Consider the following 72089-nt stretch of genomic DNA (forward strand, 5'->3'; position numbering starts at 1 on the left):
ATAATAATAGCAAAAAATATATAAATGCTAATGAATAGAATTATATTGCATATCATTATTGCAAGAGAAGATTCAACAAAAAATATAGATCTACTCATCAATATTTGTATCCTCCTCGATTTGTAGGTCCTCCTTCAAATCATAATAATCGACTAATATATTATCTTCTATCTCATCATCATTTATGAACCGATCGTCGTCCTTTGAATCATCAAAATTAAGTACAAAATCAGCTTCAACTTCAGAGGGTGGTAGATCAGTCCTATTCAAAAGAGTTGTCATAAGTTCTTCGTCAACAAGGAGCTCGATCAATATTTGTTCTTTCTCTTGAAAAGCTTTCTCTTTTTATAGATCTGAATTTCATCTATCTCTAGTTAGGTTGATATCTCATATACGCTTCTAGATATTATTTTTTGTATGACATACCAATCACTTCGATACTTCAGATCCTTCAAATATATTACTTGTTTTGCTTGAGTTGCTAATATATACGGCTTATTCTGGTACCATGTTTGTGCAAAATTTACACTGATAAAATATGGATCAATATGAATATCGATCTTCTTATTACTAATATCCCATCATTCACACTAAAATAAGAATATCGAATTATTAGACCCATACTTCAGTTCTATGATATTTATCAATACACCAAAATATTCAATCTCCTCTTCTCCTTCATATCCTATCATAGCAATCCCACTATTTTGGGTCAGTCTTTGCATCTCAAGCTCTCTTATATGAAATCCCATTCCTCCAGTGATATAAGATGCATAGTGATTAATCTTTCGATCAGACCATATGCTAAATCATACAACTCATCGATTACACTCTCTTCTTTATTGAAATACTTAGATTTCATCTACAACAGAACATAAAAAATTATATTGATTCAAATAATTAATTTTATAATTATTAAAATATAATATAATACTAGTGGAACTTATATAGTCTCTAAATTATTTTATAATTTTTTTTCTATATCGATCATCAATATCTGTATTATTCTCCTTGGATAGTATTCTCTTGTGCTCATTGCAATAAGTCATGATTTTTAATTTTACATCGATATGAAAAAATTAGTTAGAATACTAAAACGTATGCTAATATGGTACTTACTTAATAAAATCTTGAATTTCTTCATAATTATTTAGAACATAGAAGCATGCCTTAGATAGATCATTCACGTCCATAAACTCATATCTCCTTCCATCCATGGGTCGAATCATTTGTTTGAATATAGACAGTGTCGGTTCATCATCACCCCATTCACGGTCTGTATTACGATCTGCACGATTGAATCTTATTTCAATATCATCAAGATACATCAAGCAGAATATGATATACTCCATAGCTATGTATGCTTTTGCTATAGACCCTTCAGGCCGTGTCTTATTGCGCACATACCTTTTTAGGGTATATAAGAATCTACAAATAAAAATAAATTTATATTTAACTAATATATTTATATCTTATAACTAATATGACAAAGAGATTAGGATTTCTTTATCTTTTAATAGGACACATCCATCGATAATGTACCGATCCGACCAAAAAAACTTTTTTTGAGAGATGAATAGCCAGATGCACCATAATATCAAAAAATGATGGTGAAAATATTTTTTCTAACTTATAAAGAATGAGCACAATATCTTTATCAAACTTCTCAAGTAAGTTAATCTTTAATTTTTGACAATACAGTTTGTGAAAGAATATTTTCAACTCAATCAATGCAGCTAGAACATCACCACTCAGATAGCTAGTATGACCATAGAAAGCAAGCATCATCACATGGGAGTCATGACTTTTCATGCTAGAGATATTACCGTCATTGTTGCCAACACATTGTGATACATTTGAAATATAAGTATTAGAAAACTTTATGATTTTGAACCATCCACAAAAATTCTTCTTCTCCTCGTCAAATAGCGAATAATATGCAGGTGGCAACAAAAATTTATTACCTCGGTGAACTAAATACAACTCTAGTCGGATTTTCGTTTCTTGTAAATCAAGGCGAGCTTTTGAATTATCTTTTATTTTTTTTAGGTGTTCACACTGTACTGATGATATTATCACAAATATTTTTCTCAAAGTGTATTACATCCAGGTTATGATAAAGTAGTAGCTACTTTCAATATGGTAGTTCGAAAAATATGCTTCGCTTCGTTCAATTCAGCTCAACTTTAGTATGCTTCTGAGTACCCGATGGTTTTTCAAATTTCATATTTCCAATGACTTCAAGTTATTCTAAAACTTCTGCTCCACTTAATTCCTTAGGTGGCAGACGTCGGTCAGACTTACCATCAAAATATTGGCTATAACAGATCCTCCAAGAATAATTGTAGGTAGAAACCGTCGATGACCCATGAAGCAGATTTTTCTTTCATGCTTTAAATGTAAAGAGAATGTATCCTTGTTGTATATTGGATATGCCAGATATCCTTTGGTACTCCATCCAAATAAGTTTCTGTTGGTGCAAAAATCTGCCTGTGTCGGAGAAGCTGGAGTCGAGGGAGTCACGGTCGTCACCGGGACCTGCAAAAGAAGTTTCAATCGGAGGTGGGGTTGCTCTAGCAAGACCTTCCGATGCTCAAGTCAGTTCTCTGTCTCAACAAGAATGGAGTGCTCGAACGAAAATTTTAGTAGAGTTTCTAGGTAAAGATGAGAGCTTAGCTTAACGTATCTGGGGTCCCCCTTTTTATAGGCGGAGGGTGCAACGGACTGATAGTGACGTTCGTAACCGTCTGGTAGTAGGCCGTGCGGGGCCAGGAGAAATTAATTATGGAGAGTAGTGGAGTGGAATCGTGGCCGTCAGCGGGACATGCCACATAGAGTTTGTTGCGGGAAGTGGAGCGGCGCCCGCTGTCGCTACTTGCCAGAGGGTGGAGGACCTGCGCCGTATCCGTCGCAGGTAGTGGAGCAGGATCGTGGCCGTAACTGTGGCCTGTCAGGGAGTGATGGAGCCGCGTGGGAGCCATCGCGGGAAGTGGAGCAGAGTCATGGCCGTTACTGCGGCCTGCCAGGGGGTCCAGGACTGTCGGCCGAAGCTCGGTTGAGGCGCCCGACGGAGAGAAGTGGCTATCCATTTGAAAGGAGCTCGGATGTTGCTGGTGGGCTGCGATCGGAGTTGAGGGCGGAGTCCGGCTCCCGTAGGAGTCCGGACGAAGCCTGCCTGTAGCTGGGGTCGGAGACGAGATCTGGCTCCCGTAGGAGTCCGGTCGAAGTCTACCTACAATCGAAGTTGGGGTCGAGGTCCGGCTCCCGTAGGAGTCCGGACAGAGTCCACCTGTAGTCGAGGTCAAGGATGAGGTCCGGCTCCCGTAGGAGTCCGGACAGAGTCTATCTGTAGTCGAGGTCAAGGATGAGGTCCAACTCTCGCAGGAATCCGGACAGAGTCTACCTGTAGTCGAGGTCGAGGATGAGGTCCGGCTCCCGTAGGAGTCCGGACGAAGTTCGCCTGCGGTTGGAGCTGATGACGAGGTTTGGCTCCCATAGGAATCCGGATGAAGTCCGCCTGCAGTCAAGGTTGAGGTCGAGGTCTGGCTCCCGTAGGAGTCCAGACAGAGTCTACCTGTAGTCGAGGTCGAGGATGAAGCTCGGCTCCCGTAGGAGTCCGGGTGGAGTCTATCTTGCAGTTGAAGCTGGCGACGGAGCCCGGCTCCCGTAGGAGTCCGGGCGAAGTCCTCCTTGCAGTTGAAGCTGGCGACGGAGCCCGGCTCCCGTAGGAGTTCGGGCGGAGTCTTTCTTTGCGGTTGAAGTTGTGGACGGAGCCCGGCTCCCATAGGAGTCCGGGCGGAGTCTTCCTTGCGGTTGAAGTTGTGTACGGAGCTCGACTCCCGTAGGAGTTCGGGCGGAGTCTATCTTGCAGTTGAAGCTGGCGACGGAGCCCGGCTCCCGTAGGAGTCCGGGCGGAGTCTATCTTGTAGTTGAAGCTGGCGACGGAGCCCGACTCCCGTAGGAGTCTGGGCGGAGTCTTCCTTGCGGTTGAAGTTGTGGATGGAGCCCAGCTCCCGTAGGAGTCCGGGCGGAGTCTTCCTTGCAGTTGAAGCTGGCGACGGAGCCCGGCTCCCATAGGAGTCCGGGCGGAGTCTTCCTTGCGGTTGAAGTTGTGGACGGAGCCTGGCTCCTGTAGGAGTCCGGGCGGAGTCTTCCTTGCGGTTGAAGTTGTGGACGGAGCCCGGCTCCCATAGGAGTCCGGGCGGAGTCTATCTTGCAGTTGAAGCTGGCGATGGAGCCCGACTCCCGCAGGAGTCCGGGCGGAGTCTTCCTTGCGGTTGAAGTTGTGGACGGAGCCCGGCTCCCGTAGGAGTCCGGGCGGAGTCTTCCTTGCGGTTGAAGTTGTGGACGGAGCCCGGCTCCCATAGGAGTCCGAGCGGAGTCTATCTTGCAGTTGAAGCTGACGACGGAGCCCGGCTCCCGTAGGAGTCCGGGCGGAGTCTTCCTTGCAGTTGAAGTTGTGGACGGAGCCCGGCTCCCGTAGGAGTCCGGGCGGAGTCTATCTTGCAGTTGAAGCTGGCGACGGAGCCCGACTCCCGTAGGAGTCCGGGCGGAGTCTTCCTTGCGGTTGAAGTTGTGGACGGAGCCCGGCTCCCGTAGGAGTCCGGGTGGAGTCTTCCTTACGGTTGAAGTTGTGGACGGAGCCCGACTCCCGTAGGAGTCCGGGCGGAGTCTTCCTTGCAGTTGAAGTTATGGACGGAGCCCGGCTCCCGTAGGAGTCCGGGCGGAGTCTTCCTTGCGGTTGATGTTGTGGATGGAGCCCGACTCCCGTAGGAGTCCGGGCGGAGTCTTCCTTGCGATTGAAGTTGTGGACGGAGTCCGGCTCCCGTAGGAGTCCGGGCGGAGTCTTCCTTGCGGTTGAAGTTGTGGACAGAGCCCGGCTCCCGTAGGAGTCCGACCGGAGTCTATCTTGCAGTTGAAGCTGGCGATGGAGCCCGGCTCCCGTAGGAGTCCGGGCGGAGTCTTCCTTACGGTTGAAGTTATGGACGGAGCCCGGCTCCCATAGGAGTCCGGGCGGAGTCTTCCTTGCGGTTGAAGTTGTGGACGGAGCCCGGCTCCCGTAGGAGTCCGGGAGGAGTCTATCTTGCAGTTGAAGCTAGCGACGGAGCCCGGCTCCCATAGGAGTCCGGGCGGAGTCTTCCTTGCTGTTGAAGTTTTGGATGGAGCCCGGCTCCCGTAGGAGTCCGGGCGGAGTCTTCCTTGCGGTTGAAGTTGTGGACGGAGCCCAGCTCCCGTAGGAGTCCGGGTGGAGTCTTCCTTGCGGTTGAAGTTGTGGATGGAGTCCGGCTCCCGTAGGAGTCCGGGCGGAGTCTATCTTGCAGTTGAAGCTGGCGACGGAGTCCGACTCCCGTAGGAGTCCGGGCGGAGTCTTCCTTGCGGTTGAAGTTGTGGACGGAGCCCGGCTCCCGTAGGAGTCCGGGCGCAGTCTATCTTGCAGTTGAAGCTGGCGATGGAGCCCGGCTCCCGTAGGAGTCCGGGCGGAGTCTTCCTTGCAGTTGAAGTTGTGGACGGAGCCCGGCTCCCGTAGGAGTCCGGGCGGAGTCTTCCTTGCGGTTGAAGTTGTGGACGGTGCTCGGCTCCCGTAGGAGTCCGGACGGAGTCTATCTTGCAGCTGAAGCTGGCGACGGAGCCCGACTCCCGTAGGACTCCGGGCGGAGTCTTCCTTGCAGTTGAAGTTGTGGACGGAGCCCGGCTCCCTTAGGAGTCCGGGCAGAGTCTATCTTGCAGTTGAAGCTGGCGACGGAGTCCGGCTCCCGTAGGAGTCCGGGTGGAGTCTTCCTTGCGGTTGAAGTTGTGAACGGAGCCCGGCTCCCGTAGGAGTCCGGGCGGAGTCTTCCTTGTGGTTGAAGTTGTGGACGGAGCCCGGCTCCCGTAGGAGTCCGGGCGGAGTCTTCCTTGTGGTTGAAGTTGTGGACGGAGCCCGGCTCCCGTAGGAGTCCGGGCGGAGTCTATCTTGCAGTTGAAGCTGGCGACGGAGCCCGGCTCCCGTAGGAGTCCGGGCGGAGTCTATCTTGCAGTTGAAGCTGGCGACGGAGCCCGGCTCCCGTAGGAGTCCGGGTGGAGTCTTCCTTGCGGTTGAAGTTGTGGACGGAGCCCGACTCCCGTAGGAGTCCGGGCGGAGTCTTCCTTACAGTTGAAGCTGGCGATGGAGCCCGGCTCCCGTAGGAGTCCGGGCGGAGTCTTCCTTGCAGTTGAAGTTGTGGACGGAGCCCGGCTCCCGTAGGAGTCCAGACGGAGTCTTCCGTGCGGTTGAAGTTGTGGACGGAGCCCGGCTCCCGTAGGTATCCGGGCGGAGTCTTCCTTGTGGTTGAAGTTGTGGACGGAGCCCGGCTCCCGTATGAGTCCGGGTGGAGTCTTCCTTGCGGTTGAAGTTGTGGACGGAGCCCGGCTCCCGTAGGAGTCCGGGCGGAGTCTTCCTTGCGGCGGGAGTTGTAGGAGACTCGTGAGGGTTAATCCCGTCGGAAACTTCGACTGAGGGTATTTTATACCTAACACCAGTCCCCCTACTTCCAAGTTCGAATTTCGAACGAAGGAAGTACAGAAAGATTTGCACAGCCGAAGTTGACCCCTTGAATCTTGTGCGCGGCCATCCTCAGATATTTTGGTATTAAATGTGCGCATGCTGGAGCCTTTTTCCGGTTTGGGTGACCCGAGGAGCCTTTTCGGAACTCCCACCAGGATGTGATCCCAAGCGTCGTGCCATGAAAGTTTGTGAACAGTCAACTCCTGATCGCGGTGAGTGAGACACGTGGTGGGCATTGGTTGGCCTAGGGGCACCTGCCATCATAATTGCGTCAGGCTCCGTTGCCTATTTAAACCCCCCACCCTTCCTCCGGGGGCTTTACTTCGCCTAAAGGACAACACCTTTCTTTCACCTGAGAGCTTAGCCACTTAGCCACTCCATCGGTGCCCCTGCCGACTCCGATCGTCCTCCACGCTGGTCTTTGCCGTCTCTCTACCGTCTCCAGCCCCCCGATTCCTCTCTAAAGGGTTCCCCCGCAAGGGCCTCCGCCCCGGAGGCCAACTTCAAGAGGATGCCACGGACTTGGAAGAGCGCGAGGAGGAGAACAGCAGTCTGCGAGTTCTCCGATCGTCGAGCAGCCGCTGAAGGTTCCTATCGCTTCAAAGGGGGCTCGAGGGAGGATTCCTTCAACAACAGGGGTTTAATAATGGGGATAACCGATGAAGGCATTCTGCCTGAGAATTTTGGAGTAGCAAGATGGGGTGCCACCGGTCAAGAGGGCAGAGCTATCGTCACAAGCTGTGGCGGAATCCTTGATGTCATCGGGGCCGAGGGACCAGAAGCGATCGGCGCCGACGGTGGAGCAGTAAAACTTGTTGCGGGGACGATGGAAGTAGCGCATGCCGACCTTGCCGGAACACTTTGGACGGTGGTGGTCGTGGAGCATTTGGTGATGGTGCATATCTCCGGCGCCATTGCTGCTTCCCGGGTAACTCTGATTCTTCTTGAAACAGATCTTCGTCACCGCTGCCGTTGCCCTTACTGCCCCCTGGAATCTATCCCATCCTTTTTCCCCTAGGGTTGGGATTTCGGAGGTGGATCGGAACAAGGCGGGGGCGAGAGCCGATAGGCTTGTCATACGCACTGGAAAATGCGGCTGGGAAGGACAGAAACGGGAAGAGAAGTTTGCAGCTTGAAGTGGCCTCCGGTGTATCCCTTCCAAGCCGTGTTCTCGAGCCTTGTAATAATGTATTCTTTTTTGGCCCTCCGGATCTTGTAACGTACATCTTGTTAGTCGAAAAATGAGAAGGTGATTTTGTTATCTCATCCGTACTTTACGTCGAATCATTGTCTGCCGAACTTTTTCTTTTGCCGTTGTTATAGTTGCATTCCCTTCTCCTCTTCTCTCTTTTCTTCTTTTTTTTTTTTTTTGGCTGTGGGGGTTCAGCTCCCGCGGGTGGAGTCGGGGCGAGGTCTGGCTTCCGTGGGAGTCCGAATGAGGTCTACCCGTAATTGAAGTCAGGCAAAATTTGGCTTCCGTGGAAGTCCGGCTGGAGCTTAATTGATGTCGGAGTGGGGTTCTTTCCCTACTTCTGTCGTAACAAGGTTCAGCTCTGGTTAGGACGAGGTTCGCCTCTTGTCTCTAACACGGCTGTAGGGGCACGCTGGGGCATCGTTGGGCCCCTCCCCCCATCCGGTCTAAAGGAAAACGGGCCTTCGACTTCGCTCAAGTTAGGGCGAGGCTCTCCTCCTGTCCCTAACAGGGCTGTGGGGGCGCGTATGGGCATTGCAGGACCTCTCCCCCCATCCGGTCTAAAGAAAACCGGGCCTTCGACTTTGCTCAAGTTAGGGCGAGATTCTTCTCCTGTCCCTAACAGGGCTGTGGGGGCGCATATGGGCGTTGTAGGGTCTCTCCCTCCATCTGGTCTAAAGGGAACCGGGCCTTCGACTTTGCTCAAGTTAGGGCGAGGTTCTCCTCTTGTCCCTAACAGGGCTATGGGGGCGCATATGGGCGTTGTAGGGCCTCTCCCTCCATCCGGTCTAAAGAGAACCGGGCCTTCGACTTTGCTCAAGTTAGGGCGAGGTTCTCCTCCTGTCCTTAACAGGGCTGTGGGGGCGCATATGGGCGTTGCAGGACCTCTCCCCCCATCCGGTCTAAAGAGAACCGGGCCTTCAATTTTGTCGAGACGAGGTTTCCCTTTTGCTTCTGATACAATTTGTTTGGATTGTCCTGTGGATGTAGGATAGTGCCAAAGACATGTAGATATACAACTTTTAGTTAAAATGAAGTTATTGGTAGTACATTCGTAAGTTCTCCGAGCTCCATGGTCATGAAAGGTCTGCTCCTCCTTGAGGCCCTTCGGCGATGGAGTCGATGGTCCCGATTGGAGGTCGATCTCCGGGCTGCTCCTCCCTCCTTAGCGGTTCAGGTTGCGGCAGGGCCTTTGGCCGATCTTCTCTACCCTCAGGCTGGCGTCGGATGAATCTATCGAGTCGACCTCGCCGGATGAGCTCCTCGATCTCGTCTCGAAGCTGGATGCATTCCTCCATGTCGTGGCCGTGGTCGCGGTGGTAGAGACATAACTTATTCGGGTTGCGCTTCCCGGGGTGTGTGCGCATCCTCTCTGGCCTAGGGAGCTGCTCTCTGACCTCCATCAGTACCTGGGTCTTCGAGGCATTGAGGGGGGCGTAGTTGTGGAACCTTCTCGGGGGAGAACCCCGTCGAACCCCGTGATTCGGACTTCTCTTCCTGCGTACCCGGGGTGGAGTATGGGCACGTTTGTGCCCAGGAGGGGATCGAGAATGCGGCCGAGCTTCTCTCGACCTTTTTTCGATTGCGGGCTTACTCAAGTCTCCTGCCTGCCGCTCTCTCGCGGTCTCTTCATCCTTCATTTTGAAGGCTTCTTCCACTCGGGCGTACCCTTCAACCCGAGCTAATAAATCAGCAAAATTCTTGGGGTACTTTTTCTCCAGGAAAAACAAAAGGTCATTCTTCTGAAGGCCGCCCTTCAGAGCGGCCATTGCGACTGATTGGTCCAAATTTCGGACCTCCAGTGCTGCGACGTTGAAGCGGTTGATGTAGGCCCGAATGGACTCCCCTTCCCTCTGCTTGATATTGATGAGGGACTTCGAACCCTTCCGGGGGTGCCGGCTGCTGACAAAATGGGCCACGAATTGGTGGCTCATCTGATCGAAGAAAAAAATGGTACCCGGCTTCAGCGCCGAGTACCAATTTCTCGCCACTCCCTTCAAGGTGGATCGGAAGGCTCGGCATAGAATGGCGTCGGGAGCACCATTAAGCAGCATCATCATCCGTAAGGCTTCCAGATGATCAACCGGGTCCGAAGTCCCGTCGTAGCTTTCGAACTGGGGGAGCTTGAAGTTTGGCGGGATCGGTTCCTGCATGATCATTTGAGAAAATAGAGGGTCAGTGCAAATATCCTCACCATAAGCGGGGGGAGCGTGGCGGAGTTCTTCGATCCGTCGGTTTATCTCTTGGAGTCTCCGGTCTAGAAAATCCTCTCGACTTCGGGTCTCGAGGGTCCTCTGGCAGAATGGGGGCAGGGATCTTCCAGGGGTGGAGTCGTGATCCGATTGAGGGCTCTCCACCCTCGGGTTCATCTTTCCAGGAAAGACGGGACGGCTGGTCCAAGTGGCCCGCCCCACCATCGGATTCTGGTGTTCCGGTGACACCCTTTCCAGGCGCACTGATGCCTGTGGCTGCTGCTGCTGCTGCATGGCCTGCACAGCTTCAGTGAGGTCTCTGACCTGCCGCGCTAGCAGGTCAAACTACTCCGCGCCGACCGCCATCGCTGGAGGAGGAGGAAGAGGTTGGGAAACAGGAGGTGAGGCCGGAGCCTAAGATCTGATCGCGGAGGCCGTGGATCGTCGCATGGACGCCTTGCGGGGAGGCATCAAGGAAAGACCAAGTGGAGGAAAGAGAAGAGGATGCTGGAAAAGATGCCCGGGGGCGGTCCTGTTCAGCGCTCCTTTAAGAACAAGGGTACTGCGAAGACACAGCAGCCCTTCCTCTAGCGCCAATCCTGTTGGTGCAAAAATCCGTCTGCGTCGGAGAAGCTGGAGTCGAGGGAGTCACGGTCGCCGCCGGGACCTGCAAAAGAAGTCTCAACCGGAGGTGGGGTTGCTCCGGCAAGACCCTCCGACGCTCAAGTCAGTTCTCTGCCTCAACAAGAATGGAGTGCTCGAACAAAAATTTTAGCAGAGTTTCTAGGTAAAGATGAGAGCTTAGCTTAACGTATATGGGGTCTCCCTTTTTATAGACGGAGGGTGCAACGGACTGATAGTGACGTTCGTAACCGTCTAGTAGTGGGCCGCGCGGGGTCAGGAGGAATTAATTATGGAGAGTAGTGGAGTGGAATCGTGGCCGTCAGCGGGACATGCCACGTGGAGTTTGTTGCGGGAAGTGGAGCGGCGCCCGCTGTCGCTACTTGCCAGAGGGTGGAGGACCTGCGTCGTATCCGTCACAAGTAGTGGAGCAGGATCGTGGCCGTTACTGTGGCCTGCCAGGGAGTGATGGAGCCGCGTGGGAGCCATCGCGGGAAGTGGAGCAGAGTCGTGGCCGTTACTGCGGCCTGCGAGGGGGTCCAGGCCTGTCGGCCGAAGCTCGGTTGAGGCACCCAGTGGAGAGAAGTGGCTATCCATTTGAAAGGAGCTCGGATGTTGCTGGCGGGCTACGATCAGAGTCGAGGGTGGAGTCCGGCTCCCATAGGAGTCCGGACGAAGCCTGCCTGTAGCTGGGGTCGGAGATGAGATCTGGCTCCCATAGGAGTCCGATCGAAGTCTACCTGCAATCGAAGTTGGGGTCGAGGTCCGGCTCCCGTAGGAGTCCGGACAGAGTCTACCTGTAGTCGAGGTCAAGGATGAGGTCCGGCTCCCGTAGGAGTTCGGACAGAGTCTACCTGTAGTCGAGGTCAAGGACGAGGTCCGGCTCTCGTAGGAATCCGGACAGAGTCTACCTGTAGTCGAGGTCGAGGACGAGGTCCGACTCCCGTAGGAGTCCGGATGAAGTCCGCCTGCGGTTGGAGCTGATGACGACGTTTGGCTCCCGTAGGAATCCGGATGAAGTCCGCCTGCAGTCAAGGTTGAGGTCGAGGTCTGGCTCCCGTAGGAGTCCGGACAGAGTCTACCTGTAGTCGAGGTCGAGGACGAAGTCCGGCTCCCGTAGGAGTCCGGGCGGAGTCTATCTTGCAGTTGAAGCTGGCGACGGAGCCCGGCTCCCGTAGGAGTACGGGCGGAGTCTTCCTTGCAGTTGAAGCTGGCGATGGAGCCCGGCTCCCGTAGGAGTCCGGGCAGAGTCTTCCTTGCGGTTGAAGTTGTGGACGGAGCCCGGCTCCCGTAGGAGTCCGGGCAGAGTCTTCCTTGCGGTTGAAGTTGTGGACGGAGCCCGGCTCCCGTAGGAGTCCGAGCGGAGTCTTCCTTGCGGTTGAAGTTGTGGATGGAGTCCGGCTCCCGTAGGAGTCCGGGCAGAGTCTATCTTGCAGTTGAAGCTGGCGACGGAGCCCAGCTCCCGTAGGAGTCCGAGCGGAGTCTATCTTGCAGTTGAAGCTGGCGACGGAGCCTGACTCCCGTAGGAGTCCGGGCGGAGTCTTCCTTGCGGTTGAAGTTGTGGACGGAGCCCGGCTCCCATAGGAGTCCGGGCGGAGTCTTCCTTGCAGTTGAAGCTGGCGACGGAGCCCGGCTCCCGTAGGAGTCCGAGCGGAGTCTTCCTTGCGGTTGAAGTTATGGACAGAGCCTGGCTCCTGTAGGAGTCCGGGCGGACTCTTCCTTGCAGTTGAAGTTATGGATGGAGCCCGGCTCCCATAGGAGTCCGGGCGGAGTCTATCTTACAGTTGAAGCTGGCGACAGAGCCCAGCTCCCGTAGGAGTCCGGGCGGAGTCTTCCTTGCGGTTGAAGTTGTGGACGGAGCCCGGCTCCCGTAGGAGTCCGGGCGGAGTCTTCCTTGCGGTTGAAGTTGTGGACGGAGCCCGACTCCCGTAGGAGTCCGGGCGGAGTCTTCCTTGCAGTTGAAGCTGGCGACGGAGCCCGGCTCCCATAGGAGTCCGAGCAGAGTCTTCCTTGCGATTGAAGTTGTGGACGGAGCCCGGCTCCCGTAGGAGTCCGGGCGGAGTCTTCCTTGCGGTTGAAGTTGTGGATGGAGCTCGGCTACCGTAGGAGTCCGGGCGGAGTCTTCCTTGTGGTTGAAGTTGTGGATGGAGTCCGGCTCCCGTAGGAGTCCGGACGGAGTCTATCTTGCAGTTGAAGCTAGCGACGGAGCCCGACTCCCGTAGGAGTCCGGGCGGAGTCTTCCTTGCGGTTGAAGTTGTGGACGGAGCCCAGCTCCCGTAGGAGTCCGGGCGGAGTCTTCCTTGCGGTTGAACTTGTGGATGGAGCCCGGCTCCCGTAGGAGTCTAGACGGAGTCTTCCTTGCGGTTGAAGTTATGGACGGAGCCTGGCTCCCGTAGGAGTCCGGGCGGAGTCTATCTTGCAGTTGAATCTGGTGACGGAGCCCGGCTCCCATAGGAGTCCGAGCGGAGTCTTCCTTGCGGTTGAAGTTATGGACGGAGCCCGACTCCCGTAGGAGTCCGGACGGAGTCTTCCTTGCGGTTGAAGTTGTGGACGGAGCCCAGCTCCCGTAGGAGTCCGAGCGGAGTCTTCCTTGCGGTTGAAGTTATCGACGGAGCCTGGCTCCCGTAGGAGTCCGGGCGGAGTCTTCCTTGCGGTTGAAGTCGTGGATGGAGCCCAGCTCCCGTAGGAGTCCGGGTGGAGTCTTCCTTGCGGTTGAAGTTGTAGACGGAGCCCGGCTCCCGTAGAAGTCCGGGCGGAGTCTTCCTTGTGGTTGAAGTTATGGACGGAGCCCGGCTCCCGTAGGAGTCCGGGCGGAGTCTATCTTGCAGTTGAAGCTGGCGACGGAGCCCGATTCCCGTAGGAGTCCGGGCGGAGTCTTCCTTGCGGTTGAAGTTGTGGATGGAGCCCGGCTCCCGTAGGAGTCTGGGCGAAGTCTATCTTGTAGTTCAAGCTGGCGACGGAGCCCGGCTCCCGTAGGAGTCTGGGCGGAGTCTTCCTTACGGTTGAAGTTGTGGACGAAGTCCGGCTCCCGTAGGAGTCCGGGCGGAGTCTTCCTTGCGGTTGAAGTTGTGGACGGAGCCTGACTCCCGTAGGAGTCCGGGCGGAGTCTATCTTGCAGCTGAAGCTGGCGACGGAGCTCGGCTCCCGTAGGAGTCCGGGCGGAGTCTTCCTTGCAGTTGAAGTTGTGGACGGAGCCCGGCTCCCTTAGGAGTCCGGGCGGAGTCTATCTTGCAGTTGAAGCTGGCGACGGAGCCCAGCTCCCGTGGGAGTCCGGGCGGAGTCTTCCTTGCGGTTGAAGTTGTGGACGGAGCCCAGCTCCCGTAGGAGTCCGGGCGGAGTCTTCCTTGCGGTTGAAGTTGTGGACGGAGCCCGACTCCCGTAGGAGTCCAGGCGGAGTCTATCTTGTAGTTGAAGCTGGCGACGGAGCCCGGCTCCCGTAGGAGTCCGGGCGGAGTCTATCTTGCAGTTGAAGCTGGCGTCGGAGCCCGGCTCCCGTAGGAGTCCGGGCGGAGTCTTCCTTGCGGTTGAAGTTGTAGACGGAGCCCGACTCCCGTAGGAGTCCGGGCGGAGTCTTCCTTGCAGTTGAAGCTGGCGACGGAGCCCGACTCCCGTAGGAGTCCGGGCGGAGTCTTCCTTGCGGTTGAAGTTATGGACGGAGCCCGGCTCCCGTAGGAGTCCGGGCGGAGTCTTCCTTGCGGTTGAAGTTGTGGACGGTGCCCGGCTCCCGTAGGAGTCCGGACGGAGTCTATCTTGCAGTTGAAGCTGGCGACGGAGCCCGGCTCCCGTAGGAGTCCGGGCGGAGTCTTCCTTGCGGTTGAAGTTGTTGACGGAGCCCGGCTCCCGTAGGAGTCCGGGTGGAGTCTTCCTTGCGGCGGGAGTTGTAGGAGACTCGCGAGGGTTAATCCCGTCGGAAACTTCGGCTGATGGTATTTTATACCCAACAGTTTCCATACACAAAAAAATCATTTATGGTCCATAAAATTGAAGCATGCAACTTAAAAATTTTTTGACTGATAGAATCATATGTCTGCACTCTATTTTTCGATATATCCTTCAAATCATCAATTAAAGGTAATAGATATAGATCAATTTCATTATCTGATGCTTTTAGACCTGGAATCAATAGTGACATAAAAATAAATAGTTCTTTCATGCACTTCTAAGGTGACACATTATATAATATTAGTATTATAGGCCACATGCAAATTGTCAAAAAAATTAAATCCATCTATCACTAGATCAAATCAAATATTATGTGGGTCACTCGCAAAATAAGGATGATTTGCATCGAAGTCTTTTCACACTACAGAGTCGGCTGGGTGGTTAAGTATGTTTTCCTTTGGAACCAGCTGCTTATGATGCCATCTCATATCTTCAGCTATCTTTGTGGACATATATAACTTTGGATGTCTTGAAATCAATAAAAAATACCTCAAAATCTTATGAGATATCTTCTTTCTTTTTTTATTATCAGTTTTGTACCTAGGCTTACCATATTTCGGACATTCACTTGCTTGTTCATTCTCCTTATAAAATAATATACAGTCATTTTTGCAGGTATGTATAGGAATATAGTCAAGTCTCAATTTCTATATATATGTTTTTGCTTCAGAATATGATTTCAAAAGTCTCTCTCCATCAGGAAGAGCAACTTTAATCAATGCCAAATTTTAGTCAAATGACTTCTGACTCCATCGGTTCATGATTTTAATATGAAGCAACTTGATTAAAAACTCTAACTTGAAAAACTTTACATAATTTGAGTAAAGTGGCTCTCGTGCATTCCTTACAAGCTTTGCAAACTGTTAAAAAGTCCTTTCTACCTCATTAATATTGTGTTTATGATCAAAACTATCTTCAGATGTACTAGTACTCATAGGTACATTTGAGCGAACACCTTGATGTTAATCATTCAATAGTGAACCTATACCACCATGTTCGACAGATTCAGTAGCATCACTATCATCTTCAATATCGTCATCATCGTGCATAACTTCATTCGGATCATCCTCCTCATGTCATATCCAATGAATATACTTTTTGTCTATACTATAACGTAGCAGATACTCCTCAACAAGTGATACGTGAAGATATACCATGTTGACATATCTCTTGTATGGACACTTTATCCTACTAGCATTGTCGGCTTTACGTCGTGCAAACTCAATAAAATTTCAAACACTGTTTCAATATTTAGATAGAAAAATACCTCTATCATTCATTCAACTTTTATCGATATTCATCTAACAATAAAAAAAATTATTAACAACAAAGAAAATACCCCTGACATTCATCTGAACCAGATCACGGTCCAGATCTCGAACCAGATCCTGGATCGAATCTCGATCCAGATCCCAAATCGGATCTAGACCCAGATTCACTATCTATAGATTATGTATATACAAATATGAGGCAATTACTACGTAATTATTTTATCATTTAAAATGACTTATATAATAAATGCATCAGAGCACCAACTAATAGGTAAAGATAGGTCCTATCCCTTTCAAAAATGCATCATTTTTATTGTTGCCACAGTTTTATTTTTTATTCCATATCTGAAAAAAATCTGACAGTATCTCCTTACAGTTCTCCAAATACACGATATAGATGGATCATATTTTAACCATATCTAATATGTATCCAGAGAACAAATGAGATAACTGCGATGAAAATTTTTACGATAGAAAAAAAGAACACTATGACAACAATAAAAAAAATTGATGCATTTCTAAACTGTCCAAATGGGGCATCGAACGACCGTTCATAAAGTCCATTTTAGAGACTCTAGGAGCGACTCTTGAATGGGAGTCTAAAGTTACATCAATGCATACATTAAATCACTACCATGCATCTCTCTATGAAAATAGAGAGATGTACCCAACTTCAAATTGGATCTTGACCCAGATCCGAACCAAATCCTGATCCGAATCCCGATCGGATCTGATCCTAATTCCAACCTCGATCTGATTTGGATCATGACCTGGATCTGGATCAGATCCCAATCGAGATCCCGAATCGGATCCTGACCCAGATCCGACCCAGATCCTAGATCAGATCTGAGTCGATCCGGATCAGATCCCGACTTGAATCTCGGATCGGATTCTAACTCGAATCCTGGATTGGATCCTGACTGGATCCAAGTCAATCTGAACCAGATCCAATTTGATTTGGATCGAATCCCGACCCAGATCCCGATCCGGATCTCGGACCAGATCCCAACTCGGATCCGATTCAGACTGGATCCAAGTCGATCCGAACCAGATCCTGAATCGAATTTCAGATCGAATAGTTCATATGCATTTATTAATTTTTAAAAAATTAATTTTTTATTTTATTAATAAATTACTAATAAATCATTCCCCCCACCCACCTAGGGCCCCGATGGCCGTCCATGGGAACACCACCCCCCTCCACATCCTCCGTCCTTCGACCACCATAGGCCATCTGTAGGAACAAGCCCCCCAACCCCCTTGCGTCCTCTGCCCCCCAGCCACCATAGGCCATCTGCGGGAACAAACCCCCCTGCATCCTCCACCCCCCGGCCACCGCAGGCCGTTCGTGGGAACAAACCCCCCCTCCCCACTCCGTCCTCCACCCTCCCCCAACCCTTACAAAACCCCCCTCCTTCGGCCCCGGCATGACCCACCCCCCCGCCCCTCCATTCTCCGCAAAGCCAAAAAAAATTATTTACCTTAAAAGTCAGTGGTGATAGTGGTGGTGGCAGCATTAGCGACAGCGGGGGGGCGCTCGCCGGCGAGGAAGCCCGAGAGGGTTTCGATGAGTGAGACAGAGGGAGAGAAGGAGAGAGCTAGGAGGGTTTTGTGGGAACCAAAGAAGTGACCTGAAATTTTTATAGAATTTTTAGCGACGTAATTATTAGCGACGAAAAATTAACATCGCTAAAAATTATTATTAGCGACACAAATAGAATCTCTGTTGCTAATAATTCCTATCAATTTTTTTTTCATAAAAAATTTTTCCCTCTAAAAAAATTTAATCAAAAAGAATTTCCAAAAAAAATAATTTACAATGAAAATTAAATATACATCGCTAATAAGTTTTATTACTGACGAAAATAAAATTTTTGTTGTTAATAATTTCTGTCAAAAAAAATTTTTTCTCTCTAAAAATTTTTCACTCTAAAAAAATTTAACAAAAATATTTCAAAAAAAAATTTACGATGATAATTCCAATTATTTGTGACTCTTATTTTTTGATGTAAATAATTTGCTATTTATTTTTTTAAAAAAATTTAAATTTTTGTAGATTACTTATGACTGAAATTTTTTATCGTAAATGATAAATATTTATGATATAAATTTTTTTTATGACATAAATATTAAATTATTTATGACATAAATGTTCCATTGTAAATTATTTATTTTTTTAAAAATTTTTGATTTTTTATCAGTTAGTTGTGATGAAAAATTTTTATCATAAATAATTTAATATTTTTGATGTAACTAAAATTTTCATCATAAATAATAAATTATTTACATTGAAAAAATATTTTACGTCATAAAAATTCTATATTCTTGTAGTATAATTTTTTCTATTTTTTTGAATATGATATAATTTTAAAATTTAAAATTTATCTTCATTATTCATTATCTAAATAATTATCATTAGAGTATTATCACAAAAGATCGTCTCAATTCGATAGCCCTAGCTATGTCGATCAATAAAATTTAATTTTGACGGTCATGAATAATCACATAATGATCTGATAGATAGAGATCACCGATGGGTTCAAAAATTTACAACGATGATCTTAATGATATTTTTAGCATACTGTCAAAATTTTACTTTAATCAGACATCATTATCATAGTCAATTTAATATGGTATGATTTTAACTGTTAAATAAAAAATAAGTGATCAAAAGGCCAAACGATATCTGATTATAAGGTGATTTTTTTAGATAAATAATCTTTACTACTATTTTGATGATTTATTTGGTGGTGATCGTAAAATTCAAACCACACATATATGAACCATCCAAAACTCTATATCTATTGATATTCATTCTTAAAGTCTTTAAGTAATTATACTTGTACTTTTATAAAATTTACTTAATGTGAATAGTTCATATATGCATGATTTGTATTTTACGATTGCTATTGTACAGATGATTAAAGTAGTAGCAAAGATCATTTATCTAAAAAATTACTTTATAATCAGATGCCGTTCGGCCTTTTCATCACTCATTTTTTATTTAACGGTCCAAATCATCCCATACTAAATTAACCATGATAATGATGTTCGATTGAGATAAAATTTTGATAGTATACTACAAATATCATCAAAATCATCATTTCAAGTTTTTAGATCCATCGGTGGTCTCTATCTATCAAATCATTATGTGGTTGTTCGTGATCATCGAAATCGAATTTTATTGATCGGCATAGCTAGGACTATTGGATCAAGGCTGTCTTTTGTGATGATACTCTAACGATAATTATTTAGATAATAAATAATGAAGATAAGTTTTAAATTCTAAATTTATACCATATTCAAATAAAAATAGAAAAAAATATATTTGGTTGTAAAATATATTTTCGATCGATTTTTTGGTTGTAAAATATTAAAAAAATTCGTGATTGAAAAATTGATCATAAAATACATGAATTGTTTTTTAATTTATAAAATATTTACATCATAAATAATCTGATATTTATTTTTCTTAAATTTTTTTGATTTTTATTGATTATTTGCGATGGAATTTTGTGTCACAAATAATTCAATATTTGTGATGCAAAATCCATTTTGTGTTGCAAGTATGAATTATTTGCGATGTAAATCTTTTACATCATAAATAATCTAATATTTATTTTTTAAAATTTTTAATTTTCATCGATTATGTGTGATAAAAAATTTACATCGCAAATAATTAAATATTTATAACATAATTCATTTCTACATCGTAAATACTAATTATTTACGATGAATAAGTTTACGTCGTAAATAATCTGCTATTTATTTTTTTAAAAATTTTTAATTTTCATCAATTATTTTTGATGTAAATTTTGCATCATAAATAATTCAATATTTGTAATGGAAAATCCATTTTACGTCGTAAATATAGCTTATTTGCAATGTAAAAATTTATGTCGTAAATAATCTGATATTTTTTTTAAAATTATTGATTTTCTACTATTGTTTTCAATGAAAATTTTTGCATTGTAAATAACCAAACATTTGTGATGAAAAGTTGATTTTTCATCACAAATAACTTGTATTTGCGAGTAAAAGCTTTACGTTGCAAATAATCGACAATTTTTTTTTTTATATTTGTGATTTTCATCAATTATTTGCGACGCACATTTGCATCATAAATAATTAAATATTTATGATGTAAACTAGATTTTGCATCGTAAATAAATATTATTTATGATAAAAGTATTTTTTATCATAAATAATTTATTATTTATGATGAAACTATTTTTGTGTCGTAAAAAGCTTTATTTACGATGAAAATATTTATGTCATAAATAATTCCATCGTAAAAATTTTATTTTCTTATAGTGCTATGATACGAAAGTATACATTAATAAACTATACATAATCAAAAAATAATTAGTTAGGATCAAAAAAATACAAGAGCAAGGGAAATAGATGAGCATCATTTTCATACATCACTCTATAAAGACCCATTATGAAGGAGCTAATCCAATGAATGATAGGTGCAAGAAGATTTAGATGTATCTTGGTCCTTCTATATAATAATACTGCATAAAATATGCAGGTATTAAACAAAGAACTCACAATAAATAATGAGATATAGAAATTCTACTGACTTACTCAAATTGATCTCCGTCAATATAGAAATCAATTGATGCTTCAAGATATGATGAGAGTATACATTCCCCTTCTCATGATAGGTGCATCTCCGTGCCAATCATATTGGCCTATTTGGCTACACCAATATTTCAACATCTATATATAATTATACTAGAATATCGATTGTGCTAAAAGAGATGAAGTAGAAAAAAATATTTTTAAGTGAATTGAATGTTTGATATATGTCATGCAAGCACATGATATGATGATACAAAAAATCATTAGTGACTTAATAATTAATACAAGAAAAATTTCTAAACCTCACTTGGGGAGGTGAATTTGCTTGGTTCTTAACTATCATAGCTCCATCAATGCAGTAGTTATAGGCTATAAAAATAAAAACAAGTAAGCATTTAGATCACTCTCACTTGTGTGTAAGGTCATACTTCTTTCATCCATGTTCCTCTCCTATTGTTTGTTCCTTGCATGTTTATAGATTTTAAGAAGGTATGACATGGCCTTTTTCTTCTTAGTAAGCTTTCTCTCATGAGTTCCTATTTTCACTTATTTGTATAATGAGGATATATATTTTATGACGGCACATTCCTTCTTGCACTCAATTTCAACCATAAAATTAGCTTGATAAGAACAAATATATTGGTACACAATAAGCATTCATATTACAATATGCACTACAAGAAAAAAGAGATTTAGCAGTATTTTTTTATTAGTGGATATGAAAAATTATTGATAAAATAGATTTTAGGTAGTATTTTTTCAAATCCGTTTGATAAAATTTTAATTTCCGACGGTCAAATTAATCACTAGAAATAATCTTATTTTTTCCGATGATACTATGAAATAGTTGAAAAAATATTATTTTTATCAGGGACCGTATCATTCCGCCACAAAAATGTTATTTTTACCGACCGTCAAAATTAAACCGCTGGGAAGGACCCTATTTTATCCGGCAATCTTTCTTAAACCGCTGGGATGGGAAAGATATGTATCGCAACAAAACCCAAAATATCCGCGCGCACGTCCCTCAGCTTCCTCTTTTGCGCGCCGGTTTTTTTTTTTCAGACCCTTCCTCTTCCGGCCGCGCGGGATTTTCTTCACACCCTTTGTCCTCCGTCTTGCCTCCCCAAATGCCGATAAGCATCACCGACATGCCGTCTCTGCGATCCATCTGACGGCCAGGAAGCCTCCGTCGTCTTCCCCCTAGGGCAGTGGGTGCCCAAGATTGCCGTGGACGCATACGTCGCTCCCAACGTCGTCCTCGCCGGCCAGATCACCGTCTACAACGGCGCCTCCGTCTGGAACGAATCCGTCCTCCGCGGCGACTTCAAGAAGATCACCGTCGGGTTCTGCTCCAACATCCAGGAGCGCTGCGTCCTCCACGCTGCCTGGTTCTCCCCCACAGGTCCCCCCATCCCCCAATCGATCCCTTTTTCGTTTGTTGTTTGAATTGACAAGCTTAGATCGGATCTTTTCTATTTCTCTTGACTTGATCTCAAATTTAAATGGAAATGGTAAAGCTTATGATGCTTAATTAGGTTGGAGATAGGGTTAGGGATGGGAATTTCAAGAATCCAAGGCCTTTCTAATGGTGCTGGGTGCCATGTTTTCTTTGCCAACAAATTAATCCTCTTCTCCTTTCAATCACTTCTAATTGCTCTTTGCTGCCGTAGTCAATGTGATAGACAACTGGTTCCTAGAAGCAGATAGGCTGGCTGGACCCCTCTGACATGCACTAGAAGGCCTACTCTGATATGCTGCACCCCTCAAAATCCAGCAAGCAGGAAGGTAGCAATTGGAAATAGATGCTGCCAAATCAGTAGTTGTCAAACATAGAGGGTGGCTCATTCAAAGAGAGATTTGGTTTAAAGGCTGGATGTATGGACTTTTAACAATGCTGCTAGCTATGCATCTTGATCTTTTAATCAGTCTTTAACTATAAAGACAGAACATTAAATGATCAGTGGGTTAATGATCAGTACCTTTTTAATTAAGATGCAAAATTTACATGACGACTCTGATTATCATACTCAACAAATATGTAACAAAATGATAAAATACAAATGTTTTTAAAATACAAATGTTTTGTTTAGTTACAATGTTTACAATAATTTCTGGATGTGCTTTTAAAATTAATACCCACACACACACGATAAATTTGTACTAGAAATAACTTACAATTTTTTTCCAAGAATTCTGTGCTTAGTTTAGGTAAATTTGACCAGTACAACCGAGTCTTATTTATGCGATCAGTCACCAAATGCTTTTTTGCTAAAAACTAAAAACTGTTTAATAAGAATGAGATGCAGGTCTTTTGCCTGCTAAATTCCCCAACCAAATAGAGCGTCCGAGCGTGTCATTGCACTGCCCAATCTTGCATTCATCGAGCACTGGGTCAAGAGCCTAAGACATCCTGCTCCGCATCCTGAATTCTGAAAGATTCCACATTTTGACACCGCATTGCAGGTTACATAAAAAAAAAAAGAGCATATTAATTAATCCAAAATCTGTTAGAAAACTGGATAAGCAGCATGTGTATATTTCAAAAATTTTGAAAACCGCAGTGGAAAACAAACGGGTCAAACTCTTTAACCCCCATGTGTAATAGATCAAATCTAATCTTACCCAAATTTAGGAGAAAATACATATACATAATTTGGAATTTAGAAATAAATATGAGATCAGTCTCATTATCTTGACATGGATAGATATTCATCACTTCTGATGATTACGGATTCGTAGATGCTCGAGTCGCACACGTATCCGCCCTCTACGGATTTTCATCGGGATCAATCTCGAACTGATTTCTCCTCGTAGAAGACTCTTCTTCTCAAGAAGAATCTTAGCCTTGAGCATTTTGATCAATATTTTGATCTGGATTGCAGAATCAACTCCTTGATTAACAGTTTTCTTCTTTTTCTCCTCGATTTTCGATCTCTAAGTCATCAAGCACTACCTCTTGGCATGTGGAAGAGAGGACACCTGACTCTTGGGCATAGAAAGGAAGAGAGGGAGGAGAGGAGGCGTGGAAAAGGGAGAGAGAAATTTTGTTGGCCAAAAATTCTATTCACTAGAAATCCTAGAGATATCCCTTTATATAGATACTATCTTGACACATACAAGGAACCCAATTATCTTAAAAAGGTAGATCTTTATTTAATAAGAATTTTCTATCTTTTTAATCTGATTTATACCAATTAAAATAAGATATAAATGGTATATAATCAGTCCCTTTAAGCATGTACAAGAGGCGTCATAGGAATACATGTCAGGTAGTTTGGCACCCCACAAAAGGATTTCTAGCCAAATAAGAGGAGGGCGTGGCCCCACTCTCCCTCCTCACTCTCCCTCCTCCACGCCATGTCACATAAGAGGGGGCGGGCCCCTCAGCCATATCCTGGGATTTGGCGCCCATTTCATGCCAAAAACAAAAGTAGGCGCCACCCTTTCTTTCATTTATTCCACATGCATATTTAGAGATAATTAGGAGATAAAGAAGAGATAATATTAAGATAATTATGCCAACTAATTGACTTAATCAAATCTTCTTCGGCTCACAATTAAGAGTCCAATTAAACTCAAATGGATTTAGGTTAGGTTCAAGGATATGGACTTGATCAAATCAAAGTTTCAAGAAGAATTAGGTTTAACCATGTGCTAGCATGGTTCTTATAAACCTAATAGGATTTCAATAAACCCTAACTCAATTAGAACTTCATAAGCTCAATTGGTAAATTCGAAATTAAATCTCTTAATGTGTGACCTCATAGGTTCCATTCTATCTGGTAGTGAGATATATTATGATCTCCATCACAATATTATCGAAACTCTTTTCGATGGCTTGAAATATTTTTAATTCTATCCTTCGAGGGCCATCGATCATCAAGATGATACCCAATGAGTCTCACAATCCACCAGTGATATCTAGTAGTATGTAGTGGTAATCCAATAGAATGAAAGTACGAATTCTTAGGTGTAATTATCGTATGATTTAGTCCTTTTATCGTGAATCCCGACTTGATGGAGGTCATGGAGAACTTATCAGATCTCATTGTCAGTCATATGCAAGATGGCTCGACTCGAGTTCATTTGTAAATCTTGTGAAAACTCTTTTCTAGTATTCACATTTGCTTTAGTCAAAGATTTTCTGAATTCAGTCTCGCAAATCGCATAGGACTTCACATTTTCTATCAAGGTCGATAGATTTCATTTAGATGAATCCTACTTTAAACAGCGAATCTGAACCTACTGAAGCCAACATACACAGCAAGGACCCATATGGCTAGAGACCAAGAGAACGTATAGTCAAACCCAATAGCCTCGTTGCGAATAGCCAATGACACCGCAGGTCAAAAGACCACTCACACCACTGTAGCATCAAGAAGACTATTGACGAGTGAGTAGACATTTATATGGTTCTCATGTTGGTCACACTCAGTGTCAATTGTTCTTTAACAACCACCTGCACTTTCATCCCAATGTCTCTACACCGTAGATCCGAGACTCATCTATCCACAAGGGAGGTAAACTGTATACCGATCTCAAATGAATTGATCACTATCCTCCGTGACGATCTTTTGATTGACAGCATTTAAAAATTAACCACTAATTAATGTATATCTCAAATTTTTGACTCTCTAAGAATATATAAAAATAATATTTATTAATTTCTAGGATAAATCATGGATCCATAAATATGATTGGAATGAAAAAATCTTTTATTGATAATAAAAAAGATTACAAGTACAAGTTCAGGCTTTGAAATTATATAATGTGTCAGCCAACAATTGACTTTTAGGACACAAATCTAACAAACTCTCACTTGACCTAAAGCCAATTGGCCATATACCTAAGATCCATCTTCTCAAGGTGAGCTTCAATCTTCTGTTAGCTGAGAGGCTTGGTCAGCAGGTCTGCCATATTCAGCGCGGAGTCGACTCTTTGCACCTCGACGAACTTCTTCACGAGATATTTGTGTATGATGTGAAACTGTCACTCACCTCGATGAACTTTATGGCGCCATTATTGTTGCAGTGCAATGCAATGACATCAGATGGCATCACACCCAGCTATGTAACAAACTTCTTGAACCAAAAAGCTTCTTTAGCAGCTTCAGAGGCAGTGATGTACTCGACTTTTATGGTCAAATCTGCAATGATCGACTGCTTGAAACTCTTCAAGCTAACCACACCATGATTACACAAGAAGATACACCCCGATGTAGACTTTTTATCATCGACATCAGCCATAAAGTTTGAATCGGTGTATCTCTCAACTTTTAGCCCTGATCCTCCACCAAAGACCAACATCAAATGCTTAGTCCTTCTCAAGTACTTAAGGATATTTTTAACAGCAATTCAGTGTTCTTCACTTGGATTCGCCTGATATCTACTTGTGACACTCACGGCAAGTGCTATATCAGGACATATACATAATATGGCATACATGAGGCTCCCTATTGCTGAAGCATGGATCTCCTCAGGTGTGTCAGGGCACATCTTCTTGGAGAGATGAATGTCATGTCTAAGGGGTAAAAGATCTCTCTTGGAGTTTTTCATGCTGAACCTCTTCAGCACCTCCTTTATGTACATGTGCTATGAGAGTCCTATCATTCTCTTAGATCTATCCCTATAGACTTTTATACCAAGAATGTAGGAAGCTTTTTCTAGATCTTTTATGGCGAACTCTTTTGACAACTATACTTTGACTGACGTCAGCATAGGAATATCATTCCCAATCAGGAGGATGCCATCTACGTACAATACGAGGAATGTGACAGCGCTCCCACTGATCTTTTTGTACACACACGGCTCCTCATTTTTGATGAAATCAAACATTTTGATCACATAATTGAAGCGAGTGTTCCAACTCCGAGATGCTTGCTTGAGTCTATAAATGGATCTTTGCAGCTTGCAGATCTTGTGATCACTATCACTGGACGTGAAACCCAAAAGTTGCTCCATATAGATATTTTCCTCAAAATATCCATTTAGGAAGACAGTTTTTACATTCATCTATCAAATTTTATAATCATGAAATGCTGCTATGACAAGCAGAGTACGGATGAATTTCAGCATGGCTATGGGCAAAAAGGTTTCATGATAGTCGATGCCTTCGCGTTGACTATAATCTTTCATGACTAACTTTGTCTTATAGGTCTCTACTTAATCATCCAACCCAATCTTTCTTTTGTAAATCTATTTAAACTCAATAGGTACAATACCTTCAGATGGATCTACTAAGGACCAAACCTGGTTGGAATGTATGGAGTCAATTTTTGACTTCATCGCTTCCATTCATTTCTCAAAGTCTATATCTAACATTGCCTCATCGTAGATTTTGGGATCATTCCTAATGTCTCTATCTCCCACAAAGAATGCTTCTTCTAAATCCTCTATAAGAATACCTAAGTATCTTTCCGGAGGACGGAAGATACTACTTGATCTACGAGGTGGAGGAATCACATCTACTGACTCATTCTTGGGTTCAGGTTCTTGGATTCGATACTCTTCAAAGACTTTCTCTTCGAGCTCAATCTTCCTCCCACTACCTCCATCTTGGATAAACTCTTTCTCTAAGAATACGGTATGATGGCTTACAATCACATTGTGATCTTCAGAAAGATAGTAGTAGTATCTCATGATTTTCTTAGGATATCTTATAAAATGAGCCCTAAAAAATCTAGCCTCTAACTTGTCCGCCTGCCGTTGCTTGACATGGGCCGGACATCCCCAAATCTTGAGATACTCAAGAGTTGGCTTTTTACCATGCCATAATTCATATGGTGTGGTAGGAACAGATTTAGAGGGAACTCGATTTAAAAGATGAATCGCAGTAAGCAAAGCATATCCCCAGAGAAAGTCAGAAAGATCTGTGAATCTCATCATGGACTGGATCATATCTAATAGGGTCCGATTCTTCCTTTCGGATACTCCGTTGAGCTGAGGTATCCCTAGAGGTGTCCATTATAAGACTATGCCATTATCTTTAAGATAGGTCCAAAATTTCTCACTAAGGTATTCGCCTCCTCGATCTGATCGAAGAATCTTTGTGAATTTTTTGATCTGTTTTTTTACTTCATATCTGAAATTTATGAACTTTTTAAAAGTTTCAGACTTTCAATGCATCAAATACATGAACCCATACCGTGAGTAATCATCGATAAAAGTTATGAAATAGATATCGCCACTCCTAGTTTGTACATCAAATGGACCACACACATTAGTGTGTACCAGGGCTAATATCTCAGTGGCCCCTTCCTCTTGTCCCACAAAGGGCAGTTTGGTCATTTTTTCTTGAAGGCACGATTTACAGACTGGATAAGATTCAAAAGTCAATGGTCCAAGAAGACCATCTTTCTCCAGTTTGTTGAGTCTGTCTTCTCCAATATGGCCTAGCCTAAGGTGTCACAGATATTTTTGACTGATCCTATCTCTAGGTCTCTTAGACCTTATGGCATTCACTATTTGCTCGTTAATATTTATACTTGCATCAGTATGCAAATGATAAAGACCGTCAATCAAGAAAGCACGTGCTACAAGTTTGTTTTCAAAATAAATAGAACACATGTCTTTATTGAAATGAAAATTGTAATTATCCTGTGCCAGTATAGAGATAGAAATTAAATTTTTACTGACTACAAGTACATAGTAACAGTCTTTCAAAAGTAAATTAAATCATAACGATAGTTGTAAAGAGTAGGTTCCGACGGTCACAGCAGTAACCCTTGCTCCATTGCCAACTCGAAGAGTGATCTCACCTTTCCTCAGCCCCCTAACTTCTTCAAAATCCTACATTGAAGTGCACAAATGAGCACTTGAAGCAGAATCAAGAATCCAACTAGAAGAACAGGAAACTATTAGATTAGTTTCAATAACGAGTATTTCAGAAGTACCTTCAGAAGGCCCATCTTTCTTCTTGCTCTTGACAGTTGTCAGGTAGGCTGGAGAGTTTCTCCTCCAGTAGCCTTCAATATTGCAATGGAAATATTTTTCTTTGTCGTCGGCCTTTTTAAGAATTTATTTTTTGGGCTTGGCCTCATTCTTTTGCTTCTTCGCGGACTTTTTCTTTTTAAAAGAAGACTTCCTTTTGGAGGAAGATCGTTTCACAGCTAGAACTGTGCCCCCTGAACCCTTCAAGGTGCCTTCTGCAGTTACCAGTATATTCAATAACTCCGGCAAAGTAGCATTGATCTTATTCATATGGTAGTCCATAATGAACTGCCCATATGAATCAAGAAGAGATTGGAGGATCAGATTCACTTGCAGTTCCTTGTCCATGTTCATTTCGAGCTTCTGAAGCTCTTCTATGTCCTTGATTATTATCAAACAATAATCATTGACAGACTGCCCATCATGCATCTTCGCTCTAAAAAGTCTTTGGGAGACCTCAAAGCGAGCTGTGCGATTCTGTTCACTATACAACTCTTGCAAGTGACCAACATCTCCCTGACAGTCCTCATATCTTCATGTTGTTGCTGAAGATCATTAGATATGGGCGTAAGATGTAGCACTTTGCCTTGTTATCTTCGTCCATCAATTTCTCAAGTGTAGTTCGTTGATTAGTGGATGGATGAGCAGGTAACGCAGGCACTTCCTGGTCTAGAACATGGGTAAGCTTTTCAGAATTGAGAATAATTCTCAGATTTCGGAGTCAGTCTTTGTAATTTGTGTCGATCAACCTATTTGTATCGAAGATTCGGACTAAGGGGTTTGAACTCGATATGGTTATTTCCAGAGAGAACAGTTTCTAGTTGATTTTATATTTATAAAATTGTTTGTTTTAAGGACTTTAAAAACAAACAAAGGCTTCCACTATTTTCTTGAATCTCCTATACTCTTCGGGTGGAGAAACGAAAATCTATATATGATCGATTTTAAGTGGATACTGCAGTCCCATTAATCTATACACACCTCACCTAACAATTATTGATGAGTACAGACCAATGAGTGGACAACATTTTGTCCATTGCTTCACTAAGCAAGATGCAGTGAGCTTGGTCTCTAAGTCCTGTGGTCTCACCTAACAATTATTGACACATTTCTTAGTTAAGTCAGACATATCGTTCACCAGCAGGCGCAAAGCCGTCATTTGGATCCTCACCTAATAGTTATTGGGTCCAACCCCATCTCTATCCTGAGACATCAAATGTCAATAGAGTGGTTGTACCTTTCCGATGCAATCGAACTACTATAATCAGTCGAGAACGATCAATGCCAGGAAGGCATCCGCATCTCTACAACGATGGAAGACCTCTATACTTAATATTTAATAAAGATATTTGGATTTAGATCTCTTCTAAATCAGCAGATCTGACGTCCGACTAATTAAATTAGGTTAGCACATCAATATATCTATCCATCCTAGTCGGCATGGGTAAATTCGAGTCAACAAGTAACCTAATACGAAACTGAATCTCTCAATATGGCCAGATAAGTTAAGATATATGGGAGTTCCTTCGTTGCTTTTCTTAGACACCAATCAAAATTGATCAGGTCAAACAAAGAAGCCAATTAAATAACCACCATCTAAATATTTGCCTTAGACACCAAATTGATCGATTAGAATCGATTAGGTTAACCTATTGAAACGGATCCGAACTGTTGAGCCAAATTCGATGTTGAGTCAATCAATTCACATCAAAATATGAATCGATTCAACCAACTACAACTAAACTTGATTTTGAGCTCCTTTGATGTAATCCTAATCATCCATCAATTAGGTTCAATCAACTGTTCAAAATCGAAAACGGGTTCTAGCCTGATCTAATCAATTAGACCCTAATTGTAGTTTGATCACTTAGACCTAATTTGTACATCCCATACCCACATACAACAAAATAATTTCAGATCTAAAAATAATTTTTAGATTATATTTCATTGTATGCAATTAGTGGCTTATGATCTTGAAACTGTTTCAGATCTAAACCTAATTTCATATATCAAATATATGTAGTTTTAGATCTAAATTAAATATGCATCACATGCACATTAAATTTTAGATCTAAAACTAAATTTACATATATCAAATATATATAAAATCAGATCTAAAATAATGATTAAAATATTTCAAAAACATCTTTTCAAAAATTGATTCACATCAAATTAGGACAACCTTTACAATATAGGAGGTAAACCCTATATCAGGACAACCTTATATCAGTTTGATGTCAATTTTTAATCATTCTAATTTCAGATCTAAACTCAAATTAAACATATCACATATGCTAATTTTTAGATCTAAAAGATTTGATTTAATTATTTCGAAAATAATTTTTAAAATCGATCAATCTTGTGCTAGGACAACCTTTGAAATAAGAGATAAATCCTATACCAGAATAATCTTATATTAGCATAAAATTGATTTTAAATCATTAAAACTTGCAGATCTAATCTAAAAATCAGATCATATATGTTTTCAAAAAGTTGTGGCTTTGAAATCACTGTTAAAAAATCGGGTAGACAGCATGTGTAGATTTCAAAAACTTTGAAAATTGCAGCGAAAAACAAATGAATTAAACCTTTTAACCCCTACATGTAATAGATCAAATCTAATCCTACCCAAGCCCAAGAGAAAACACATATACACAATCTGGAATTTAGAAATAAATATGAGATCAGATCTCATTATCTTGATGCGAGTAGATATTCACCGCTTCTGATGATCATGGATTCGTAGACGCTCGAGCCGCACATGTGTTCGATCTTTATGGGTATCCATTGTGATCAATCTCGAACTGATTTTTTCTCATAAAATTTTTTTTCCTAAGAAGAATCTTAGCCTTGAGTACTTTGATCAATACCTTGATCTGGACTGCAGGATCAATTCTTTGATTAGTAGCCTTCTTCTTCTTCTCCTCGATCTTCAATCTCTAAGTCACCAAGCACTACCTCTTGGCGTGTGGAAGAGGGGACATCCAACTCTTAGGCATGAAAAAGGAAGAGAGGGAGGAGAGGAGGCATGGAGAAGAGAGAGAAAAATTTTATTGATAAAAAATTCTATTCACTAGAAACCCTAGAGACTTTCCTTTATATAGATACTACCCTGACACATATTAGGAACCCAATTATCTTAAAAAGATAGATTCTTATCTCATAAGAATTTTCTACCTTTTTAATCTGATTGATATCAATTAAAATAAGATATAAATAATATATAATCAGCCTCTTTAAGCATATACAGAGGCGTCATAGGAATACATGTCAGATAGTTGGGGCGCCAAATCTTGGTGCCCCACAAAGAGATTTCTAGCCAAATAAGAGAGGGGCGTGGCCCCACTCTCTCTCCTCCACGCCATGCCACATAAGAGGGGGTGGGCCCCTCAGCTATATCTTAGGATTTGGTGCCCATTTCATGCCAAAAGTAAAAGTAGGCGCCACCCTTTTTTCATTTATTCCACATACATACTTAGAAATAATTAGAAGATAAAGAAGAGATAATATTAGGATAATTATACCAACTAATTGACTTAATCAAATCTTCTTGGGCTCATAATTAAGAGTCCAATTAAATCCAAATGGATTTACATTAGGTTCAAGACTATGGACTTGATCAAATCAAAGTCTCAAAAAAAATTAAGTTTAATCATGTGCTAGTATGATTCTCATAAACCTAATAAGATTTTAATAAACCCTAATCCAATTAGAACTTCATAAGTCCAATTGGCAAATTCGAGATTAAATTCCTTAATGTGTGACCCCATAGGTTTCGTTCTATCTGGTAGTGAGATATATTATGATCTCCATCACAATATCATCAAAACTCTTTTCAATGGATTGGAACATTTCTAATTCTACCCTTCAAGGGCTATCGATCATCAAGATGACACCCGATGAGTCTCACAATCCATCAGTGATACCTAGCAGTATGTAGTAGCAACCTAGTAGAATGAAAGTACGAACCCATAGGTATAGTTATTGTATGATTCAGTCCTTCTATCGTGAGTCCCGACTTGATGGAGGTCTTGAAGAACTCGTCAGACCCCATCGTCAGTCATATATAAGATTGGCTCAACTCGAGTTCATTTGTGAATCTCGTAGAAACTCTTTTCCAATATTCACACTTGCTTTGGCCAAAGATTTTTTGAACTCAGTCTCGTAAATTATATAGGACTTCTTCTTTTCTATCAAGATCGATAGATTCTATCAGGTACATTCTACTCCAAACAGCGAACCTGAACCTACTGAAGCTAACATATACAGCAAGGATTCATATAGCTAGAGATCAAAAAAATGTGCAATCAAACCCAGTAGCCTCTTTGCGAATAGCCAATGACACCGCAGGTCAAAGGATCACTCACACCACTGCAGCATCGAGAAGATCACTGACGAGTGAGTAGACATCCATATGGTTGTTGTATTGGTCACGCTCAGTGTCAGTTGTTCTTTAACAATCACTTGTACTTTCACCTCAGTGTCTCTACACTGTAGATCCGAGATTCATCTGCCCACAAGGAAGATGAATCATGCACCGATCTCAAATGGATTGATCACTGTCCTCCGTGACGATCTTTTGATCAGAAGCATTTTGAAATTAACCACTAATTAATGTATGTCGCAAATTCTTAACTCTTTAAGAATATACAAAAATCATCTTTGTTAATTTTTAGGACAAATCATGGATACATAAACATAATTGGAATGAAAATGTTTTTTATTGATAATAAAAAAGATTACAAATATAAGTTCAGATTCTAGAATTATATAATATGTCAACTAATAATTTATTTCTAGGACATAAATCTGATAAAATTCATATCTCAATGGTACTGCATTTCCACCATCTTGGCTGTTTCTGCCAGGGTAGCCTGAGAAGAAACACAACTGGGGTTGGATAACAAGGGAAAGGACATTTCCTTCCAGAGAAGGAGATGTTGTTCTTCTAGGCAGAGGAGAAAGTTGGAAGTTTCATAGAATTTTCTATGAATTTTTGTTGGGAATTCAATATAATGGTGATATAGCGAATGGGGTGTGATTCCCTTGATTATCTTGTATGGTATTAAGTGTCTAACAAAAAAAGTTGTCAGTTTTCATCATAATTTTGATGGTTAGAAAGTTATATTCTATGAAGGGCTTCATTCTTGGCATACTATTTCTGATTGTAATTTATGAAATGTTTATTCTGAAATGGAACATTAGTTACAGCAATATCACCTTTTTATGTACTTGGAAGCATACCAACCGACTCTTTTGTTCATGCATCCGATATTGTAAGATTATCTTTTCTAATTTGGTGGGAATGTTAGAATTTAGTGTCAACTTGTTTGTACTAATTTGTGTGTCACCTGATGTTGAGTTATAAATTGGCTAAAGCACATCTAATCAAGAGAAGCTGTTATCTGTTCAGGGGTTCATCTGACCCGAGAACGTGTGTGTAGTAGGAAATTTATCTATTACCCTGCGGAAAATGGTGAGGTTTCATTATTTTTGTACAGGCTTTGTTTACATATTACAATTCCCTGACGTATTTCATTGGAAATAATTGCAATCGCTTGCTCAAGTTATTTGTCATGATTGTTTTGTCGCCTGAGATTTGTCCATGCTCGAACTAAGGAAGATCCATGCTTAGCAAAATACAGGGGATCCTCTGTTTACTATTATGACATATGGTGGATGCTTCAATTCTATGTAATTTCATTTTTTTTTTTTTATTAAAGCAATTGATGGGTAATAGTGCTATCTAGGTTATGTTAATTTGAAATTATTATTTTTATTCAGTGAAAGAATAATGTCCTACAAACTAATCGCATATATGATGTGATGGGATGTTTTTCTATATTTTATCTTTCAAACTTATGTATTTGATATTATTTATTAATAAAGTTAGGTATCTTTGATTCATTATATGCTGCATCTTATACTTGTTTAAGATTATAATGAACCTCATAGATTACGACAATAGTTTCAAGACTATGATAAGATTATGTCAGTAAGACTTAAATCTTTGATAGCCCTGATCTAAAATATTTTCATTTATTAGTTCATTGAGTCGGAGATCAATGATACCGGTAAGATTGACACATCCTATATATGCTTGATGGAGAGGATGGTTGATCTCACAACCACTTGTCTGTGATACTAATATAATTATATGGGTGCTCATTAGAGAATGAGTTCACCGAATTAACTTATGAAAGAATATCTGATGGAGCCTTATTTGCATGTGAGCAGATTGTTCTTTAGTAAGAGTTGTGCAAGTGATCTTTAGATCTGAGATCACCATGGTACTTTGTGTATATGAATCCATATTTTGGTTCATTCTTTAGCTTGATTCTCTGATCTTTGTGTGGGTATTCTGGATATGGTGAAATGTGCATGAAGGTTGTGAGTGGTCAATAAGAAATAGGTCACTCTTAATAAGGGGAGTCAACATCCCATGTGATCTCATAGGACAATGATTCGGAAAGTCTTTGGTCAAAGCAGAATGATAATTAGAAAGAAATTTTTAATATATCATTAACTAAATCATCACATTCTGATCGAGATACATATAGATGAGCATTTGATTTTGATATGATTTTATATCCATAGCTCGTCTGGGATGTTGTATGACTGAAGGATTGAATTACATGGCAACTTGTCATTGAAGGATAATTTTGGTATTTCTATCAAATTCTATCTCTTCTTGATAGTCATGATACATTGGTAGATGTCAATCTTGACTTGTGGACTCGCAAGAATTAAAGAAGTTTAATTCGAGAATTAATTAGAAAGAGTTCTAATTAATTAGTGTAATTGGACTGATTTAATCTAATTGAACTAGGATTAGATCAAGAGTCTGGATCCACTGCTGGCTAGATTTGGAATCCAATGAATCACACACTTTGGGATTTGATCTTGATCTAATTTTATTTAAACTTATTGTAAGTTCTAAGGGTTAATTTGATATGCTAGCATATTGTGTTAACCCAAGTTCCCAATTTGGTTAGTTCAAAATGTTTGAGCTAGATTTAATCTATTGTTCTGAACCTAATTGGATTAGATCTATATTTAATTGGTTTCTTGTCTTTACATGGAAGTATTTCATGTGTGAAAGAGGTTCTCTATGCCACCCACCTGAATTCAATGCCAAAATTTATTGGTGTGGTAAAAGAAGAGTCATTCTTTTAATACATTTCTTTATTTCTCACTCCATTTATTTCTTTCACACATCATTAATATATGATATTTATGGTTGCAGAAGATGAGTTTTTCTGTACTTAGAACTCCTCCACATTATTTATTCTTGCATGAGGATTTATTTCTCCATATGAAAAGGTGGAGCACCATGAACTGACACCTCTTGGGAGACCCATGCACCTCTTCATTTCTTATTTATAGGCGACGCCCCCTATAGATTTTGGAGCAGATATCCTAGCATTTGGGCATGGGATAAGTGAGGATTAAGCATAAAAATTTGAAAAAAATTAAGTAAAAGAAGAGAGGAAAAAATAGAAAGAGAGAGAAGAAGAGAGAAAAAGGCAAGTGAGGGCTGCTTGATCTAGAATTTGATTTTTTCTTGTGTTGGAGTATAAAATCAAACTCTAGGTGGTGAGATCTCTTGAGAAGAGGTTTTTGGTGTGGTTCTAGTGGAGGAATCAAAGGCAAATAGATAGTGATACGATTCATTCTTGGAGAAGGACATCGACAGCATTCTTATGAAGAAAGGCTACGGTACTATTTCAATTGGGAAGGATCTTGATTATCTTCCATATGGATCACCGTTAGAGGGCTTCTACTTTGGAGCCTTATGGAGATCATTTTGCCATCTGATCATCTTCTTTAGGAAGTATAATTTCTATCTTATTGCATGCTTGAATGGTTTGATTAGAGTTTACACGGTGATTCTAGAGTTTGATTTTCGGTATGCTAATTTTAAGTGTCAAAATTTTTTTTATGTATGTTAAAATTTTTTTGAAATTCATATTCCGCTGCATGATCGAAATCGAATAGTGGTATCAGAGCCACTCTTGTTATATTCAATCAAACATGTGCTATTGTTGTAGTATCGATGTGATCTGATTCATATGATGCCGAAATGTTCTATCGATTTTTTGCATCAATTTTAAAATCAAAAATTATTTTTTGACTATGATTCAAGTATGATTTTAAATTTCAGTTGTTAAATTTTGAATTTATCATAATTTAAAATTTTATGATTCATGGTAGATTAATATTTCAATCGATTTTATTAGGGTGTATTGTTTCTAGCCTATTATTGACTTAGTCATGCATAATATGATTAGGATTTAGATATTGATTCAATTTGTTGACTCAAGTCAAATTTGACATTTGAATTGGACCAAAAGATTGAGTTCAGACCATAGTCAAATGGTATTGGCTCAAGTGTTGATCCAAAGTACACCCTTGTATGATTCTACTAATCATAACTTTTGGCATAGTTATATGAAAGATATTACAACTTGAATAGCATGTTACATAGCATTACATGATACATGAAAATTATTTTCATTCTTTTTATATGCATATTACATATGATGTAAGTGTTAGGATGTGTTAGAGATCTGTTTAAAATCCTCATTGAAAATTATATTAAGTTGTAGTGTCGGAATTCACTTGCTAATTGAATGTCGGATTTATTGATAAGTTGGTGTCTAGGAAAGTATTAAAGATAATTATTTAATTAGGTCTATTTGCTTATCTGGTTAAGTTGTTGCTATCTAAGGAAAGTATCGGGGAGCCTCCCACCTATTTATCTGGCCATTCTGGTCTATTGAGTTTCGAGTTTGGATTACTTAGTGTATATTTGATGCTTACAGCATTTTGGATATATTGCTTTATTGTGTAACCACAAGACAGCATCATTTAGATATGACTGTATGAAAAGGAAGGGTCTAACTTAACTAAAATATTATAGTTTGTTGTGTAACCACAAGGCTATAAATATTTTAGAGGCAGGAAGATGTTGAGAGTTGTATGAGATGCAATTGAAAAGAAATTTTCTACCTTTGAGCTCATGAAGGTTTATTGTACAACTACAAGATCTTTTGTGAAGAATTAGGATCTCAACCCCACTAAAAAAATCAATAGGATTTCTCATTTATTATAGGAGAGGGTGATGGTATTCGATAAAATAGTGGAAGTAACAACTAGATAAAAGATCTAATCTAGTTGTGCATATTATCATGAGTAGTTCGCTTATATTGGTTCCTTATTATTGTAAATTAATCTGCATAATGGCATCCTCACTTTTACTGCGTGGCATACTTGATGCCAATAAGTTGACCAGATCCAATTATGTGGACTAATTGAGGAACCTGAGAATTGTTCTCACATAGAAAAAAATCTCATATATTCTGGATATCTCTGCACCCGATATGATCGATGAAGATGCAATTGAGGAGCAAAGGGCTACATACAAGATGTGGCAAGATAACAATGTGACTGTCAAATGTGTCATACTTGCCTCTATGAGCAATGAGTTTCAGAGGCAACATGAAGACATGGATGTTTTTTCCATACTTCTTAATTTAAAGGAGTTATATAGAGAACAAAGTTGGATTGCTAGATATGAGATATTTAAGCAGTTGTTTCATACCAGGATGAATGAAGGCACGTCCGTGCAGACTCATATCCCAAGATGATTGATCTGATTACTCGTCTGGGACAGTTGGATTTTGCAATGGATGGTGAGCTTAGTCAGGATCTAATCCTACAGTCACTCTCTAATTCCTTCTCATAGTTTGTCATAAACTATCATATGAACTAACTGAACACCAGTCTGTTTGAGTGCTGCTTAATATGTTGAAGATAGCAAAGAGCCATTTCAAGGGTGAAAAAGCTTCAGTTCTTCTTATGGATAAGATCTTTAAGAAGAAAGACAAGAAGGTTTATAAGAAAAAATTGAACCCTAAGACTAGCATCTCCAAGAAGAAGGCGAAGAAAATTTCCGTCAAGAATACCTGTTATCAGTGTGGCAAAGAAAGGCACTGAAAGAGGAACTACAAGGACTACCTTACAAGTTTGAAGCACAAAGAAGCAAATATTGCTAAAGGTTTGTATATGATACAAACTTATTATTAAATACTTCGACTTCAGATTTTTGGGTATTGGATATCGTCTGTGGTTCATACCTTTGCAAATCATTATAGAATCTGTAGAATATAAGGAGTCTGAATGAAGGTGACTTCATGCTGTTCGACATTAGTGGAGAGTCCATTCTGACCGAAGCTGTAAGAATCAAGCTGTTGAAGTTGTCTTTGGACAAAATTTTAGAATTGAAGGATTATTATTATGTCCCTAACATTGATAGAAATATTATTTCTGTATCTATGTTATTGGAACAAGATTTTAAAATAAGAGGAAAGGGCAAATAATTGCTCTGTTTATTTTTTTAATGAATATTGTGGAAATGCTTTTATTGATAATGATAATATTTTTTATGTTAATCAAATAAAGAAAAGAAAGAAAGAAGATGTGAATATCACATATCTCTAATACTGCCGACTTGGTCATATCAATGAGTCAAGGATTAACAAATTATACAAAATTTTTTCTTTTGATTCTTATAATTTTGAATCATATGGAACTTGTGAATCTTGTCTCATGGATAAAATGATCAAGACTTCATTTACTAAATATGGAGATAGAGCTAGTGATATTTTGGGCATAGTACATACTGATGTTTGTGGTTCAATTTTGACTCAGACCAGAGGTGGATACTCCTACATCATATTTACTGATAATTTATCTAGATTTGGATATGTGTATTTAATGAAATACAAATCCAAAGTCTTTGATAAGTTTAAGGAGTACCAAAGAATGGTTGAGAAACAAACTAGTAAGACTATCAAGGCTCTTCGATCTAATCGAGGAGGCGAATCCTTAACTAGTGAGTTTCTTGATCATTTAAAAGAAAATAAAATTTTCTCTCAATGAACTCCTCCCTACACTCTATAATTAAATGATATTACAAAAAGAAAGAATTGAATATTATTAGATATGGTGTGGTCTGTGATGTGCTTCACAGATCTTCCGATCTCTTTCTGGGGTCATGCCCTAGAGACTGCTGCACATATTTTAAACAGGATATCTAGTAAATCTATCTCTAGTACTCCATATGAGATATGGAGAGGTAGGAAGCCAAATCTTAAGTATTTTAAGATTTGGAGTTGTCTTGCTTATGTCAGGAATACTGAAGGAAATAAGTTAAATGCTAGGTTGGATAAATATAGGTTTGTAGGTTATTCTAAGGAGAGTATAAGATACTACTTCTACCATCCTACTCAACAAAAGATATTTGTTACTATGCATACTATTTTCTTGGAGAAAGAGTTCATCCAAGAAGGCAGTGGGAGGACAGTTGAACTTAAGAAAGTTCAACACGTAGTCTATCCAAAAGCAACATCTGGAGAGTTCAAAAGTTAATCCTCAACCTGATGTGCCCATTGTTGAGGCATAATCATAACACACATCTTCTCTCCGAAGGTCAGGTAGAGTGTGTAATGTACCATTTGGGTTTGTCATTGAAAATGACAACTCATCATATATCATTAAGAATGATGATCTCATGATCTATTCGAAAGTAGTCATGAGTAGTGACTCTGACAGATGACTTGAGATCATGAAATCTGAAATAGATTCCATATATGTCAATCAAGTTTGGACTTTGGTTGATGCACCTGAGGATGTGACCCCAATAAGCTGTAAATGAGTCTTCAAGAAGAAGATTGGAGCAGATGGTCAGGTAGAGACCTATAAGGTCAGGCTAGTGGCAAAAAGTTTCAGACAAAAGCAAGGTGTTGACTATGAAGAAATCTTTTCACCTGTAGCAATGCTCAAGTCTATTAGGATTATGCTTGCTATAGTTGCATATTATGACTTTGAGATTTGGCAGATGGATATCAAGACTGCTTTCCTTAATGAAAATCTTGAAGAAGAAGTCTATATGACTCAGCCAGAGAAATTTATCTTCAGTGGGAGGGCAAATCAAGTATGCAAGCTAAAGAAATCTATTTATAGATTAAAACAAGCATCGAGAAGTTGGAACATCCGTTTTGATGAGACAGTCAAATTGTTTAGCTTTATCAAAAATCTGGATGAACCATGTATGTATAAGAAGACTAGTGAGAGTACTATTATCTTCTTGATCTTATATGTGGATGATATACTGCTCATTGGGAATGACATCCTTATATTGCAATCGATCAAAATATGGTTATCTTAAAAATTTTTCAGGAAAGACTTGGATGAAGCGTCCTATATATTTGATATAAAAATCTATAGAGATAGATCGAAAAGGATGCTTGGCTTATCTCAGTTTAGGTACATAGATCTTATATTAAAGGTTCAATATGGAGGGAAATAAAAGAGGTTACTTACCCATGCATCATGGTATACAACTCTCTAAGAAGATGTCTCTCAAGACATCTGAAGAGAAAAATAGAATGAGTTCTATTTTTTATGGTTCGGCTGTAGGATTGATTATGTGTACTATACTATGTATCAGGCCTGATATGTCTTATGCTTTGGGCATTATATGTAGATTTTAGGCAGATCTAGAGGATGATCATTAAAAAGTTATGAAAAATATTCTTAAGTACTTGAGAAGAACTAGAGATATTTTTTTTATATATGTTGGATCTGATTTGAAATTGGAAGACTTTACTGATTTCAGTTTTCAATCTGATTCGGATGATAGCAAATCCATATTTGGATATATGTTCACCCTATATGATGGTGTAGTGAGTTGGAAAAGTTTCAAACAGTAAACTTTTGCTGACTTAGTCATTGAGGTTGAGTATATAGCTGCTAGTGAGACTGCTAAGGAGGTCGTCTGAATGAAGAAGTTCATCTCAGAGTTGGATGTGGCTCATGAAATTGAACAATCAGTACCTCTTTATTGTGACAATACTGAGATAGTTACTCAAGCTAAAGAATCAAGATCTCATCATAAATCCAAGCACATCCTAAGGCGGTTCCACCTCGTTTGGAAGATAGTCGAAAGATGCGATGTAATCGTTGAGTGAGTAGACATTAAGAACAATATAGCAGACTCGTTCATTAAGATCTTGTCATTGTAGCAGTTTGATCGCCACCTAGATTGCATGAGCATCAGGTATAAGGGCGATAAGTTTTAGTGCAAGTGGGAGATTGAAAAAATAATGCCCTACAAGTCAATCACATACGTGATGCGATGAGATATTTTTCTATATTTTATCTTCCAAACTCATGTATTTGATATTATTTATTAATAAAATTAGGTATTTTTGATTCATTATATACTGCATCTTATACCTGTTTAAGATTATAATGAACCTCATAGATTACGACAATGATTTTAGGACTATGATGAAATATTTTTAGTTGTTGGTTCATTGAATCAGAGATCAATGATATCGGTAAGACTGGCGCATTCAATGTATGCTCGATGGAGAGGATGGTTGATCTCACAACCACTTGTGTGTGACACTAATACAAGGATGTGGGTGTTTATTAGAGAATGAGTTCACTGAATTGACCTACGAGAGAACATCTGATGGAGCCTTATTTATATGTCAGCAGGTTGTTCTCTAGTGAAAGTTATGCAAGTGATCTTTAGACCTGATATCACCATGGTACCTTGTGTACATGAATTCATATTTTGGTTCATTTTTTAGTTTGATTTTCTGATCCTTATGTGGGGTGTTTTGGATGTGGTGAAGTATGCATGGAGGTTGTGAGTGGTCAATAAGGGATTGATCACTCCGAGTAAGGGGAGTGAATATTCCATGTGATCTCACAGAACGATGATTTCGAAAGTCTTTGGCCAAAGTAGGATGATAATTAGAAAAAAATTTCTAATGTATCATCAACTGAATCATTATCTTCTGATCGAGATATATATAGATGAGCATTTGGTTTTGATATGATTCCATATCCATAGCTCGTCTGGGATATTGTATGACTGAAAGGTTGAATTGCTTGTTTGATATTTCTATCAAATTTCATCTCTTTCGAGTAATCATAATACATTGCTAGATGTCAATCTTGACTTGTGGACTCGTAAGAATTAAAAGAGTTTAATTCGAGAATTAATTAGAAAGGGTTCTGATTAATTGGTACAATTGGGTTGACCTAATCTAATCGAATTCGGATTAGGTTAAGAGCTTGGGTCCACTACTGACTAGATTTGGAATCTAATGGGTCACACACTTTGGGATTTGATCTTGGTCTAATTTTATTTGAACTTATTGTAAATTCTAAGGGTTAATTTGATATGCTCGTATATTGTGTTAACCTAAGTTCCCAATTTGGTTAGTTTAAAGTGTTTGAGCTAGACTTAACCTATTGCCTTGAATCTAATTAGATTAGGTCCATATTTAATTGATTTCTTGCCTTTATATGGAAGTGTTTCATGTGTGAAAGAGGTTCTCCATCCCACCTACCTGAATTCAATGCTAAAATTTATGGATGTGGTAAAAGAAGAATCTTTCTTTTAATACATCTTTTTGTTTCCCACTCCATTTATTTCTTTCGCACACCATTAATATATGATATTTATGGATGTGGAAGAGGAGTTTTTCTGCACTTGGGACTCCTCCACACCATTTATTCTTGCATGAGGATTCATTTTCCTATGTGAGAAGGTAGAGCACCAAGAGTTGGTGCCCCTTGGGAGACCCATGCATCTCTTCATTTTTTATTTATAGGGGACGCCCCCTATGAATTTTGGAGCAGATATCCTGACATTTGGGCGTGGGATAAGTGAGGATTAAGCAAAAAAAATTTTGAAGAAAATTAAGTAAAAGAAAAGAGAGAAAATAGAAAGAGAGAGAAGAAGAGAGAAAAAGACAAGTGAGGGCTGCTTGACCTAGGGTTTAGTTTTTTCATGTGTTGGAGTACAAAACCAAACTCTAGGTGGTGAGATCTCTTGAGAAGAGTTTCTTGGCGTGGTCCTAGTGGAGGAATCAAAGGCAAATAGGTAGTGGTACAATTCATTCTTGGAGAAAGACATCGGCAGCATTCTTGTGAAGAAAGGCTGCGGCACTATTTCGGTTGGGAAGGACCTCGATCATCTTCCATGTGGATCATCGTTGGAGGGCTTCTACTTTAGAGTCTTGTGGAGATCATTTTACCATCTGATCATCTTTTTTAGAAAGTATAATTTCTATTCTATTGCGTGCTTGAATGGTTTAACTGGAGTCTATAAGGTGATTCTAGGGTTTGAGTTCTGGTATGCTAGTTTTAAATGTTAAAACTCTTTTTATGTATATTAAAATTTTTTTGAAATCTATATTCCGTTGCTTGACCTCAATATTCAGCTTTTGTTTTTGTAATTTGCTTCATGTTAACACGCCATACTTTGTTGAATTGAGGACATTCCTCATGTTTCAGAATATTGTCTATAATCAGTAATTATTTCTAGTTCAAGAAATTTCATAATGTAGGTTAAACATTTGTATAAGGCTATTGTGCTTAATTGTTCAACATATTTAGCTACACTTTTATATCAGTGCAGCTATAGGCAATCTGAGGCCTGTTATATTTTAATTAAATATTGGTCATGCAGGTTTGGAAAAGAATAATTTTGTAGTTTCCAAGTTGGTATTCTGTATTCCTCGTTATTGGATTTTCATATTACTCATATGTGGAGTTTGGCAAACCAATGATTGCATTATATCAGTAATACCAATGATTGCATTGTTATATATTGTTTTATTGCTTGCTCTTGTTGCACTTTTTGTTTATTTAGGCTGATATTTGATGAATATAATTCTTGTTATGAATCATATTTTTTATTTAATTACAGAAAAATCAGGATATAAGAACAAAGTCCCAACAAGCTTGCACCATCAAGGTAAATTGATCATTCCTTATATTCATATCATATTGATAAATTATAAACTCTTTTTATAGGAAGGAAATGAGGCCATCTTGAACTCTTCAAGATGGCCACACAAAATTGAGGTGGCATGTGGAATGTTTATAAGTAAAAATCTATCAAAAATGGTCGGTAATACTATTCTAGGGACCGAATTTTAGGAGATTTATATTGATTTTGTAAGGGTGCAAAATGAGTTGTTGATCCGGACTGATGGACTACAACAAGTTATTGATGATGCTATTGGGTCAACAATTGCATGGCCTTCTACTTTTATATGTATTATAGCTTTTTATCTATTTTTTATTAATCTTTATTACTCTTATATATTATTTCTTTATGGGCTAATTATGCTTTTCTTTCTTTTTTTTTTTTTTGGCAGATTGAACTTGCCAAGCAATGATGTGAAGCTTCTAATCATTAATGTATATATATAGTCATTTTTTTTGGTCTACTTGGGATAATAGGGTTTTTTTTTTAATCAAAATGTTAAAAGATATATCTACAATTTTGTTTAAAAAATTAATACTTTCATCACACTGTTAGTTTTGTTACATGAAAACCTCTTCCTATTGTGAACTTTTATTTCCTTTACGAAGGAGTAGATTCTCATAGTGAGTGAAAGTTCATTTCAAAATTTTGATTAATTATTTATTTTCAGGCTCTAAAGTGGCTTTAACATGCAACTGAAAAGAAAATATGTTGTATTCATGTTATTATATTATTTATTTTTTGAAAAAATAACATATAACATATTATCAGCGGTCATATTCGCTGTTAAAAAGTTATTCCTATTGGTCATATCTGCTGCTAAATATATATTCACAATGATAAAAGCACTGCTAAATATTTATTTCTAATGGTTAAAATTGTTGCTATAAGATTAAAATTTTTCCTGCAAACAATCCTAGTGGTCACAAATGACCGTTGGAAAATGTTTTTAAATCTTTGTCTAGCAGTTTTGACCGTTGTGATATGTTTTGTTTTCTTAGCGGTCATAATTGCTGATTAAAGTCTTATTTTTTCTAGCGGTCATGACCATCAGTAAAAGCTTGAAATACAATAGTGACGGTACCTTCTCCAACGGCATAGCAAGGGTTGGAAAAATTGCTGGTAAATCATTTTCCAATGATTTTCCTTTCTTTTACCGGCGAATTTAACCACTGCTAAAACCCTTATTTCTTGTAGTGATGAAAACCATATCTTCAACTATAAATTAATAAAAACTACCTTCACAACTTCACTACTGTGAGGGATATTCGGGTCCACTTCAGTTAGATGGACCTCTTCACCTACAAAAGAATACTTTAGCCTCATGTAATAATAAAGATTATTTAGGTTAAAAATAACATCATATCTAAATTTTCATATTACAACTACAGTATTGTACTCACCTCAGTAGGAGCTACATCCATGCTTATAATGTCATCAGCTGGCATTAAACTCTTGTCATGGAGAATCTTCTCAATGCACAAAAGCCTCAAAGGCAAGAATCTATACATTATCCATTGTGACATCCTCGATAGGTTGAGGATCCTCTAAGTAGAAATTATGAGAAATCAAGAACCTCTCAATTGCTGCCATACTTTGATTGTTATGGATTGGTATCAAAATTGAGTCCTAGGCAAGCGGACCTAATTTTAATAGCTGACACGGTAACAATGAAAATGGCTCCTTCTTTAGTGAGATTATATGAGTAGCTGACTAGATGATGGAATCTGAAACATTACAAAACATTCTAAAGTTGTATGCAATAAGCAATGTGTAGTGAGAAAGATATGTGTTCCTACATAATAAAATTTTAAATGTGCCATTTAAATATAGTGTGCCAAATAGCATGCCAGCATATAACATCTATGTGCCAAATAGAAATAAGTGTGTGCCACACGTAGACAATGATCTACTACAAAGAATATAAAGGTAAGTAATAGAATATTGGTCATGTGCAATGACAGTATATGTGTATGTTAACACATAGCATGTGTGTGCCAAATGACAAATAACATGTGAGTTATGTAACTAATATGAAGTATAAAAAATTTAGATTATGTACGGGCCTACCCCTATATTGAAATTGGCCCTTATGGCCTTCCTTGTGAAAGGATGTCCAACTTGTCTTCCTCTCAGACTCTATCTTCTTGATCAGCTGGTAAGGATAAAAGAAATAGTTATGCATTAACTTGAAATATATATGATATTAGATGCAAAATATATACTTCAAATCTTTTTAATCTTTTCATAGCTTCGGTGATCGCCTCTACCTTGCGAGGGAACTGCACATTGCTCTAATGCAAGAGATAGGGATTGATGAATGGTGGTCTCTGATTTCCGAATAGATTGTTGTCATACCCAATAGCCCATGCTTGCACAAATAAAGCAATGTAAATATTATATTTTAGAAAATTTAATTGTGTATCATAATAAAGCAATATTAGATTAACTATGTATCATAATAGATTAATTGTATACCAAAATAAATTAATTATGTACCATAATAGATTAACTATGTATCATAATAAATTAACTATATATCTTTCTATATTAATTGGTACTATGTTAGACTAACTGTCTCCTATACTAAATTAACTATATGTCATATTAGATTAACTCTCAAATAATTAAATTAAAAGTAAATATAAACAAGCTTACCACCAAAGCCACCATACATCCATCCATGTATCCAGCAGAGTCTCTTCCGGTCATATTCCTTATGCACATATTCTCTGCCAGACCAGGACTCTGTTGTCGAAAGAAAGAAAAGAACTGCAAGATTCCAATTATACGATCCTAGATTGTCTAAATCATCAAAATATGGATCTAATGCCTTAGGAACATTGCAGTGTAAAATTGGGAATAGGATAGTTATAAAAAGATAAAGAATCTAATACTTAGTAAAGTCCTCTACATCTTGCAACTTAGATTTTCCAACAAGATATATCAATTTATTTTTTACTAAATCCTTAGTGGTCTTTTTGTGGTCACCATCAAAAAATTGGATGATGAGGTCCAACTGCTCTCCCTATGTAATTCAATCTCATCACTTGTGGTCCTCAAACCAAAGATGAGGATAACGTAAATCCCCACAAAAGGTACTACAGTCTTATCAAGCTGAAAGCCCTTCTTCTCATCATCCTAAAAAGGAGAGTAATGCATCCAATAATAACCTGCTCTACTTGATGTATAGAAGCTAGAGCAAATGGCCAAATGGAGTAGTAGCTACCTTTGCCTTCTGTTCCTCGGACACAAATCAAATTCAAACAATACATAAACATCATCATAATAATACAAATATACGTCAATCAAATTATCTCAAAAAATCTAGAAAGAAAATTGTAAATGCAACGCTACTGCTAGAGAAGAAAAATTCTATTTCATAAATAATAATGTTTAAAATAAAATATGAAGTGAATTGTAATATGATAATGTATAATAGGTTACAGACATCTTAACAATCTTCCAAACTACAAAAAAATAGTATTTGTAAATTTAACCAAAAACTCCAACATAATGGAGACAATGTTAAAGGATAACAAAAGCAATGGCTTCCTCTCAGAGGTTGTTACAAACAAGTCACCCAGATAATTCAACAATAAAATTAGAACATTTTAGAGATGGGCATAAGCTCACAAAAAGGTAACCAAACTTAGATATCTAAGGTCAATGAATGGGTATTTAGATAATATCCATATCAGACTTGTAAAAGCTTTTAATTTTTAATGCCCTAACTAAAATTTCTATGACCTCTTGCCAATTCTCTGCTACAACTTGAACAATATTTTACAAAGGGCACAAATCATACTTCAATGGCAGTCACTGTTCTTAGAATGAAGAAAGCAAGCACGTGGACTAGAGTTTGCAATCCTACAAATTTAACTCTTATTGGTTTGATAATAAAATACAAACCCAAACTAAATTAAAGACAAACCATATCAACAAACAACCATTCAGACATTTTCTAATCAAATGATCTTTGTGCAGTTCATACAAGAATTTCTAAAACATAAGCTATATTAAGAGCTGTATGCTTTTGATTCAGTATTAATCATTGTAATTACGTAACTTTCTTTACAAAAAATGAGAGGCCTAAGGAGTAACTGTGACTCTCTAATAATAGCATCATTAATGTAAGGAATTGCTTCCTCTCTAGTAATCTGTTTCTGTTTTACCAATCCTCTCACTAATGTATTCATGTAATCATTTGAAGGCCTAGATATAGGTAATTCACTAGATTTAAATTGATCAATCTATGAGCATGAGCACCTGTTTCGTTAAAAGTTGAATACATATCACATATGGGGCAAGCGCTTTATTAGTTTAATTATAAAAATAAATATGTAGAAAATATATCAGATATGTGATAAAACACTAAAAGTTATTAATGAGAAAGCACTATCCTATTCCCACCACTTGGGATCCGCAATTACTGGAAACATACAGATCATCAACCGAATTGAAGCAAGTAACATATTCAGAATCACTGAGAAACGTTCATGAGAAGGCAATATTCCACTGGCAGGGCATGGTAACAAAGAAACAGGGAGGAAATAGATAGAGGGGTAGGACAAGTCATAGCCAGAAGGAGGCTAGGTAGGATGGAGAGGAAGATGGGGCGTAAAAAGAGAAGAGAGAAGAGAGAGAGAAAGAAAATTACTAGCTAGTCTTGCCTCCATCTGCGTCTGCCGCCGCCACCATCGTGGCCATCAAAGAGAAGGCAAGAGAACAGTGTGCATCTGTTGCTGCCAATAGCATGGGTACGTAGAATTGTACTGAACTTGGCCGTCGAGTGGCTTCTCGTCGGAGAGTAGAGAAGTCAAGAAATAAAAAATCTCATTCGGAAAGAAAGTACCATATTCATTGAGGGCAATTTCATCTAATAAATATTGAAAGTTAAACTTAATTTAAAAATGGACCGAGAGATTTAAGCTGGGTCAGCAGGGATTAGAAGTTCAAGTCTGGTCGTTAAATTCCCCTGGAAAATTTAGAGTGGAACTCGTTGCCGTTTACTAGAGAAAAAATATGCATTGTTCAGAAGTTAACGGAGAGTTAGCCAAAGACCGGTTCTTTCTTTTTATTATTTATGGATAAGAAAGAAAATATTCAATTAAGCGTCGGAACCGGGGAAAGTTTCATTCGAGCGAGGTTGCAAGCTAGAAAATTTTTTTTTTTTTGATTGTTGCACCCAGGATCTGGTATTATACGGTGAAATAGAAAGAAAGGAGAAACAAAATAAAAAATACAATATAAATACGTGGATCGGCCTCAAGCCTATCTTCATGGGGTATGCAAACTTTATTATGAGAGAATAAAACATAATCAATACAAGAGGAACTCACCATTCAACCCTTGGACAAGAGTTTTTCAAGAAAAAACTTCAAAAATCCTCACAAAAGCTCTTTAAAACCTCTATTGAAGCTTTTCTGCACCTCCAGGATATCACCAGCTCTCTAATGCAATAAACGGCTCATCAATTGGAGCTATATGGGCTCAAGAATCACAAAAACATTGTTTCAATAGGAAATAGCGTCCCAATCAAGCCTAGAATTAATCGTGGCCATCCGATCGTGACCAGCTCGCACCAGAGCCGTCCGATCGTGCAAAACAGGGCCACAGATCACCTGATCATGCTTGAAATTGCCCACAGTCGTTCGATCATGACGGGCTGCTTTCTAGGCCATCGGTTCACGCAATAATCCACCTAAGCCATGCGTGGACCGCGTGTTCGGTCCATGCGATCCCATGGACTGCCTAGCGCCTCGCGGTCAACGGTGGACTGTGCGAGCGATGGGCCTGGACCACCTATGTGCTGGGCCGGCCCGCTCATGCGCCCATGGTGGGCCCGCCCGGCACTGGGTCGCACGCGCGCATCTCCGCCACGCTCAGCGGTGCTCCGCCGGCTCACCGTCGCCACCTTGTGCACCGTGCCGCTCTTCTTTCACATATGTGTTCTCTGTTCGGACTCCATTTGGACTGTTCTTGGGCTCGTTGGACTCCATTTTTCATTTTGGATCTTGTTGTGGGCTCAATGTGGATCGAATCTCGAGATATATTTTCTAACAATCTTCACCTCAATTTGATATTCGGTCTCCATCTATTTCTGAGAGCTTGTGGTCCATCTCACCCTATGCCTTAAGGCATGCCTGCTATCTCATGGATGGGCAAACATGGGAGTCGAGCCGGGCCGCTCGATCCCACCTCCGTCATGAGCTGTGTCCACTCTGACCAAAGATTTGCTTGGGATATCACCCTACAGCAATAGGAATTTTACCTTGCGACGTTGTCTCTCGTCCTCCCAAGTCTCCCGTATAGTGCCCAATCTACCTCCACTTGGAGCTCCACCTCACTCTGAGCTCCTCCTGGCTCCTGAAGCTCCACCTCGTACTGGGCTCCCTGTCAGATAGTAATGTCCTCTTGTCCTTTTCCTTCCCTCCAGAATAATCCTATCACCGCACAATACCTTTAAGATTCCTCGACCAGTTACCGTCCTGTAGCCTTTCGAATTCAGTCTGCTCAGTGAGATAAGATTCCTCCTGAAATCGGATATGTATTCGACCTCTCCCAATCTCCTCATTACACCATCATTTGTCCTCCAGCTGACCATCCCGATGCCTCTGATCGCACAGCTCGATCCATCCGACAGATAAACAGTGTCCTCACTGCTCTCTAAGGAGTCAAATTGCTCCTCTATGCAACATACATGATAGGTGCATGCAGAATTTAAAATTCACTACTAGAAAGAAGTAAATACTTCATCAGATATCTCTAAGGCATCATCCTCTGAGTCGCTACTGGTCGTCGCTGCAGTAGCCCTCGTTCGATCCCTGAGTTGAGAGCAATCTCTGGCTAGATACCCCAACTCGTTACATCGGTAACATCTGATCTTGCTCAAGTCTCTCATCCTAGACTTGGACCGCCCTCGCCGTGATCTCCTGTTGTCCTGTTTGTCGCCTCCTACTCCTTCAGAAACCATCAAAGCTAAGCTGCCGCCTGAGCTCGAAGCTGGATTCTCCCTTTTGAGAATCTCATTCTGAAGAATCACCACAGTAACCTCATCCATCTTGATGGTGCTCTTCCCCACTAAAAAAGCAGTCATCAAGGACTCATAAAAAAGGGGGAGCGATGCTAGCAAGACCAGCACTCTGGTCTCCTCCTTAACTTTCTCGCCAATGCTGAGGAGGTCGGTAAGGATCTTCTGAAAGTGGCTGAGATGCTCCTGCACACTATGTCCCTCAATCATTCGCAGCTGGTAGAACTGCCTCTTGAGGAAGAGAGTATTGATGAGAGACTTCGCCATATACAACTTCTCGAGCTTCGACCATAGCACCATCGGGGAAGTCTCGCCAAGCACATGGATCACCACCTCATCCGCTAGATACAAGTGGATCGTACTCACCGCTTGCATCTGGAGCCGCCTCCAATCCTGTACCTTCATAGTGATCAGCTTTTTATCGCACAAGAGAGCATTGATCAATCCTTGCTGGATGAGCATGTCTTTCACCCTCACCTGCCACAAGAAGAAATTGCTCTTTCCATCAAACCTATTGATCTCCATCTTGATTGTGCTTGTCTTCTCCATCTTCTATATCGATCACCACCGCTGTAACCTATGCTCTGGCACCACCTTGCTTTGATACCAATTGTTGCACTTAGGATCCAGTACCATAAGGTGTAGCAGGAAGAAAGAAGAAACAAAATAAGAAACACAATGCAAATATGTGGATTGGCCTCAAACCTACCTCCATGGGGTGTGCAAGCTTTACTATAAGAGAATAAAACAAAATCAATACAAGAGGAACTCACAACTCAATCTTTATACAAGAATCTCTCAAGAAAAAATCTCAAAACCCTCACAAAAGCTCTCTAAAACTTCTGTTAAAGTCTTTCTGCACCTCCAAGACGTCATCAGCTCTCCAACGCAACAAATGGTTCGTCAATCGAAGCTATATAGGCTCTAGAATTACAAAAATATTATTTCAGTAGGAAACAGAGTCCCAATCAAGTCTAGAATCATCCGTGGCTGTCTGATCGTGACCGACTCGCACCAGAGCCATCCGATCACACAAAATAGGGCCACAGATCACCTGATCACGCTCGAAATCGCCCACAACCATCCGATCATGATGGGCTGCATTCTAGGCTGTCGGATTGCGCAATAATCTACCTGAACCACACGTGGACCGCATGTTCGGTCCACACGATCCTATAGACCGCCCAGCACCTCACGATCCACGGTGGACTGGCACTGGGCCATGTGTGCAGGAGTCTCCGTCGGGCCCAGTGGCGCTCCACTAGCCTCTGCCAGTTCGTTGTCGGTCACCATCGCCCCGTACACCTTGTCGTCCTTCTTTCGCACGTATCTTCTCCATTCTGATTTTGTTTGGACTGTTTTTAGGCTCATTGGACTCTGTTTTTCATTCTGAATCTCATTGTGGGCTCAATGTGAACCGAATCTCTAAGTATATTTTCTAACATTGGTAAGAGAGAGAGAGAGAGAGAGGGGGTTGATTAAGAGAGGGAAGCAACATCCAGCAAGCCGCAGACGCAGCATTTTAGAAACCTTTCGGCGTATAATTCCCTCTGCCAATCGTATGCAACTTCTTAATAAAAAGTCTCTGCACATATAACCACATCATTCTGATTCATGGACTTGAGATTCAGTGGATTAATTGTGCAGCTTTCTATATAAGTCTAATCCACCGTAAAATAGCACTTAATTTTTTCAATCATGGAATCTTTCATAACTAGTAAGATGGAAAGTTCCTTCTACCATCGGAGAGGAAAAAAACCAAGAGAGTTTGTGGTCCTCCACTTATCTTCAAATGGCCGCGGCGGTCAATGGGAGCCCAAAGTCCAGTTTCCCCAAGGGGAGGTGGGTACGAAAGTGATGCGCGGGAAAGGCGAGAAAGATACCAGAAGTTGCTGGTTATTTAGCCCATGGAATCCACATTTACTTGAGCATGTGACAAGAATATCTAACAATTGAGAAACTGCAGTGGTGAAATATCATTCTACTTTAGATGGAAGTGGGGAGTTACTTCTCTTTTTCCTCTTTCATCATTTTGTGCTCTTTTTATTTTAATAAAATTTAGGACGGGTTCTCCCTTCATTTTCATTAAAAAAAAAAAGAAAAAAAAAAAAAAGAAAGACAATGAAAGGTGCATCTTGATGAGAATTTGATGGCCTTGGGGATAGATGGGGAGTGGGTTTGGGAGTCACTCTCGGCAGTTTGATGAACCACCAGACGGCAATTCTTCTCCATCCAAGCATGATCCTCAGCAGCTCCAGAACTCCTCTTCCACCTAGAATATTCGTGGTCGTCCTCTTTCAGTTGGTGTGCATCATGATCACCGATGCACTCACCTTCAGCTACCCTAGCTCCGATGCCGCAGACAGCATAACACCTTTCGGGAACGCCTATTTTCTTGACGGAGAAATCCAACTAACCAAGAACGTAGCCGACTCTTCGATTTTAGATAGCACCGGCAGCGTTGTATATGATGAACCGGTACTTCTCTGGGACAAGGCTTCAGGTAAACTCGCTGACTTCAGTACAAATTTCTCCTTCATTATTGATGGCATGAATCGAAATATAAGCGCCGATGGGATTACCTTCTTCCTCTCGTCATACCCTTATGATAATGCGAGCGCGAGGGATTCAAATGGTGGGGCTCTTGGGCTATTTAACCGTTCTGGTGCTAACTGGACGGCACCAAAGCAGATTGTTGCCGTGGAATTCGATACTTTCGAAAACCCAGAGTATAATGATTCGAGTGCCAATCACATGGGAATCGACATCAACAGGATCATCTCTGTTGCGCATCGGGACTTGAATACTAGCATCAGAGAAAACTCCATATTGGATGCATCTATTAGCTACAATTCTAGTACTGAAAATTTGACTGTGTTCCTCAGCAATTCCACAGATCCTAGGAGGAATTGGAGTATCTCTTATGTTGTCAACTTGAGGGATTACCTGCCAGAAGAGGTTGCCGTTGGCTTCTCAGCTGCAACAGGTAATCAAACTGAGACGCACAAGATCCTCTCTTGGAATTTCAGCTCCACTGATCTTAGACCGAGAACCAAAAAGTTTGCCTTGGGCTTGGGTCTTGCTATTGCCGCTGTAGTTCTCTTAGCCTGTGGGTTTTGTTTTGTGTGGTTTATGAGAAAATATATATGCAAGAAGGCTAGTAGAGAGAAGGAAGAAGATGATGAAGAAGAAGAAGATATGACTATTGATATTTTAGTCAGTGATGCAGTGAAGAGAGCCGCTGGACCTAAGAGATTTCCTTATAGCGTACTTGCAAACGCAACCAATAATTTTGCTGCTGAGGGGAAACTTGGACAAGGAGGATTTGGGGAGGTTTACGTGGGAGTATTGCATGACCCACAGCTTGAAGTGGCCATTAAAAAGATCTCGAGAGATTCTCAGCAAGGGAGGAAGGAGTATATATCTGAAATCACGATTATCGGTCAACTAAGGCATCGTAATCTTGTCCAGCTTATTGGTTATTGTCATAAAAAGGATGACTTATTGCTTGTTTATGAGTATATGCCGAACAGAAGCCTTGATTACCATCTATACAACAAGGATAGATTGCTTGCATGGCCGGAGAGGTACAAGATAGCTTTGGGGCTGGCCTCAGCATTGCTTTACCTTCATGAAGAGTGGGAGCAATGCGTTATCCACAGAGACGTGAAGCCGAGCAATGTGATGTTGGATTCAGAGTTCAATGCTAAGCTTGGTGACTTTGGATTGGCAAGGCTCGTCGATCATGATTGCGATCCACTAACAACTGTTTTGATGGGGACCAGGGGATATGTGGCACCTGAATATTCTAATACAGGTATGAGAAATAATGTTCGAGTGTTCTTTTTCAATAGGCTTATTAGTTATCTTTAGGCATGCGACAGGGCAAGCATTCTAATTGTTTTAAAGTTTTCTTTCGGAAAACGCTTTATTAGTAACTCAGATATGTAACTCTAAAGTCACTCAGCTGATGTGTTGTATTCTTCTAGCACCCTTTGATTAGCGTTGTGAATTGCGTCATGTTTTGAAGCAAAGTGGATGGTGCAAGAAACCCGGGTAACTTTCCTGTATGATTTTTTTTGAATAACAATGCAATTGCTCAACTTCTGGTAGGAATAAAATTGGTTATACATCTTGCATCGGTATGTGTTGAATGTGTGGTTGATATTTGTATCATTTTGTTTCTTTTTCTTTATTTATAGCAACAAACAAATAGCAAAATTCTTTAAAAGGCCATTTTCGAATGAACCAACTTCACGACAGCAAACTTTGTTCCAAAGTTTTTATCCACAATAAAAGTCATCATATTTTCTTTTAAAACACAGAACATCAAAAAAAAAAAATTTTTTTTTTTTTGAGCTTTTGGTTTATTATAGTTGTGATGCACGTGCACATCCAACTAGGAAAGATTTTAGCGTTAGAGTTATCTGACAGCCGATAATATAGTAAAATAAATAGACTGGACATAACATCTGAATCTTTCATTTATCAGGCCATGCGTATTTGGATTGGCCAGTGGACTTTTCTTCATTGGATGTTGACTATCTTGTCCTCGATCATTCCGAGCAGTACACATGTGTTGTCGAACATATATATCCTAATTATGAAATCATACATCAATGGCTATTACCGGAGGTGGTAGGGATATGATCCATGAACTTTCATCATAAACTTCCCACAACAATAGAAGGAATAAAAGAGAAACCTTGATAGAATAATGGGATAGATTGAAGGCTTTTGGAGGTCCATTGGAATTTTTCAAAGAATGGAAGCCTATAAAACTACTGAGTGCTTGCCTCTGTGATGTTATCTTTCACGTTTGGGTAGGTTCAGCAACTTTGACCCTAGATTAAGAAAATTTAAATTTTGACTCGGTTTGTCTGGCTTGTATACGTCCTAACTGAGGTAGGATCAGCGGGGTACGGGTAACTGGTGGAAATTAACTGCTTACACAGACACCGACACCCACAAAAACACACGCAAACATACGCTCACCAACATGCGCATGCGCACGCGCACACAAGTGAAAGGTCTTTGAATTTAGATTCATGGGTGGTTTGTCTAGAATCTCTTATAACATTTTGCTGATGCATCTCCTTAGATATCAAATTCGAATGGAAAATATTGGTATTTTAGTTTCCTTGTAACTAAACAAAAAAAAAAAAAAGAGTAATCATAAATTTAAAATTATTTTTATCAATTAAATAAAATTTTTCATAAAATTTTACAGGAAAAGCTAGCAAAGAATCTGATGTCTACAGCTTTGGAGTGGTTATATTGGAAATAGCATGCGGTAGAAAGCCAGTTGAAGCAAGAAAAAAGAAAAAGGAAGTGAGTTTGGTAGAATGGGTATGGGAGCTTTATGGCAAAAGAATGTGTTTGGCTGCAGCAGATAGAAGGTTGAACTTAAATTTTGATAAGCAACAACTGCAACGCTTGATGACCGTAGGGCTATGGTGTGCTCATCCAGCTTACAATCTCAGACCCTCAATAAGACAAGCAATTCATGTCCTTAAATGTGATGCTCCATTACCAAATTTGCCACACAAGATGCCTATTCCAATATACCATCCTCCAACAGGAGATTTGTATAATCTTGCATCAACTTCATTGGACATGTACTCTCTTACTTCAATAACTGGTCGCTGAAGGATGGTAGGTCATGCCTTTTTATTTTTTCTTTTTTGTATGAGAAATGGAGGATAGTCAGTCATGTTAAAAGGTTTAATTCTGACATTTAGAATGACATGTTTGAGAAATACAGGAAGTTCATGTAATATGATGGCATTGTCACCATTTGGTTGAACATGACTTGTGAAAATGCATATAGAATAAATGGAGATCCACCTAAATTTCAGGAAATATATTACATTGGGAATTTCTTTCCTTTTGAGTACAATGATCTTTACAAATCATAATGCCAAAATGATAATTAAGCATTGACACATGTGATGTAGTGCAACAACCAATGATGATGCAGTATTATTTTCAGTGAAACCAAATGGTTGGGTTTTCACATGCCTAATTTATTATACAAGTTTAATAAATAACAATTAAATGTAATAAAATTATAAATAAATTCAGATGGCAAAACTAAATATAAAACAAAGAAGGTAGATAGAAAATGAACTGGAAAAGATACATAAAAGAGGTAAAAATAAATTAGAAAATATAAAAAATCAAAACCTAAGATCGGTAATAAATCAACTGAAAAACATAGAAAGTGCAAAACACAAAAAAAATTAAAAAAGTTAAAATTAAAATTAAAATTAAAATCTAAAAGAACAAAAATAGAGTATCGTATTTATATATAACCAAAGTTAAGCTAATATATAATAAAATATAAAAATATGCAACAAGATATAATAAAATAAAATAAAGAAAAGTTGTGCCTAGGACATTGCTTTTCAGTGATCAAAGAGAGACTCTTAGCAAGGATCAACTATGCAATAAGATATAATAAAATAAAATAAAGAAAAGTTGTGAGTGGGATTTTGCTTTTCAGTGATCAAATAGAGACTCTTAGCAAGGATCAACATCTCCTTCATGCACCCTAGAAAGAAGACACAGTATATTTGTCTACAAAAGAGGAGTATAATATCAAAATCCCTATTGGTGGTGATTTGATATGCCAGAAAGATTGACCTATTTGAATATGCTAATGTGGGCCAAATCTCTGAATATTTTTAATCATACAAAGAGGGATAAAAAGAAAAGTGGATAGCAATGAAGAAATGGACATAATCACATATTTTATGAAACTAAAACAATTATATTAGATTTACTAAAATACGAGTTTGTTGAATGATTGAGTCCTATATTTATAAATAAACTACAAATTATGGATAACTAGATGGCTTAATATGCATTCACCTAAACCAAACCTACACTAGCCCACCACATCAACAAGATGAAACTACCTGACACCGACTAAACCTATGGAACACAAGTCTGGTTAAATGTTTTGGGTCGGTCAAACTAAATGGTATTGGCCAAGGTTGCCACCCCTAGTTCAATGAAAATTTGGCTGCGGAGTGGACTTCACCACCTTGATCTGTTTCACACGTATACGATCAAAGTCAAGCTTATTTTTGAAGAAGAATCCTGCGGGGTTGAACTTCACCACCTTGATGTGTTTCACACATATGGGATCCAAGTCAAGCTTATTTTTCAAGAAGAATCTGACAAATAGGAGACAAATTAAAATTGGTGATAAGGAAGAACATTTTACATGACTACAAGCCAAGTCACAGGCCACATCTAAATGGATAAAGAACCTATTATTTAGAAGTCATGGAATGTGATCAAAATTTTTTATTTCTAGAGAATACATGATGTATGAGTACCGAAAGAAAAGTCAAAGGGAAGGCCATTAAGTACTTTAAAGCAAGAAAATACATGCAAAATGATGGTAAGATGTTAGCATATATCAACAATTATTTTTCATTTAAAAAGAAAAAGGCTGACCTCAAAGTTTAGTAGCAAGAATGGTTGAATATACTCTACTAGAATAATCACATGAAAGTAGCTGTTTGGTTAATAAGAAGAAGAGGGGAAGTTTTCATTTGTAGCTGCACCCATCCCAAGGGAAGCATATGGCATGAGCATAATAATTTAGTATCAGCATGAAGATATTAAATGTTACTAAAGGTTCAAGTGCGTCAATAAAGATAATTCTACAGTACAAAATAGTCTGAGCTACATTCTGAAATACTCAAAGATATGATCTTGAGATTGGCCAATCTAGATATAATTAAGTGGTCAGATAAATTTTAATATCTGAATGTTTTGGACCTGATAGTGCACTTAGTTTGATCCATTTGACTAGCCTAGAAAGCATAGTTCAGCCTAAAATAGAACTTTGAATAAAAAAAAAAAAAAAAACCTAGCATGTGCTCTGCATGTACCTAGTGGGAATTGAGATACATGTGCACTGCACATGCTATGAAGAGATAGACTTCATATAGGGGTCACCTTCTTCCCTATTTCTCTAGTGGGATTCTAATATTAACAAGGACTCTGGTATCTTGAGCTGCTCTATTTAAATCATCCACAGCTTCTCTTTGACCCTTCATTGAAAATTTGGCTTTAAATTGGAGATTCACCTATGTTTTCCCAAGCTTCATCCCAATTGCCATCCACCACCACTGATGCATGAGCTTCACAGGGATAAGGTAATCGAGGCTTGAATCTTCTAATCTATATTCCTTTTCATTGTCCTTATCTGTGATGGCCTGGCCCGAACAAGAATTCCAGCCCACCAAAGCCCAAAATAAAAAAAAAAAAAGAGAAAGAAAACAGGGGAGAAGACTCCCGAAGAGAGTCTTCTTCCTCCTCTCGCCGGCTCTCAATCAGAGTCGGAAACGAGCTCCCTCCAGCTCTATTTAAGGAGGAGATCCCTCCTCTCTCCCTTCCACCAAAGATCACAAGCTCAGTCGGTGGCAATCGCCGAAAAATTCTCACGAAAATCCGTCCCTGTATCCGTCCAATTGCTCGCCGGAAAAGCCTCGCCGGCGTCGGAGGTAAGCCTCCTCCCCTTCCTCTCTTCTCTCCTTTCCTTTCCATGCCATTGTGCATGCTCGCCGACGACCGGAGTCGTCGAATTTATTTGAGAAAAAAAGAAGAGTTTTCGATTTCGTTTTTCTTTGATTGCCGGCACCGGTGGTCACCGCCGACCATCGGTTTGGCTCTCCTAGTGTCGTCGAGTCGCTCCCCTCCTGCCGATGGCCGCCCCACGCCGGCTGGGGCGTCGATCGGAAAACCAATGAGGGGACCGTATTTCGGCCCAAAGGAACCCACAGGAAGAAGAAAAGAAAAAGAAAAGAAGAAGAAGGAAAAGAAAAGAAAAAGAAAAGAAAAAGAAGGAAAAGAAAAGAAAAAGAAAAAAAGAAAAGAAAAAGAAGAAAGAAAAAGAAAAAGAAAAGAAGAAGGAAAAAAAAATAAATAAAAAAAAAGAGAGAAGAAAAATAAAATAATAATATTATAATAATAATAAATAGGATTTTCTCTCCTCTCTCTTCTGTGAAGAAAAAAAAAGAGAGAAAGAAAGAAAAGAAGAAAGAGAAAAATAAATTAATTAATAAATAATGATATAAATAATAAAATATGAGAAAGAGAGCTTCTCTCTCTTCCCTCTCTCTATTCAGCTTGAACTAGTATTTTCTCTCTCTAGAATTGGACTTTCTCTCTCTACTTTCTTTCTCTAGAATCTTCTCTCTAGATTATTTCTCTCTTCTAAGATTTTTTAGAATTTTGAGAAAAATGATGATGAATTTAAATGATCCTAGTGATGGATTTTTGATCTGCGATCGCCGGATGGTATACCGACACCCACTTTGATCAGATTAGGTATTTTTAAGATTTTAATTTCTATAATTTTATTAAATTATCCACATGATAATCTTAGCATGATTTGATTTAATCGATCGGATTTGTTGAATCATATCGTCTGAGGAGTCCAAGATGAATTTTTTCTCTCTAAAATATTCTCTCTCTTGATTGATTCTCTCTCTAAAAAGATTAGTGAATGAAGAAATTTCTTTTAATAGTCTTGATCTGATTCTAATGAACCATGATCCATGATTGTCAGACAGCGTACTGGCACCCACCTTGATCAGACCATGAATCTTTAGATTTGATCATCCATAATTTCGATCTAGCCATGACTTGATTTGATCATGTTGATTTCACCAATCAAGATATTGGACAAATCATAATGTTGGATTGTGTCATCTGATCAATTCGAATTGTACCTCATAAATTTTTTCTCCTCTGATTTTCTCTCTCCACTTGATTTTATGAAATCGATGAAGAAACCTCGGTCCTATCACTTCTTATCCGATTTGATCTGATAGTCAAATTTTGGATCGTTTAGGTCCTAATTAGATTTTGATTAGATGAAATTATATGATTGGACCCAATCTAAACTGTTAAAATATGGTATTCGTATTCTTTCTAATTATTGAAATTGATTCTTTATAGGATTGTGGATGTTTGATCATGGGATATCACAATATAATCTATGAATAAAATTTTTGAAAGAAAATTTATAGAATTATGTGGATTTATTGGAATGCGTTTGAAGTAAGTAATGTTTCATTTTTTTTAGATTTATCGATAAATTATAATATATTTTTTTGATATGATTTATGAAACGATGCAAGAATTGGATGAATGGTATTTATTATAAAAATATCTTATTTAAAATGTTATGATGAAGCATGATTGAACATATTGATTTCATGATGCATTATATTGATTGATTTCTATACTACATGATTATATATTTTATTATCGAAATTAGAATATAAATCATGATTTATGAAGAATTATGATATAAGAAACAATAAGAATTAACAACCTGACTATGTAAAGGACCCTGCCAATAGGGGCATATACGTTGGCAATTGATTTATCCTGAGGGTTTACGTCGTCAGAGAGACCAGCGACAAACCGCCAGAGAGACCAGCAGTTTTGAAGGACTTTGCTGCCAGATGATTCGCAGCTCACCGCAAAAAGATACGCGGTGTTATGACCCTGCCACAGAAAAAATATGGTCATAGCTCATGGTTGACAAAAAGAATTGAAGAACAAAAGAAATTGAAATCTAGAAAGAAACTCGAATTTTCGAAAAAGAAATGAATTTGGCATAAATTATGTTGCATAATTGAAATTGATTTCGAATTGATTAACTCTATATGCTTATTTTCTATAAATGATGATTTACTTAAATGCCTAATGAAATCTATTGAAAAGTGATCATTACTTACTGGGCTGTCTAGCTCATTACCTCTTATTTTACTATTTTTACAGATGTTGAGGAATTAAGATGATACAAGATATAAATGGAAGAGTGATCAGAAGCAGAATCTCTATACTTTTATTTTCGGTTGAAAGTCTTATTGAATTTGATGTAAGGCCTATGAATCGTTGTTGAATTTATTGAGATATTAAAGAAGAAATTTAGGTCGTTATATTTTAGATTTAAATTATTGACTAATTATTTTGCTGTTGTTTTAGCATAACATGATAAGATGCCTTGCATGCTTATAGGAAGAGTTTTCTATGAGTATGCGACGGTTGCCATGACCCTCGATTCACAATCTTGGATCGGGGGCATGATATTATCTCTTGAATTTTGGTTTCTGGCCGACTAATTGCTAGATTTTTGTCAAAAAGGGGATGCCTCATTTGGATACCCTATTTTCAATTTGATTCCAGGCCTACTTCTTTCATTTCTAGCCATCCTTGCCGTTGATGCTCAATGCCGAAGCCTTTGTCCAATCTTTTGCATCAAATCCTGGCCATGGTTGGAGCTCCAGCAATTAGTGTGTTGACTCTATAATTGCTTTTGATGATTTCAAAATTTAAAATGATTATGATACTAATTATTTATTTTATGAGTGAATATAGGATTTCCCAAATGCTTAAAATGAAGAAATCATTCATAGAATAAATCTCCTCAAAAAGGCTAAGCACTTCAAAGAATGGATCTAAATACCTAAATGAACCTCAAACAAGAAGTTTTTGGAAGCTTTCATGATGGAAAACATCATAAAAATCAAGATAAAAGAAGTTCTCAAAAGTTGAAGTCAAAAAATGACTCGTACAGAAATTTATTCAGTATTTTTTCATTGGCTGTCATCCGAGTAGACTCAAATTTTATTCGAGTCGACTCAAGTTGAAAAATAGAAGAAATTTTTTTTTTGACATACTAGAATTTCAGTCAGCATACTCGAGTCAACTCCAGTGTCATCCGAGTCGACTCGAGTGTCATCCGAGTCGACTCAAAAAATAAGGATAAAAAATCTGAGTAGACTCACAGAAATTTGAGTGTACTCATAAAAATTCGAGCGGACCTTCGAGTCAACTCAAATATCTGAGCTGAAGTTTTTAAAAAAAGATAAAAAATTAATTTTTTTAGAAAAAGATTCGAATGGACTCGCAAACAGCTCGAGTCGATCAGAATCCTATCCGAGTCGACTCGAAGCCCAATGACTAGTTCTGTAAAACTTTTAGAAATATGCAGATTTGATTCTAACGATTAATTTTTGTCTCTAACAGCTAGATCAACCCTTCTAATGGTCAAAACTCCTCTAGCCATCTCCAAGACTATTTAAGGCTAGAAAATCAATTTAGAAAGAAGATGAGTGGGATTTAAAAGAGAAATCATTTTCAGATTAAGAGAATTTCATTTTACATCAAAAAGAAAGAAAAAGAGAGGAACCAAACTTTAAATTCATAGGATATTTGAAAGATATCTTTCACAACTTCTCAAGCATCTTCTCAAGCTTCAAACAAGAGTGTTCAATCTTCAAAAGAGCCGATCATTCAGCCTCTTCTTCATATCTAAAAGAGTTTATTTTTTTATTTTTATTTTAAACTAAAATTTTTATATTTGTATTTTATTTTCTTTACAAGTTTCTTTGAAAGAAAGAAATTTAAAGATCAGACCCATCCAAATTCAGAATTGGACTTTGTAGATTTTAGTTGGTGAGTCCGTAAAATCAACTGGGTTGATAGTGAGCCCAAAAAAATATTGGTGTAAGATTTTAGTTAGTGAGCCCATAAAACCAACTGAGTTGATAGTGAGCCTAAAAAATTATTGATGTAAAATTTTGGTTGGTGATCCCGAAAAATCAACTGATTTTGTTTGTGAGCCTAAAAAAATAAACACATTGTAATCAGAGAGATTATAGTAAAATTCTTAAGGAGAGCTTGAAGAGTAGATGTAGGTGCTAGGTTACTACTATAAAATTTTTTGTTTGAGTTGTGCCTCTTTCTCTATTGCTTTATATATCTTGTATACTTTTAATTATTGCTTTGCTTGCCAACTTTGTTTAACTCTAAGTTAGCTTTGTTTAATTTTTGCTTAGCTTCATACATATTTGATTCTGCTGCATACACTACACAATCATATTAAGTTAAATTATGTAAAGCACATACTTGTTTAGAGTATAATTTGATTAAAATATTTTAAGAACCTAATTCAGCCCCCCTCCTAGGTTGCTACCTCTGGGTAACAATTGGTATCAAAGTGGATACTCTAATATTTAATTATTGACCTAGTAGTCATAGAGTAAAAAATCATGGCAACCCTAATTGATTCTTCATTTACTGAAGGATAAACAACCTCGAGACCACCACTATTTAATGGTGCAAACTACATATATTGAAAAGCACGCCTATGCATATATATTCAAGTACTAGATTATCAACTATGGAGATTTATAATCAATGGCTCATACACTCCCACAATTAAAGTAAATAGTATTGATCTTTTCAAATCCGAAGCTGATTGGGATGTGCATGATATGAAACTAATTGAGCAAAATGCAAAGGCCATGAATATTTTATATTGTGCACTTAATGCTAATGAATTTAATAAAATATCTATTTGTACATCAGCAAAAGAAATTTGGGATAAATTAGAAATTACTCATGAGGAAACAAGCCAAGTTAAAGAGTCTAAAATTAATTTACTTGTTCATAAGTATGAAATATTTAAAATAAAAAAATATGAGTCAATTTTTGATATATTTTTCAAATTTACTAATATTATTAATAGTTTAAATGGTCTTGACAAAATCTATACGAATTATAAACTTGTTTGTAATAGTTTAAGGTCTTTGCTAAAAGAATGGAAAAAAAAAGTGACAGCCATTCAAGAAGCAAAAGACCTTACCAAGCTATCCATGGAGGAGTTGATAGGTTTTCTCATAACTCATGAGTTGAACATAGCTCAAAAAGAGAAAAAAAAAGAGCCAATGAAAAAGAAGACCATCGTCTTCAAATCTACTATACATTTTGAGGGGAGCGATGAGTCGAAGGAAAAAAAAGATGAAGAAGAGAGTGAAGATGATGAGGATATAGCAGTACTCATAAGAAAATTCAAGAAATTCCTCATAGAGAGAAATGTGAAGAAGAAAGAAAATGAACAAAAAAAAAAAAAAGAATATCACTTGCTACAAATACAGCAAGAAGAGACACTACAAGTCAGATTGTCCTTTACTCAAGAAGCACCCGAAAAAGACTAAGAAAAGAACAATGGTTGGGATTTGGAAAGATGGTGACTTATCAAGTTCGGATAAGGAAGAAGAAGCAGCAAATCTTTGCCTCATGGCCATTGAGGATGAGAAAAATTTTGAAAACTCTTTTTAATTCATATTTGATAAATTATTTAAAGTCTTTAATGATTTAATGGATAAATTTAAAAAGTTAAGACTGAAAAATAAAGAGCTGAAAAAGTCTAATCTTCTTTAGCTGATGAAAAAAGTAAACTCTTATTAGAAAAAGAAGATATTTTAAGAGAAAAGAATACTTTAACTAAAGAAAAGAAAGAACTTCTTAAATCTAAAAAATCTTTAGTTGAAGAAAAAGAGAAGCTTTTGAAATATAAAAAATCTCTTATGGAACAAAATATAAAATTAAGAAAAGAGATAGAAATATTGAAGCTCATTGTTCAAAAGTTTACATTTAGTTCTGAAAAGCTTTAATTAATATTAAAAAATCAAAAATCTATTTTCAACAATACTGAAATTGATTTTAACTCTTCAAAAAAATAAAAATTTATTAAAAATATATTTACTAGAACTTATCATAAAAATCATTCTATAGTTTATTTTAAATGCAACAAAGTTGGCCATAGAATTTCAGATTGCAATATCAATAAAAATGGTCATGTTTTGATTAAACAAATTTGGGTTCCAAAAGGAATCATATGGTCTAACCTCCAAGGATCCAAGATGAGTTAGGTATCAAAGTTTAGAAAATAATTTTGCAGATATACCAAAGATCCAATGAAATGAAAAGAGAAAAATTTTTATGAATGGATGCCTTAGAAATAAAATTGGATGGGTGATGATATTTGATAAAATCTAAATTTTTCTCACATTATACCATCATTGTTTGCTGAATATATTTTGATTAATTAATTAATTTTGATAATTTATTAGTGCCTACAATGATTATATTCCATGATTTGAATGTATGAACTTTGAATATTTTGATTTTAAATAAAATTCAAAATCTACATGCTCTCTTCTATGCATAATATTTAATTAATATGAGATTAATTTTCTTTCAAATTCAGCATGATCTTTTAGCTTCTCCCATATCACTTCATTCTTTGAAAACTTAAATTAAAAGAAGCATGATTATCTATGAGTCTATTTGATTGCAAATCAATTTTCATTCAAATTGATCAAACTTTTTTGATTTAAAACTCCTTTGAATTGTTTCTATACCAAGGAGTCGATTCTTGAAACAGAAGAGTCAACTCGAGTACTGTACTGAATTTTTTAAATAAGTTCTATTAGACATCCACCCCAGCTTTACTAGAGTCAACCCTTATGTTTGGAATGAGTTTCTTTGTTAGAAATGTTCCAAGGCACTATCTTTCTATTCTCATTTTTTTTTCGAGCCATAATCCTTTCTAGACCCCTCTTCTATCTAGTTCGAAACTCTAAACCTTCATCCTAGATCACCCTGACCTGCTCTCTTAGGATGCTAGGATTATCTCTTTGAGCTATAGTGACCCTAGCAATCCAACTTTTGATAAATGTATGTGGTATACATTTTGGATATTTTGATGTTTATTTTATTTGAAATCATTTTTGTAATTATATTTTGACTATCAATGAAAATCTGATCTTTATTAAAAATTTAGTGTGTTTGATGTGTTCTCTCGCTTGATGCTTATATTTGTGTTTATCTATTTGATTGAAATTATGCTTTAACTATAAAATAAAGAGGAAGAATTAAAAAAAATAAATTTTCTAATATTTATTTTTGAAAATAGAGGGAGAAATCAAAATTAGAAAGAGAGATGATCTTTGAACACAATAAGAAATAATTAATATTTTGCTCCAATCATATGATCCTTCATGTGATTTTATTCATTTGATTTGTTTTAAAAAATCATTATTAATCTTAAGAAGAGAAATCTTTCTTAAACTTAAGAAGAAAAATCATTTTTGATCTTAAAAAAGAATTTATTGGGGAACATTCATGCTTTATTCAATTGATTGATTTTAAAAATTAAATTTGAAAAATACTCCTCTTGAATCTTTTGAAGTTGATCATATCAAACAAAATATTTCAAGCAAGCTGTCATTTATCTTTAAAGCTAAATATTTAAAGAGAACTTCAGTTTTAATCAATTGGTATTAGACAGCTTATATTTGTCTTGTATTCTTGACAAAAAGAGAAGAATATTTTTGTCTCAAATCTGATTTTGTATAGCTATATTCTTGATATGATATCATTTGAGATAAATTCAAAAATTACATACCTTTTCTGGACCTAATTACTTGATATTTCTTAAGAAAAGGAAGAGATGATCTTTTGAAGAATAACTGAAAAACTATTTAAGATTTGCTTTGACTGATTTGTTGATATCAATTTAAATTGATTTATTATTCTAAATTTTTAAAACTATTTGATTTGAAATAATTCATCTTTATCACTTCAAAACAAAAATAATTGGTATCAAGTTAAATTTGCAAATTGATCTTTAAGTGGTATTGAACTGTCAAGAAAATCATGATTTGATTTAAATTTCAGTTCAAATGGTATCAAAAAAAATCTTTCAAAGAAATGACTATATTGCTTAATATCTGATAAGTGGATATTATCTATCCATTTTTATATGCTTGGCTATGTTAAATCTATAATCTAATTGGTGACTTTAAGGATCACCTTAGTGACCCCGAAAAGCATTGAAGCATAATAGCCTATACTAAAAAAGAGAAGAGGAAGATGAGAAAGTCATAACATCCATTGCTAAACAAAAAATGCATACTTCTAACAAATTTTGTATTTATATCTCACAAAGTAAAAATAAAGTGGGGTTCTCCATTGGCATCCTACACTCTATATGAAATAGCTCTATACTACAACAAAAAGAGAATTTGCGATGCAAAAAAAGTATCGTAAATACTAAATTTTTATCGTAAATACTTATTTATGATGTAAATTTTATTGTTAAAAATAAGATCACAGATAATATTTTATGACCGAAACAAAATTTTTATTGCTAATAATATATTTTTTGTAATGTAAAATTTGCATTGTAAAATATTTTATTTTTTTAAATTTATTTATAATGGAAAAATTTTTATTGTAAATAGATGATTTTTGTGATAAATAAAATTATTTATGATCAAACATTTCATCATAAATAATTTAATAAACAAATTTAATATTTTTAAAAAATAAAATTAATTAATTTTTTTGTAATAATAAATTTGTATCATTAATATTTTCATCATAAAAAAAATATTTACGATAAAAATTTTTCATCATAAATAACTTTAAAAAGTATTTTTATATTTAAAAAATAAATTATTTATGATGAAAATCATACGTCGCAAATGATGTTATTTGCGATGGATATTCTATCATAAATAATTCATCATTAATTAAAATACAATAATTTTAAAAAAATTTATATATATTTTATTTATATTTTAATATTTTATATTTATAATCTATAAAATAAAAATAAAAAATTTACACAATAAACCCATAAATAAATTTGATCATTTTATTATATTAAAATATAATTTTAAAAAAATAAATTTAATAATTACAAGAGATTCAAAATAAAAATAAAAAAATAGAAACAAGTCGCTGGCTATCAAGCATCAGCATCTGGAGAAGGAGAATGGATGGAGCACAACGGATCGGCCTGTTATTGTCTCATCAACTCCATCTGCATCATTTACTCGATCATCTGTATCTAGAATGACTGATAGGAATCGACGTGTGCAGCCAACTCATCAGCTCACTGTCGATTCTTAGTAGTCTATCTCTGTATCTCCATTAGCCGGATATCATAGGCAGCATGGATGTCAGCCTTGGACGAATATTAGGATGGGGGAGCTCAGATCCCATACCTTAAACCCCTAACATAATAGGATCTCGTATCAAGCATTTGATCATAGATCTCTTCATTTGTGGATGCAGTCGAGCCCTCATGGATAGGTCGAGATCTCATCTCTATCATACGATCCTAAAAATTAAAGTTATAGCTATTCTAAGTTTGTATTGTAAATCAAAATGTTTATGAAAAAATAATTGAAAAAACTTATATAAAGCTCCTGGCTCCCCATCATCCACTCTTTTGACCATCGCTGGTGGGTCCATTAGTAGATTTCAATCCTATCAGAAAGCTCGTTACTCTCTATATTTCTTTATAATTTAAGAATAATTATTTAAAAAAAAATTAAATAGTTAAAGAGTTAAAATATGCTAAATAAAAATTACTTACCATCTGCTCTATATGGCGAGCGAACAGCCTCAAACCTCCATAGTGTGTGATGGTCTGTCTCGTCTGATTGACGGTATTTTGAGCACATCGATCCTATATAGTTAACAGTCAAATTAGTAAGTAACTAACTGAATTTAAGAATAAATGAATCAATTATTAAACTCTAAAAAAAATTTGGATGCTTAACCTAATATATTGGGTCCTCATACCTGCGGCATATGACAGTCCAGTCCTCAATACTAATACTGTCATATGGCTGCTGCTGCGCTGCCTGCATCTTCTAATCTTGCACTATAGCGTACCAGTGGTGATGAATGCGATAGCGGTAATTTTTGAAATGCAAGCATAGATAATCATCCACAGCTCACCGCATGTAATCGTGCTCAAAATTAATAATATCAAATATAGCCTGCCAATAACAAATATTATAAGAATACAGTGCTAATTAAATATTTTACTAAATATTATTTTACCTGTAAGTGGCTATAGAAGACCTCCCTCTAAGTCGAGTAACATAATGTTAATTGGAGAGCATCATAAGAGCATAGCTGCGGCATATGATGCCCAGCTCAGTCCGTCATGGCTCGCACCATCCCCCAATGGGCATTGTGAAATCGGACGAAATCTCGATACAGAGACACTGTCTCTTGTGCTTGTGTCTCCAATGCTCCAAGGCGAGATTCTTTGACGAATCTTGCCCTCACCTCACCACCTACATTGAATGGTCTAAAACAACAATGAATAAATCATTAGTATGATAGGTATCTATAAATCTAATAGATATAATTAAAATCAAATTTTACTATGTAAAAAATATTAAAATGAATCTTGACGAATCTTGCCCTCGCCTCACCACCTGCATTGAATGGCCTAAAATAATAATGAATAAATTATTAGTATGATAGGTATCTATAAATCTAATAGATACAATTAAAATCAAATTTTACTATATAAAAAATATTAAAATATCCCTCAGACCCACCTCTGCAGCATCCTTTGGTGGCTCCAATGGTACGATAATGAAAATGGGGGAAGGCACATCCTCAGGTGGAGGTGAGAACTCAGACATGGTCGTCTCCCTCCTACCGCCATACCTGCAATGCTTAAATCATGTATATAACTAACTTGACATATAAATAAATATAATAATAAATAATAATAGCAAAAAATATATAAATGCTAATGAATAGAATTATATTGCATATCATTATTGCAAGAGAAGATTCAACAAAAAATATAGATCTACTCATCAATATTTGTATCCTCCTCGATTTGTAGATCCTCCTTTAAATCATAATAATCGACTAATATATTGTCTTCTATCTCATCATCATTTATGAACCGATCGTCGTCCTTTGAATCATCAAAATTAAGTACAAAATCAGCTTCAACTTCAGAGGGTGGTAGATCAATCCTATTCAAAAGAGTTGTCATAAGTTCTTCGTCAATAAGGAGCTCGATCAATATTTGTTCTTTCTCTTGAAAAGCTTCCTCTTTTTATAGATCTGAATTTCATCTATCTCTAGTTAGGTTGATATCTCATATATGCTTCTAGATATTATTTTTTGTATGACATACCAATCACTTCGATACTTCAGATTCTTCAAATATATTACTTGTTTTGCTTGAGTTGCTAATATATACGGCTCATTCTAGTACCATATTTGTGCAAAATTTACACTGATAAAATATGGATCAATATGAATATCGATCTTCTTATTACTAATATCCCATCATTCACACTAAAATAAGAATATCGAATTATTAGACCCATACTTCAGTTCTATGATATTTATCAATACACCAAAATATTCAATCTCCTCTTCTCCTTCATATCCTATCATAGCAATCTCACTATTTTGGGTTAGTCTTTGCATCTCAAGCTCTCTTATATGAAATCTCATTCCTCCAGTGATATAAGATGCATAGTGATTAATCTTTCGATCAGACCATATGCTAAATCATACAACTCATCGATTACACTCTCTTCTTTATTGAAATGCTTAGATTTCATCTACAACAGAACATAAAAAATTATATTGATTCAAATAATTAATTTTATAATTATTAAAATATAATATAATACTAGTGGAACTTATATAGTCTCTAAATTATTTTATAATTTTTTTCTATATCGATCATCAACATCTGTATTATTCTCCTTGGATAGTATTCTCTTGTGCTCATTGCAATAAGTCATGATTTTTAATTTTACATCGATATGAAAAAATTAGTTAGAATACTAAAACGTATGCTAATATGGTACTTACTTAATAAAATCTTGAATTTCTTCATAATTATTTAGAACATAGAAGTATGCCTTAGATAGATCATTCACGTCCATAAACTCATATCTCCTTCCATCCATGGGTCGAATCATTTGTTTGAATATAGACAGTGTCGGTTCATCATCACCCCATTCACGGTCTGTATTATGATCTACACGATTGAATCTTATTTCAATATCATCAAGATACATCAAGCAGAATATGATATACTCCGTAGCTATGTATGCTTTCGCTATAGACCTTTCAGGCCGTGTCTTATTGCGCACATACCTTTTTAGGGTACATAAGAATCTACAAATAAAAATAAATTTATATTTAACTAATATATTTATATCTTATAACTAATATGACAAAGAGATTAGGATTTCTTTATCTTTTA

At 38.4% G+C, this 72089-nt stretch overlaps 2 protein-coding genes across 2 annotated transcripts; both read left to right on the forward strand.

The window, feature by feature from the left end:
• Positions 1 to 19246: 19246 nt before the first annotated feature.
• LOC140855770 (uncharacterized) lies at positions 19247 to 44657 on the forward strand. Its single transcript, XM_073252503.1, has 5 exons — positions 19247 to 19307; positions 21470 to 21733; positions 33673 to 33735; positions 44056 to 44103; positions 44510 to 44657. Exons 1-5 carry the CDS (start codon positions 19247 to 19249, stop codon positions 44512 to 44514), a joined length of 441 nt encoding a protein of 146 aa, XP_073108604.1. The 3' UTR covers positions 44515 to 44657.
• Positions 44658 to 53293: 8636 nt separating this feature from the next.
• On the forward strand, positions 53294 to 56957 carry LOC114913805 (L-type lectin-domain containing receptor kinase IX.1). The gene is made up of 2 exons (XM_073251261.1): positions 53294 to 54968; positions 56382 to 56957. The coding sequence occupies exons 1-2, from the start codon at positions 53354 to 53356 to the stop codon at positions 56798 to 56800; spliced, it is 2034 nt and encodes a 677-aa protein (XP_073107362.1). The 5' UTR covers positions 53294 to 53353; the 3' UTR covers positions 56801 to 56957.
• The last annotated feature ends 15132 nt before the right edge of the window (positions 56958 to 72089 follow it).

The sequence above is a fragment of the Elaeis guineensis genome, chromosome 1 (genome assembly GCF_000442705.2).
Source record: "Elaeis guineensis isolate ETL-2024a chromosome 1, EG11, whole genome shotgun sequence".
NCBI classification, from domain to species: domain Eukaryota; kingdom Viridiplantae; phylum Streptophyta; class Magnoliopsida; order Arecales; family Arecaceae; genus Elaeis; species Elaeis guineensis.

Excerpts from the sequence above, each read along its gene's own strand:
- LOC140855770 (XM_073252503.1), top strand. The coding sequence starts at position 19,247 with ATGGAATTTTGTGTCACAAATAATTCAATATTTGTGATGCAAAATCCA. Across the intron at positions 19,308-21,469 it reads AAATCCATTTTGTGTTGCAA|CATCACCGACATGCCGTCTC; the intron begins GTATGAATTATT and ends AATGCCGATAAG. Across the intron at positions 21,734-33,672 it reads TGCCTGGTTCTCCCCCACAG|GGGTTCATCTGACCCGAGAA; the intron begins GTCCCCCCATCC and ends TTATCTGTTCAG.
- LOC114913805 (XM_073251261.1), top strand. The coding sequence starts at position 53,354 with ATGAACCACCAGACGGCAATTCTTCTCCATCCAAGCATGATCCTCAGC. Across the intron at positions 54,969-56,381 it reads ACCTGAATATTCTAATACAG|GAAAAGCTAGCAAAGAATCT; the intron begins GTATGAGAAATA and ends AAAATTTTACAG.